The sequence below is a fragment of the Puccinia triticina genome, chromosome 3A, assembly GCF_026914185.1.
Source record: "Puccinia triticina chromosome 3A, complete sequence".
In the NCBI taxonomy this organism is placed as follows: Eukaryota; Fungi; Basidiomycota; class Pucciniomycetes; order Pucciniales; family Pucciniaceae; genus Puccinia; species Puccinia triticina.
This window is the reverse complement of record NC_070560.1, coordinates 5,905,773-5,977,598: the sequence shown is the minus strand read 5'-3', so window position 1 is coordinate 5,977,598 and position 71,826 is coordinate 5,905,773. Positions and strand designations below refer to the sequence as shown.

The 71,826-nt window shown below is 46.4% G+C and overlaps 4 protein-coding genes across 4 annotated transcripts; 3 read left to right on the top strand and 1 right to left on the bottom strand.

The window, feature by feature from the left end:
* Positions 1-393: 393 nt before the first annotated feature.
* Positions 394-942, top strand: PtA15_3A641 (uncharacterized protein; the record flags this gene model as incomplete). Its single annotated transcript, XM_053167629.1, has 2 exons — positions 394-438; positions 586-942. The coding sequence occupies 2 exons, from the start codon at positions 394-396 to the stop codon at positions 940-942; spliced, it is 402 nt and encodes a 133-aa protein (XP_053018827.1).
* A 6,111-nt stretch (positions 943-7,053) lies between these two features.
* PtA15_3A640 (uncharacterized protein) lies at positions 7,054-8,323 on the top strand (the record flags this gene model as incomplete). The annotated part of the gene is made up of 7 exons (XM_053167628.1): positions 7,054-7,074; positions 7,159-7,300; positions 7,450-7,515; positions 7,612-7,899; positions 7,984-8,045; positions 8,145-8,242; positions 8,314-8,323. The coding sequence occupies 7 exons, from the start codon at positions 7,054-7,056 to the stop codon at positions 8,321-8,323; spliced, it is 687 nt and encodes a 228-aa protein (XP_053018826.1).
* A 1,178-nt stretch (positions 8,324-9,501) lies between these two features.
* Positions 9,502-11,107, bottom strand: PtA15_3A639 (uncharacterized protein; the record flags this gene model as incomplete). The annotated part of the gene is made up of 4 exons (XM_053167626.1): positions 9,502-10,077; positions 10,168-10,353; positions 10,438-10,549; positions 10,686-11,107. 4 exons carry the CDS (start codon positions 11,105-11,107, stop codon positions 9,502-9,504), a joined length of 1,296 nt encoding a protein of 431 aa, XP_053018825.1.
* Positions 11,108-36,758: 25,651 nt separating this feature from the next.
* On the top strand, positions 36,759-37,823 carry PtA15_3A638 (uncharacterized protein; the record flags this gene model as incomplete). Its single annotated transcript, XM_053167625.1, has 1 exon — positions 36,759-37,823. One exon carries the CDS (start codon positions 36,759-36,761, stop codon positions 37,821-37,823), a length of 1,065 nt encoding a protein of 354 aa, XP_053018824.1.
* Positions 37,824-71,826: the final 34,003 nt, after the last annotated feature.

Here is a 71,826-nt window from a genome sequence, read left to right as displayed (position 1 = left end):
ACTGTCGATAGGCGCAGGCCGCACACGATTTCCATCCTCCTTGGATTTCGAAGTGGAGACACGGCTAGATCCTCACTAACCCTGGGCGCCGTCGTCACTTCTATATCTCAATCTCTGTTGGCTTGCCCGGCCTTGGCCTGCATCGCCTGCATCCCCGGGGACATAATAAGCAGGCTTCTTCAACGATTGCACCATCAGCCTCTTGCCCCTCTCCCTCATACATAGCCAGTTTTAATCAAATGGGTCCATAAAAACGCACCGAGAAAACAGGCGGCCAATTTGTGGTTGATGAATCATTCAAATTCTATCTTTGGCGCTGCGACCAATGCTAATCACAGGAGAACTGGAGTGGCAACAGATTCTGGCGCGAGCGCGCCCAAGCTGGCCAAGCAGATGGCCATTGCTGCCGACTTCGAGCGCGTCTACAAGATTGGACCAGTGTTCCAGGCAGAGAACTCAAGCACCTCTTGCCACATGAGTTGAGACCACCTCCCCTTTCCTTCTGGTATATTTACTCTGCGAGACTGGTCTAAATTTATAAATATGTGTGTGTAGGCGAATTCATTGGCCTTGACCTTGAGATAGCCATACTACCACAAGGCCGTTGACCTGCTCGACCAACTCTGGCTGTCCATCTTCAAGGGCCTTCGGTCCTTGTCGGGCCCCGAGATCCAGACGATCAAGTCCCAGCACCACCTAGACGACTTCTGCTTCCTCGCAACCACCCTCCGCTTGTCCCACACTGAGGCAGTCCAGATCCTCATCAACAACATGATTGACTCCAGATCGGTCAATCCAAATATCCACCAGCTACCGAAATATAATGTTGATCATCTCTTCCAAACATCAGATTATTACATAATCAATAAGTTTTTGTTGGTGATCCGACCCTTCTACACAATGCCAGACCCAGTCGAGCCCATTCGTGCATATAGGTTTTGATGTGCATAGGTCTAGAGCTAGGTGAAGAAATCCGCCCAATTTTTGTGTGTATGTACCTTTTTGTTTGACGCTGGCGTTAAGAAGTACATTGTTTGCAATAATTTCTGTCAGATAGACATCATCATCATCCTGACCTCTCAGATGATGATGTATGAATTTGTAAGCTGGTTTCAGGTTGAAGACATTTTTCAATTAGTTAATTACAATACAAAAGTTGATTTCAAGAGTCCTAGAGCTTTTTTTAAAAAAATTCAGGATTTCAGTCAGAGGCCTCAATTTTTAAAAGAATCAAGTAAAGAATTGAATAAATTATACTCCAGGTGTAGCATGTTTGCGGGGAAGACTATGAATATTGGAGGGGTTTGGCGGCATTGAAGGTTGCATGAAATGAGAATTTGATTAAATTCACATGGTTTTGGTTTGGAGTTCATGATGTGTCATGAACAGAGATTGGGATGCTTCTCTTTAAGGCGTAACCTGTGTGTGATTTGGGTGCAAATGGTTATGAGAAAATGAGCAAGATAGATGGTAGCAGGACTTTACCCCGCAGCGGCGCAGCCGCCTTAGCCTCTAGTTGCACTAAAATCACTCATCAATATGAAAACCTCTAGCAGACATATGCTTAGATGGCAGATATCCATTCAAGTGTACAGAGGTAACATGACAATAATTCATAAAGAAGGGAGATTGCATAAAAATGCAGATGGACTCTCTAGATGGTCCCTACCAAACACACCAGATAATCCAGCCTGGGCGCCTGAAGACCCAGAGGAACTGCCAATTATGTGAATTAGCATTACTGAACTAGAAGATGAATTCTTTGACGAAATCAGAAATAGTTACAAACAAGACAAGAACTGTACATTACTAGTACAAATATTGTCCAAAACAGATTCAAAGGATGATGACCTGATTGCAGCATTAGATACAGCATGGAAGAAATCATACGAAGAAGGAAGATTTCACCTATTTGACGGAATCATCTATCACAGATCCAAACACACATGTGTACTAACAGTAATGGACAGAGTATTGATCAATACACTACTACATGAATGCCATGACAGTACATCATCTGGCCATATATCTTCAGACAGAACAGAAGACAGAGTAAGAAACCTAGCATGGTGGCCAACATGGCAACAAGATGTAGAAACATACTGCACTACATGTGAAAGATGCCAGAGAGCAAATAAGGCAACAGGCAAAAGGTTTGGACATATGATGAAAATAGAAGAACCCACTAGACCATGGGAAACAGTTAACATGGACTGGGTTACAGGATTACCACCTGGAGGAAAGAAAAACTATAATGCATGTCTAGTTATTGTAGACAGATTTAGTAAAACACCTATATTCTTACCATGTCACAAAGATGATACAGCTATGGACACAGCTATAATGATTTGGCAACAAGTGATTTCATGGACAGGATTATTCAAAAATATCATCAGTGACAGAGATCCCAAGTTTACATCAGATCTATGGAGAGGACTGTACCGCCTATTTGGCACTAAACTCTCTTTCTCAACAGCCTACCATCCACAAACTGATGGACTAGCAGAGAGAATGATTCAAACCTTGGAAGACATGCTAAGGAGATTCTGTGCCTATGGATTAGAATTTAAAGACTCTGATGGATTTACTCATGACTGGGTTACACTATTACCAGCCCTAGAACTAGCCTACAGAACATCAACCCATGCATCAACAGGAAAAACACCAGCTATTCTAGAGAAAGGATGGAACCCCAGACTACCACAAGACAGCTTGAAAAAGGAATTGGTAGAAGTACATCCCACAGCAGCAAGCTTCAAGAACATGCTGGACAAAGCCAGAAAACACGCTCAACAAAGCATGGATAATGCATTTGAATACAGCAAAGAAAAATGGGACAAAAAGCACAAAGTACCCAGCTTCAAAATAGGAGATTTAGTATTAATATCAACTACAAACTTTACTAATATTAAAGGACCTAAGAAGCTTAGGAACGCATTTGTTGGCCCATTTGTAGTCAAGGCATTACATGGACCAAATGCAGTAGAAGTGGAACTATATGGAGAATTAGAAAAGAAACATCCTACATTCCCAGTAAGCTTACTCAAACACTATAATGAATCAGATGCTGAATTATTCCCTTTACGCAAGGAAATATCTGAAGCAGAAGTACCTCCACTTGAAGAGTCAGAGGAGAAGAAAATTCATAAGATCTTGAAAGACAAGAAGATCAGAGGAGAGAAAGATAAATTATATCTTGTAAGATACAGGAACCCAATTCATGAAGATGAATGGCTACCAGAAAAAGACATTAAAGATGCGGATAAATATCTAAGAAGATTCAAGAAATCTAAACACAAAGATTAAATTATTTCAGAATTTAACCTTTTTTAGAGGGGGCAAGTGTCAGCCTTAGAGATACATCAAGTATCCAAAAGACTGCAATAACTCAGTAAATAATAATAATCATTAAATTATTATTGCAGAATCAGATTCCTCATCATAAATTAAGGGGGGTCACCCACTTAAAGTACCCCCTTATTCCTATTCCTTCATGTACTAATTGTATAAATTAGAATTGGCCACAGAAAGCGCCCAAAAATAGTATTACATACAAAAAATTAGTAAAACAATTAAAGTACATAAAATTAAACTGTTGTACAATAATGAGTAATATTACTCGTGTAAAAATACCCCGTGAAAGTATTATGTAGACTTCTACTGAAGCTCTTTCACATGACAATTGGTTATAAACATGTCATGTGACAGAGTCAGGGAAATTAGTCTATTTTAATACAATTAAAATACCCACAGCCAAGCCCTTTTCACGGCTACAGCCCTGGATACTCCCATAGGGAGAAAAGGACTCAGTGTTTATGCCCACTGAAGTCCCCTCTATAAATAGAGGCCTATTTGGCCCTCAGGAAAAGATCCCCCAGACTATTCACCCACCATAACCTGTAAGTTACTCGTGAATATTCTCCTCCTGCTTTCAAGAGCAGTGTATCCCTTATAAAACCCCACCTAGCACGTCAAAATTACTAGAATCTACACTTTTAATTCAACAAAATCCCTTATATAGCAATTTTTAGCGTAAATTCTTTAAAAATAGTTGCAGTAAGACTACAGCCTCTGTCAAGCAGCCAATCAGCTTAAGCTCTTACCAGCTATTTTTACGCCTCAACTCCCTGTTATTAATAATTATATATTATTAATAATAAAGCCTTCTACCTCTTACATAAAGAGAGAAAAACCCTTGTAGTGGCTAATTACCACGTAACAAGCTTGGTATTATTTTTACCAGTGTTTTATTTCAGCACAGTTATAGTGCAAGGGTCTACAAACCTTAATTACATATAAAATTTACGGTTTTGACCTTTAGTTTCATAAACAGAGCTGTCACATGCAAACATTTTTGCTTAACTCAAACCAAGACTCAAACCTTTAGCTTGAACAAAGAAGAGTGGAATCAAGCCAGACACATCATGTCACTCCTTGAACCGCTTAGCGAGGCGACCAATATGTTATGTGCATCTAAATACCCAACCTTGAATACAGCATTGCCTGTCTACATGCTGTTGATGAAGCACCTCCACACAAATAGGCGAGGTCGTTACGATCAAGCTCAACTTATCAACCCAGCCGCCAAAATGATTGAAAAGATCAATGGTTATCTCACCGATGCCCTTGCCAAACCCGTGTACATGTGCGCAATGATTCTAGACCCCACCTTCAAAGCCTCATTTTGGAAATCCCATGCTCAGTTCATACACGACCATTACAATCTCTCTATTGACAACCTACTCAACACCTTCCATGCGGCTGCCGAAGTCTTTCATGAAAAGTTTCAATCTGACAAAAACGGAGCAAACAAAGAGAGCCAGGCCCCTAATCCCTCCAGCTCTGCAAGACCGAGTTTCTTCTCAGCTGCACTGTATCAACGGTGGGCCGCTATGCTACGCCAAAAAATGAGCTAACAGTAGATTACGCGGCCCTTTCCACAGCATTGAACCACTTAAACTGGTGAGAATATTCTAGGAGCCTCCCTGATCAAAATGGTCCAGCAGGACCATTGCATCAGGGAGTCAGGACATACTGGTTACCAGATGCAGAGCCAAAATTCCATCTTGAGGACAGTTCAGCTAACATGGTCTGTTTTGCAGCATTCAACTGCTTGCCTTGTGTGGATTGAACTATAAGCCTCCCTGAGGGATCAGTCCATTAAGGCTGCAAAATTCAGGGAGTTTGGAAAATCCTGTTGCCAGCTGCGCCTCTGTAATTGGCAGTTAGCTGATTTCTAGCGCAGTGTAGCGGCCCACCGTTGACTGTATCAACCAAGCACACCTGTCAAGGGCATCAAAGCCAAAATAACACGCTACTTGAAGGAAGATACCGAACCGGAAGGGGTTAAACCCCTCGACTATTGGGTCGGTTGTCAAAAAACTTATCCTATCCTTTCCAAAATGGCTCGCCGTTACCTTTCCATTCCGGCAACCAGTGCCGCCTCTGAACAAGTTTTTTCCAAAGGCCAAAGAATTGTATCATGGCAGCAAGCCTCCCTCAAGCCAAGTAGTATCAAACACCTTTTGTGCCTCAAGGGGTGGTACCAAACCTTTGGTGGTCAGTTCTAGGTGTTTAAATAACTTTCCTCTTGATTTAAATACATTGTACATAGAAATATGGTCATTAGAATTCATAAAAAATAGTACAAAAAAAATACTTGACACCGTGCCACTCTCCCCCTCCCCCCCCCCCCCCCCCCCCCCCCCCCCCCCCCCTCTTGGCAGTGGTCCCATGCCCCGGGGCTTTGGGGTTTTCAAGAGCGCCAACCCAAACCCTGTTCCCCGGGGTCAGACCACGGGGCTAGACCCCGGGGTCAGACCACGGGGCTAGACCCCGGGGTCAGACCACGGGGCTAGACCCCGGGGTCAGACCACGGGGCTAGACCCCGGGGTCAGACCACGGGGCTAGACCCCGGGGTCAGACCACGGGGCTAGACCCCGGGGTCAGACCACGGGGCTAGACCCCGGGGTCAGACCACGGGGCTAGACCCCGGGGTCCCAGTTTGGGTCACAGCCTTATCTTCATTTCAAGCACCTCTCAAAACTTTGATAAATCTTATGATTTTATGTAAAATGATATTCAAAAATTAATTTTGAACACCCTAGATATGACTGTCTGATTATGTAATACAAAATTTCCTCACCAAAATATTTTTATGATTTTATGATTTATGTATGCATAAAATTATGCAAACCAACTTTGAACACCATGGTTTTCAACTTGGAGAACCCTAATTGCATCACACCCTTTCATGCAAAGTCACTGTGCAGCATTAAAGCTTGGTTGAAATAACTTTTGAGAAAGGCTTGAGTATAATCACCCCAAGCTTCCTTTGGGTTTTTACATGTCAACTTGTTTGCAGTTTCTAGAGTATATGATAATGTATGTGTTTTAGTGCACTAGACATGTGCCAGTACCCCAGTCTGCCACTCTCATGAAAAAGTACAATTCCCATTAGGGGGGTTCACAATAGGATAAAAATAAAATTTTAGAGTCAATTCTAAGGCCTTTATCAACAAATTTTTAAAAACCTGGCAAAATGTACAGAACTGGGTGTCCCCTGAGACTCAGAGCAACTTCTTCATTTTTTCAAAAATTGTTCATGAAGGCCTTAAAATTAGCTCTAAAGTTTTATTTTTATCCTATTGTGAACCCCCCTATTGTTTTTTCCCTTAAATTTAGCAAGCTTAAACCTGAAACCAAGCCTGAGGTTTCTTGACCCGGGATTAGTCCGGACCAATACGATTGCCGGCCGGGTTACGTTCCCTGAAATCCTCAGCTTTACCCAACAAATGTGAATGCTCTGAATGAAGGTTTGGTGCCCTGGTCCCCCTTTTTGGGGGGCTTGCCGGGGTCCTGGCAGCAGCCAGTGATGAGGTTAAAAAAACAAGGTCCAATTTGTGAATATCCACTTTGTTGCTCCGGAATCCGGATGTCCATGTGACATCACTCGACACAGCCCCATGCAAGGGCGGAGACATCCTCAACGCCCTTTGCTGAGCTCTCAACATCAATCAACCTGAACCTTCCCCAAATAGATACGTAGAAATCATGGACAGCTTTATGAAACTGGTAAGCATTCTTTTTTGCTCATGTCCATTGCCTATCAAGTACATACCAACATCAACGTTGCACACCTGGTCTGTCTTAATCCAGGGCCAACAAGCCTATAAGCAGTACTCCGATAAACAATCTCACGACAACACTACAGGCAGTGGTGGTAATGATTTCAACGTTATGGGAGGAGCCCATCTCAACCGACCAGCGGGTGGTCAAATGATCGATACTGATGGTGATGGTCAGTACTTCCTCTGAGCGTATTCCCAATCAACCAGCTCCCGATCATCGTTGCAATCGGCAGTTCGATCATGTTGTTTTCTCTGCTGGATATAAGGCCAAAATTGATTTTGTGCTCTACATCCCCATTCAAATGGTCTATCCTCACAGGTATTCCTGACTTGGAGCAGGCTGCAGCGCATGCGTCTGGAAACGCAGGAGACTCAGGAGACTCTTGTGAGCACCTATATTCTCATCCCCAACAATCTTTGTCATACATCAGTGCCGCTCATCTGTCACATCTGATGGTGACGTACTTGTTAATTGCAATAGCTCTATTCAAGAGCGCAGTGTCGTTCATGAAATCACAAGCTCAAAAGAAAGGCGACGACGACGATGATGTTGACGAGGAGAAAGCGGTTGAGGCACATGATCGAGCTTATAATCAAAAGCAAGGTAGCTCGCTTGATGCGAAGTCGATGGGTACCGCTGCTGCTCTACAAGCCTTCAAACAATTCAGTCAAGGTGGAGGTTCAAACGAGCCGAAGCATAATGAAGATGGTAAAAGTAAATTAATCGGTATGGCCATGGCGCAAGCTGCTAAATTGTTTGACTCTAGCGGTGTGTATTTCAAATTCGGACCTTTCCTTTGTTCTTCCAAGGTATGGTTCTAATCCTATTTCTTATGGCTGCTTTGTCAATCAGGTGGAGCATCATCTGGCCAAAAGCAAGACGCTGTGAACTCCGCGGGCAACATGGTCATGAAGGTCAACTGTTTTTTTTTTGTCTGTTCAAGCCTAAAACATTTGATCAACACGATAGACTTGAAATATCCGCTCAGATACTGATCGTATATAAATAAATAGTTATTGATGAAGCAAAAGCTACAACAGATGACCGGCGGTGGTGGCGGCGGTGGTACAAGCGGTGGCGGCTTGGGCGGATTAGCCAGCATGATTGGCAAGTAAGCAAGAAATGATGATTTATTTCACATTCCATTACAACAATGTTCATGAATAATTTAACCCCATGTAGATTCGCTTAGGAGAAGCACCAAAAATGGTAATCCAATTGGATGTATGTAGGGGAATTTGGAATCCTACGAAAAGTTGAAAAAGTCCAAAAAAAGCATTTACCCGAACTTGTAAACAGATTGTAGCTTGCATGTCCAGAGATCGATGACCTTTATTTTTGCTTTATCATTTGCTTTAAACACGAAAGAATGCAAGATGTCATTCTCGTCTTTGATTCATGACCAACGAGACCGATTAGCCCCCTTTTTTTTCTTGCCAAAGAATGAGACACCGAGTGTCATGATACTCCTAGCTTAACGCAAGCCTTAGTTCGCCCACTGAGAGCATGCTTTGATATAATTACCTGGCAATGCCTTGGTTAAAGGGGCATTTTGTCCATATCAGAAGAAAGTCGAAAAGGTCATTTAACAAATATGAAGGAAATGTATGAAACAACGTAAAATGACAGACACACTTTTTCCTTAATGAGTGAGTTTGGTTACAAAGGCCTAACAAAGCATGACAAATGCCACTGACGGCGCCGTAATGTAGATTCAAAGGTGGTAGACCCCCTTCCGCGAACGCTTCCAGATATATTTCAATCATGGTCAAACTCGCCTCAAAATGAAAAGCAGACCGCTACCGCGTGACATGGCAACTTGATTAGATCATAGATCCCCAATGAATCAGAAAAGTCACCAAGAATCTAAAAGCAACCATGATCAGAACATAAGACCAGTCAAGGTTTTGATTGATGAGCTCTTTGTTTATCTTTGTCTTCAGATGCTCATGAAGTTGTCAAACAATGGTAAGCATTAGGCCGACATGAGCCATACCAGGAGAATGCACTGTGAAATCGACCAGCATTCTGGAATCATTGTTTTTTTGCTGTTCATTTGCATAACATCTATGTAGGTTTCAAATTTTTAAATATATTAATAGTAATCCTAGCTAACAAATGCGTAGAATTAGACTGCAGATCGAATGGCAATTCAGTAAAATGAGCGAGTTATTGCAAAACATAAACTACAGAGCACGACAGTTGTTTCATTCTTATTCCCAGTAAATCTATTGGGTATCCTCCTTTCAGAGTGGCAGGCTGAATTCTGATCGGCGTCCTTGTGGTCAATCAATGAGTGGATAAGTTTCGATACCTTGGACCAAAAAACGCTTGCCAGATTGTTGATTGAAGTTGCGTCCGTGCTTGGATTCAGAACAAACCAGATCGGGAAGGTGGTCGACAGTTGTCATACGCAGGGTCGTAATATCCGCCAAACGATTGTCGATTACCCGGATGATCACGCGCGCGAGAGGTGGAACGGGAACTGCTGGATCCTTGCCCGTAATAGCTCATCCCAACAGATCCCTCTCGTCTTGAATCAGTCATGCTGTGGGATGAGGAATTGCTCGAGGAGGGGCTTCGAATATCATTCCTGGACATACGCCCAACGGGGGAAAGTCTAAGAACCACGTATGTATGCCGAAGACTTTCTGGATCTGAAGGATGTGCGCCAAAAGCAGAGCCAAGGTATGCTTCAAATTTGAAGGGTATCCATTTGTTGTTTGCACCTCGCAAGCGGAAAATGTGGGTGTGCACTGCAGCCCCTGAGAGTCGACCTGTCAACTCTAGCATAGAAACTTGATGGAGTCGAGTAGCAGACACAGGTACAGGACGACTAGTCACACCTGGATATGTCAGAAGTCCGATCGAGAACCTTGCATACTCCTGTTTCTCATCAGGATGGATAAAGCTTGAGAAGGGTTGCTCAAGCACAGTCTTCAATGGCTTTGAATGCGACAATAGGCAGATGTCAGCGTGAGTTTTTAGCGGATACCAAAAAATCTTCTTGACATTGGCAAAAGAAAAACCACTAACATGCCCTAGGGTTTGTACCAGTGATGAAGTAAGGCGCGCACACCTCAAAGATGTGCTCATGATAATAACAAGATCCTCGGATTCGTTATGAGGACCATTTGGGCCATCGGTCGATAACTCCTGCATCATGGATGTTACACCAACCGCTGTTATGTCAGAAGCGCGAGGTCGACCACGTTTTTTTGGCTGTGGTCAGATTTTAGCGCAAGAGAAAGCGTATATAAGAACCAATGAGTTGCCGCTTGCACATCGGGAGGTAGTACTGCCTACCTCTACATCAATGCATGTTGCGGCCCGGCCCGTTTGCAAGCAACGGCGACATGGACGACCGTCTGAGCAGGCCAGGTGAGCTGAGCGGCAATTTGTGCAGGCAACTGACACGCTAGTGATGCAAGTAAGAAGCAAGCGAGGTTGATAAAAAAAGATTTCAGCCATAGCGAGAGATATCAGAACGTTAGGACTTTACTTTTTTTTTTTTATAGAAAAGCCAAGTTGCTATTGGTAAATGAAAAGCTCACGTAGATCTAGTTGCCGTCACAGGAGGAACATGCGTACTGGTACTGATGGAAGGGTGCCGGGTGTTCATCCCAGCCGACGCATTCCCGGGAGACGATGGCAAGAGAGTCGGATGCGCATTGATTGTAGCAGAGGACCCATAACGACGACCATCCGTTGAAGGAGTTCTTATCATGGAAGACCTGTGGGCACTTGCTGAGGTTAAGGAAGAGGATGAGATCGATAGCCTTCTCGACCCTGATTCGGAGGGTCTCCCGGTGTTGTGGTGGTAATACGAGTGGTGAAAATCAGGATGAGATGAAGTTGATGACTCGGGAAGGTACTCCCCCACTTGTGAGCGCAAAGATGGCAGCGTTGGACGAGGGCACATGGTCTCAGGAGTTTCGGCATCATAAAGACTTTTATGATAGCGTGAGTGGCTCATTGCCTTCGATTCTTCCGGATGGGTGTGCCGTTGGTATAACCCACTGGGTGATGAAAAATCTGTCGGAAACCCCAGGCAATATCGATTGGCGTCTTTGAATGACCAGCAAGGTCCCTGTGTCATTGGGGATAGAACCACACAGGTTTGTTATTTAACAGATGTGGGTTGAATGAGCCGCGTCAAATAGCCCGGGTATGAATGGTTGATGTATGCGACCCAGAGGTTAACAAAACATGATTGGGATAGTGCAGTTAGAAAGGAAGAATGTTGGGGCATTTTAAGGCGAGAATTGAGGGAAATAATGTAACAAGTTTGCATGGCGACGTGTGTGATGGAGGAAGCAAAACCGGGGTGACCATGCCCATCATTCAACATTGGTAGTTATGTCAAGAAAAATCGAAGCCAGCAAGGATTGGAATCTGTCAGTGACGTGTTCGGGCACTCCTCCATGAAACAAAAGCTAAGTCGACCGGACACTCACAGCGGAGCGAAGGCACCGAGCCTAAACACCAAATCGCCGCAGGATGTGTAGTGTTAGAAAGAAGTAATGGACAACAATACACGAAAACCCACACGACTTGCGACGCAAATGGTGTAAGGGCGACCAAGCCAGCAGCGCGAAGTTGACTAGCGCGGGTTTTCTTGACACAGACTTTTTTTTAAAGCTTCGATGGTTGGTGTCGGAGCGGAAGTGTCGCAAAGTATGGCTTTGAAGTTAAAGAGTATCAGGGAAGGCGGCTGTTAGCATTCGACAGGTCGTTTGACTAAAAAAAGCGCGCAGTTGGAGGATTCTCGTCTTCCAGACTTCCTTTGAAACTTGAAAATGATGGATCTAACCGCCTATGGCGTCGGGGGGATGTTTGTCGGCAACGAAGCCGAAGAGACGAAAAATGTCTCCACTCACTTCCTAGTGGGTGCTTGCTAGCGTAATATGTACTCAACCTGTAAATAAGAAGCGATCAGCTCGACTGAATAATACGTTTGGTTTCTCCTTGAATGATTCCATTTTTCTAATGCTCCGTGCCATTGTTTTTCTTCACACTATGGAGCCGAGCCGGCGCAAAACTTGTGTGATTTGCGTAGAGCTAGATGGTATAGTATACTTTTGGGAACTGAACATAGGCTTGCTGACTGATGATAGTGCGCTGCATACAAACACGCGGGTCAACAGTCGCCCACTTCAGTGTTTCTGGTTCTACCTGGTTGAGTTCTACACCCTATGTATATGCAGTGTGCACTTGCTTGACAGCGAACTAACAGTGTAATGAGCAGAAGTTCAGGATTTAAAAGAGCCGCAAAAAAGATGTGATGGTACTTTTAGTACATAATGCTCATTTTTTGGGTGTATGTAGCACATCGACTGCAATTACGTAACTCAATAGCTGAGGATGAGCTTGTCCAGAATCAGAGCGCGTCCGGGGTCAAAGTCTGCTAATCAGATACGCGCAGGCATGAAGAACTGGGGGAGTGCCACATATGTATTTGATTGTATGTAGCCGATCGTGAAGGTGAACTTGAGTAACTTAAATAAGTTGTGAGAAGTTTGGCAACATCTACATATTTCTCAACTCAGAAAGACGCTCGACTGGGGTACCAAACCTAATTAACTTGGAAGGATGGAAGCATGCAAGCGTCATACATACATACCCTAAATAAACTCACTGGCCCATTTTTCCTCTGGGGGCATAGTACATGTATGTACATATAGTTGCAAGAAAACCCGGCTTCATTTTGTGAAAGATAGACATTAACCCTGAGATCCAGATGTCGCCACTGGGCTATCAGAGGATGAGTGCAAGGAATCAGGATACAAGCGAGCTTGATAAAGCCTTCCAGTGAGGCAGCCCCGCAGCCGTCTCTGTTGGCGGGAGGTCACACTTGATGTGCGAGGCGCTTCGTGCCGCGCCCACTTGTGCTGAGTAGTTTTTTTTTGCAGTGAAGCTTTTTTGTCTATGTTGTGACCTGGGTCAAGTCTTCTCAGCTGCGGCTCTTGTTGGAATTGATGGAATATGTTCCTCATGCCCAATATTTGTGGCTATCATATGCTTCGTGATCGAAGTCTTTTCTCTTCGTTCACTCAAGAAAAGATTCTCATCAAAACCGGCAATCCTGATTCTCCTCTTGTTGCGACTGGTCACGGTACCGCTGAAATCTTCACCAATGGACGCGTCGTTAAGTTGGCCAATTGCCTTCTTGTCCCTACCATTTCACAACAGTTGATCTCTTTGGTTCGCTTGATTGATTCCTCTGTAAAAATTGTGAAGAGCACCCAGTTTTTTGACATCTCCGATGCAACTGGTTCCATCTTCTCTGGGGAAATTATCGACAATCTTTTACATGCCAAATACATCAAGTGTCCGAAAGCTCTGGTCAATTTCAAGGAATCGGATCATCAGTTGTGGCAATCTTCGACTGGGTCATCCTGGCGATCAAGTCATGGAAGCAATGGCTCCCTATCTCAAAGATCAACTTGTTATGTGAGGTATGTAACTGCTCAAAAATGACACTTGTCCCTTTTCCCAGTCATTTCTCGCCTGTTCGATTCCCTCTCCAACGTCTTCACATGGATCTCGTTGGACCAATTACTCCCTCTTCCCTTTCTGGTTTCAACTACTTTTTGACCATTGTGGATCAATACTCATCGTTCAAATTTGTTTGATTTCTCAAGGCTAAATCCAATTCTTTTCACTTCATCAAACACTTACAGATTTACTGTCTTGTAGCTCATGAGTGAATTGAATTGAACATTGGCAAAAATCCTTGTTATTTATATAACTCTAGAAACTGCTTGCAGTTGAGATGCAAGAGCTCAAGGCATGCTGTGCCTCATGCAAGAATCAAGCACTGGTTGATTCCATGCACATTGCCTAATTTATGCAAGATTGAGTGTAAGGTACAAAAAACTGAGTACAGGAGTTGATACCTGTGCAAATTCCCCTTTCATGTGAAAATTCCCCTTTCATGTGCACATACCCCTTTCATGTGCACATATCCCTTTTGTATGCATTCACCCCTTTCAAAATTTGTACATAGCCCATATCCCTTTCATGTACAAATACCCCTTAATGCACATACCCCTTTCATGCATACATACCCCTTTCATCATGTGTACATATCCCTTTTATGTGGTAATACACCTTCTCACATTTGCCTTTCATGCATACATATTTCTTTCATCTATACATATTCCTTTCATGTGTACATACCCTTTTTATGTTATTCTGACTGGATTCAATGGTGCATGGAGTGTTTAATAAACCAAAATAAAAGGGCGCTCAGGGTAATGCTCATTTGCCTCAGCCTACTGCATGAGCACTACAGCATTTTCAACATTGAGATGCTGAACAAGGTACACACTCAAGTGCACCAGCACGGAATTTGGGTGCTTGACTCCAGCTTGAGCTGAGGCTTGATTGAAGCTTGCTTCATCTCAACTGCAAGCAGTTTCTAGAGTTTTTCTTGCAGTGATAATAGTGAGAAGAAAGAGAAATGGTGAAGACATACCTAGCAAGGAGATAAGGATCTCTACCAAGCTAGGTAGGTGGCGGAGGAGTCAGGACTATATGGGTCCCGCTCAGTATCTTGTGATTCTTGTTTACACCCTAGGAGGGGGGCTCACGCCTGCAGCCTTGCCGCTTCACAAGTCAGAGTCAATCTCAAACGGACTATTGGTGAACATTCAACAGATACCGTATGTATAAAAAGAGGGGGTTGAGAAATCGACTCCCATAAATTAAAATATCAACTCCCAAATGGAGTTTACGTTGCGCGGACCGCTTTCTGATGTCTCCCCCGGGTCCTCATGACCAAATTTTGACCCGGGGGCGTGAGCTGATCTTACATATGTTTATTTCAAGCCTCAACATCCGTTTAGTGGGTGATTAGATTGTAAGCTTATTTGCCACAACTTTTGTAAATGGTTTTTTGCAAATGCTTGAGATGGAATTATCCTTGGGCAAAATTATAAATCTTTGCAGTGGCAGGGAAAACAAGTGATGGTGAGGCAGTGTGGGTTGAGGCCATTCTATACCCCCCGCAGCGGCAAAGCCGCCTTGGTCTCTAGTGTAAACTAAGGATGCGCAACCATCATGCCTGGTGGACTGTAATGGTCTGTCTGTGGGGGTGGGGAGGCGCTGTCTGGTCTGTCTAGCCAAATAGTTGATTGCTAGATGGGGAAGCAGGATGATCTCCCCCCGGGTCCCTCTAATGCTAGGAACCTGTGACATGTACATACAACAAGTAACATGCCCTCTGGAGTAAGCTAGGCGCGCAAGCGCAGCTCATAACATTACTCCGCCCTTAACGCCCAAGCCCCCGGCTCTGCGTCCTAGTCCCCGGGCGGCGTCAAAAAACCTTGTAGGGAAAAAGCCAACCCTCATCTGAATCTTCGTGGCCTCCGGTGTTGATCCGCCGCGTCGGGGAATTTTTTGTTGAATTCCTGTAGTAGTTGTTGATGGGTGAGATTTGCACTTGGTTCCCATGAATTGGCGTCCGGTCCGTAACCCTTCCATCCCACAAGGTACTCTGTTTTCCCTTGCCGTTTCCTACTGTGCAAAATTTCCTCAACTTCCCACTCTTGTTCTCCTTCCACCTTGATTGGTCCTTGTTCCGCCGCTGCCCTTCTTTTGATGGTGTCCTGACTAGCCTTCCTGAGTACAGAAATATGAAAGTTTGGATGTACCCCCTTCATGGAGGGCGGTAGTGTTAGAGTATACACGGACGTGGAGACCTTATTAGAGATGAAATACGGTCCTAGCCACCGGTGGGATAATTTTGGGCTGGGTCGCATCGTGGAGATGTTCTTGCTACTGAGGCAAACCGCGTTGCCAACGCTCCACGATGGTGTTTTCCGCACCCGCTTGTCGAAATGCCTTCTCATGGTACCTTGTGCTCTCTCCAGGTTTGCCTTCAGTTCTTGTTGCACCTCAACGAGAACTTCTAGCCTCTTCTCAACTGCTGGAAGACACTGCCCCGACGAGGGTACACCCCCTATTGTCGCGTTGAAACAGTAATTAGCTTTGAATGGCGACATGCCTGTTGAAGAATGGTCGTGATTGTTGTACGCAAATTCTGCGATGGCAAGTAGTGGCTCCCAATCGTCTTGACGGTAATTCACAAAATGTTGTAAATACTGCTCAACGGCTTTGTTGACTATTTCTGATTGGCCATCGGTCCGTGGGTGGAACGCTGTTGAGGGGCAGAGTCGTATGCCTAGCGCTTTGCTAAGTTCTTTTGTGATTTGTGAAATAAAGATGCTCCCTCTATCAGATACGACTGTTTTGGGCGTGCCGTGAAGTTTCCATACGTGGCGTAGGATCAGATCCGCTAGCTCCCCTGCAGTCGTGGTCTTCTTACACGGTATGAAATGGGCCATCTTCGTAAGCCAGTCCACTACAGTCAGGATGCTATTGGCTCCATCCGAATTCGGCAGATCCGTGATCAGGTCATAAGAGATGTCAGTCCACGGGCCCGCTGGCATGGGTAACAGTTCAAGGGTACTGATTGGCTTCTGTGTTGAGGCCTTGACCCTCTGGCACGAGTCGCACCCGTCAACATATCTGTTCACAAAGCGTTTCATCGATGGCCAAGTGAAACAACGCTGGATCAGCGCTAGTGTCTTAGCCCTGCCCAGGCGTCCCACCGGCCAACAGTCGTGGAGACTGTGCGTGATGGCTTGTTTGATTGACTTGTCCGCCGGCAACTTGATTAGCCCGTTCCAGTATAGCACCCTGTCCATGTGTGCGTATTTGTCCAGTTTAGTGTCACCTGCCTGCATCCTTTGTAACAAGGCCGTCAGTCTTTGATCCTTCTGTGTGGCTGTGCGGATGAGACTTATCAGCTCGGCATTTGTTGGCGCTACATCCGTGTCTAAAGGGTCCGGGCGGTCCTCTTCTCCGCTGCCGAGTACATCCACCTCAAAGTATTTTTTGGAATCCTCCAAATCAATCGTCTTGTCGACAAACCACTCATCCACCTTGGCCCACTCCAGTTCGGAGACCGCCGCAAATGTCTCCGGTCGCAGTAACTGGCCAAATGACAGCTTATCCTCCTTGCTGAGCGCCAGGTCTGGACGCCTAGACAGCGCGTCTGGCTTCGTCACTTGTCTCCCAGGGCGGAAAACAATCTCGAAATCAAAATTCCCTAGAGTCTCGGCCCAGCGCGCTTGCCGAAGGGATAAGCTCTTGGTGGTCATAAAGCTCTCAAGTTTTTGGTGATCTGTGTACACTATAGCCTTCAACCTATTGGGGTTGCCCTCCAAGTAGTGGCGCCATTCCTTGAAGGCAGCCACGATGGCCAGGAGCTCTTTGTTGAATATCTCGTAATTCCGCTCTGCTTGGATGAGGGATCTCAACAGGTAAGCTACTAGGTGTAATTTGTTGTCCTTTTTGCATACTTGCGACAACACCGCCCCTAGTGCAAAGTCCGAGCAATCACACTCCAGCAGGAATGATCGGTAAGGGTCCGCAATCTTCAAAATCGGGGCTGTCGTAAACACTGTTTTGAGGGATTCAAACGCTGCATCGCAACGCTTGTCCCAAATGAAGCGCGTTTCAGTTCTTGTGAGCTCATGTAGTGGCCGTGTCCTTCTCAAAAATTGATCTATGAATCGTCGGTAGAAATTAGCAAATCCCACAAACCGTTGCAATTTGGTGATGTTAGTGGGGGCTGGCCAATCCATAACCGCTTTGAACTTTGCCGGGTCCATCCTCACTTGATTGCACGATATGAGCAGGCCTAGGTATTCGACCTCTTCTTGCAAGAACTCGCACTTCTCCGGCTTAAGCCAAAGCTGGTGCTTACTGAGTGTCTCTAGCACTCCACAGACCACCTCTTCGTGGTCGGTCCCGCGCTGTGTATAGATCATGATGTCATCTAGGTATGCCGCCGTATCTTTGCCAATCCTGCCCAGCAGTATATCCTGAATAAAGAATTGGAATAAGCCAGGCGCTCCCGTCGTCCCAAACGGCATTGTCAGCGGTGCAAACTGGCCGGCGCGGCACACAAACACCAACTTTTCCTTGTCACCCTTGGCCACTCTGAGGTTGCCATAAGCATTGCGCAGGTCGAGTTTGGTGAATCTGTCAGCGTCAAGGAGGCTATCCACCAAGTCCATCGTCAGGGGGAGCGGGTACTTATTTTTTACTGTAATTGCGTTCAATTTCCAATAGTCAAAGCACGGTCTCAGGTTACCGTCTTTCTTCCCCGTAAACAGCATTGGTGCTGCCCACGGAGACGTAGTCCGCCTGATCATCCCGTTGTCTAGGCCCTCTCTTATGAGCTTGTCCAACGCGTTGTTCTCCGCCGGGGATAGCAGGATCACTCGGCTGGCTTGCGGTACCGCTCCCGGGACTAGATCCACCCGGAAGTCATACTTGCGCCTGGGTGGTACTCGTTGAGCCTCTGTCTTGTGAAACATGCCAAGGTAGGAGTGGTACCTCGCTGGCACCATGTCTTCCAGTGCTTTCGCCGATTTGGCCCCCTTAGCCTCAGCTGCCAGCCTCGCCGACGTGGACCAGGAAGCCTTAGCCGCACAAATCAACCCGGGAACCTGTTCTGTCACATTCAGAAGGTGTATCCGCTTGCCAGTCGTCCTTAAATCTGCTGGATATTGGGGTGATGAGGGTATGGTTGGGGACTCACATTGCCGGGGCGTTGTTCCGCATAAAGCGCGCACCCCCTCGTCATTTAACCTCGCGTACCTCCCTACGGGCTCCTCCCCGTCGGTGGAGGTTGATTTTGGTATAGACAAAACCGCCGGAGCGGTCGCGATGGTCCTCTTTGGTGTCTTGCCCAAGGGCGGTCCCGCCGGGACTTTGACGTCTGCCAGCTCCTGATGATGGGGGGTTGTTGTCGGTACCTGTGTGGGAAGTTTTAACGGATGTATCCGCTTGCCAGTTGCTCTTACTTGGGCGATTGAAGTGGATGGCTGGTGGACTCACATCGCGGGGGTGTTGATTGGCATAAAGCACGCACCCCCTTGTCAATTCTCCTCGCTTGCCTCGCTACGGGCTCCTCCCCGTCCTGCGAGGTTGTTTTCGGAGTTGACGACACTGTCTCGGCAGTGGCGATCCCAGTCGAAACATGACAGCTCTTTTTATGAAGCTTAGGGCAAAAACCCGTCCAAATTAAGGGTTTTGGGCCCTAGCACTATAACTGTGCTGATGTAAACACTAGTAATGTAAATTACTAAGCTTGTTTCGTGGTAATTTGGCCACTACAAGGGTTTTTAAACACTCTTTTAAAAAGAGGAAGATTTATTATGTAATTAATAATATATAATTATTAATTACAGGGAATAAATTTGGCGTAAAAAGTAGGTGGTAAGCGCTTAAGCTGATTGGCTGCTTGTCAGAGGCGGGGGTCTTACGGCAACTACTTTTAAGGATAGAGCTTGTAAATATGCTAATAAGGGAGTTTTGATATTTAAAGGTTTAATCCAGTGGATTTTACGTGCTGGGGATGGTTTTAAAGGGAAAAGGGGCTACAATAGTAGCTGAGGAGAATATTCACAGTAACTTACAGTTTGTAGGCGGTGAATGGTCTGGGGATCTTTTCCTGAGGGCCAAAGAGGCCTCTATTTATAGAGGGGACTTCAGTGGGCGTAAACACTGAGTCCTTTTCTCCCTCTGGGAGTATCCAGGGGTATAGCCGTGAAAAGGGCTTGGCTGTGCGTAATTTAATTGTATTGTAATAGACTAATTTCCCTGACTCTGTCACATGACATGTTTATAACCAATTGTCATGTGAAAGAGCTTCAGTAGAAGTCTACATAATACTTTCACGGGGTATTTTTACACGAGTAATATTACTCATTAATGTACTACAGTTTAATTTTATGTACACTGTTTGTTTTACTAAATTTATGTATGTAATACTATTTTTGGGCGCTTTCTGGGGCCAATTCTTATTTATATAATTAGTACATGAAGGAATAGGAATAAGGGGGTACTTTGAGTGGGTGACCCCCCTTAATTTATGATGAGGAATCTGATTCTGCAATAATAATTTAATAATAATAATTATTTACTAAGTTATTGCAGTCTTTTGGATACTTGTTGTATCTCTAAGGCTGACAAAACAGGTGTCAGTCGGCGGTTGTTCCATTTGATCCGGTGTCTGTGCTGTTTGATCCACGGCATCCCCAGGATCCCGTCTTAGCTGTCTTTTAGGGTTGTAATGATGAATGTTGAAGGGCTCTGGTCTTGGTCCAGTATGAGGTCCACTTCTTGAGAGGCCTGGCTCCTGGAGCCGTCAAAACCAGATATGGTCCTCACGGCAGCCGAGACGGTAAGTCTCAGGCCTACTCTAGCGGCAAACGCTCCACTCAGAACGTTGTGGGTGGCTCCTGAGTCTATGAGAAATGTGGTGGAAAGGGGGGTTGTGGCTCAGGGATCATGTAGTGTGGAGAAAGTGAGGCTTGCAAACAGCCGTGAATCCATTGCATTCCGGACAACTATTTTACAAGTTCCCACATTAGCTACTACAGCATCCCTGCTGCTCGGGGGAGGCACAACCTTCACTCCCAAGCATCGCCATTTTTTGATTTGTCCGCTCTTCCCGCTCTGCCGCTCGTCCCCTTGCCCATGGTTAGTTGTCGTACTTGGTCCTCCAGTTCGGCGATCCTCGCGTCCACCTTGTTCTTGCCCTTCCCTTTCTTCGGGCATCCTTTCGCCAAATGGCCCTTTTTGCTGCAGTAGAAGCATAGGCCGGCCCGCATCATGGCGGCTTTATCCGGTGTTGAGAGAGTTCCCTTCATAGCCAAGATGTCCATGGTGTTGGGGTCCGTCGTCGCGGGGTTCGAGTTGGCCATGCCCGTATTGGCTCCATTGATCTCATTGTCAATCTTCAGGGCCAGGTTGCTGAGGTCGGTGAGCGCGGTGAATTGGGTTCAAGCAAGAACCAGCGCCAATCAAATGTATTTCTTGAGTCCCTGTTGGTACTGGCTCATGAGGGTTGACATCTCCCATCCCGGTGTGGAACTACTCAAAGGGGAGAATAGAGCTTGGAAGGGAAATGTATAGCAACACTAGTACTAATGTAAGCTATGCAAGGGTGCTGATGAGGCTGCCTTCCTGACTAATGCTGAGGGGATGAGAGTAACACTAAGAAAAAGAAGAAAAGGTGTGGCTGATTTCTACTTGATCTTAGGAGCTAGTACTATGAGCTGACTGCTGACTACTGAGGGTAAGAGAGTTGGAGGAGTGATGAGAGTGGGGAATGCAATGGCAAGGTTTAATGGCAAGGGGTTGATGAGAATGGGCACTTATAATTTCTGTATCTAAAATTATCTATAAATTCTGCATGAGGTACAAGTGAGGGGGGGAAGACAGTTCTTATAGTAAGGAGGGATGAGCACAGACAGTGGAGGCATTCTGGCTATGGGAATAAAGGAATGTACAAATGGGGAAGATTGATGTGAAAATAGTAACAGTATGTAATGATGAGCAATGCTGAAAAGGGAATGCTGGTTATGGGAATAAAAGAATGTACTAATGGGGAAGAGTGATGAAAACATAGTAACAACTTGTGATGATGAGCACTACTGAAAGAGGTAAGCACAGATCCAATGATGTAATGTGTAAAATAGGTATAGTACATAATGAGAAATGTATGTAAAGGGTTTAGTATGTGAGAATAAATATGTAAAAGGAATTTACTGTAATGATTCAAGTAGGTTACTAATGAAATGAGTATTGTAACTAATGAAGAATGTAGGTTGTCTGTAAGTCTTATATCCTTTATAACTACTGAACCATTGAAGATAAGGGGGTACTATGTATGAGTGACTATAGGTAAAATTTGGCGTAGAATCTGAATATGCAATAATAATGAATTATTTGTGAAGGGTTATGGGGGGAAATGGGAAATGTAATGATGAATGTATGTAAAGAAAAGCAATAAAATACTACTTATGGTTTGGAATGGAGCACCACATTCTCCCCCAACTTATTGTCTGTCCCCAGGCAATGCACCAAAGAGAAGAGTGATCCAGAAAGAGTTGAAGAATTTTGAGTCCAAGAGTCCAAAGTCCAAAGTCCAGAGTTCTTCCTCCAAAAGGTGAAATCCAAAGTCCTGAGTAGTAATCCAAATCCAAAGTCCAGTGTCCAAAGCCAATAGAATCCAAGTATAATCCAAGTCCAGTATATCTGAGTCCAAGGTATCCAAGTCCAATCCAAAGTCCAATAGTCCTATGTATCCAGAGTATCCATAGTCCAGTATCCAATCCAAAGAGTCCAGTATCCAAAAGAAGGTCCAATTATCAATGAGGGGTGAATGTTTAAGAAGATCTAACTCTGCTGAAGGCAATATCCTTGAGACAGACACATATTAGACTAGATTCCATTCTGAAGAATACACTAATTTTCCTGCCTAACTGAGGCAAATGGAAGAATGCAATGATTGATGATGATTGATTGATGGGGTTGATAATTGTAATTTCTGAAGGTTGTGAATGATTTGAAGTTGAATGACTGAATTTCTGAGTATCTGAATATATATTGTAGAGTTCTGTGAAGAGAAGTTGAAGTCCAGAGAAGTTGATAAGTTGTCCAAAGAATATTCTTGCTCAAATTGAGTGGTTTCTGAGCTGCCATGTGTTGGAAGAAATTGATTATAATGGTGAATGAATGACTGTTTGAATTGATGGTTCAATAATTCTTAGAATACATGGTGAAGATGATGAGGAAATTCCAGTATTGAGGTGGTTGGATGTCCAGTAATTGCTATGGGATGGTAAGGAATGATGATGGATGATTAGATTGATTTATGGAGGAGTGAATTATTGATGGATGAATGCTGGGGAATGGTCCATAATTTTTCTCATGATGCCGGGGAAATGAATGATTGATGGTTCCTCTTCAGTACTGGGCCTTTTGGAATTCACTTTTTTTCGAAGAAAAAGCCTTAATTTTGTCCAGATGGGGAATGGAACATGTTTCCATCCGCGTGTACTGTCGAAAGAGGGGTCCTGATGTCTGAGCGGGGGCTCCATGCGGGAGGCACGCGTGTGGAATATAGAAAAGAAAGAAGGAAATAATCGGCCTGTAGCTTTGGAACGACTCGATAGATTTTCTTGAGACCTAGCTCAAACGAAAGAGGAGATTCTGAAGATGAAAATGGTATATACTAGATGGTTTTAAGAGAGGTTTAACAATTGTGTAGAGTAAATTGAAGATTCAAGCGAGGTCCGCGGCCGCGTGTAGTAGGAACGCCGTGCATTTAAGAAGACGTCTTCATTCGCATATAACTCAAGGATCCGTCGATGAAATTGGCTGATTCCGAGCTCATTAGAAAGGCAGGAAGAAGCGGATGAATAGTCAACCGAGCAATATTTAAAGATTAATTCGGCCGATGGGCAGCCGTGAATGCTGAATGAAAACCGTAAATGAGTCCGTGGAAATACTAGGGGAACTTTGAGCGCGTATAACTTTTGAACCACTCGATAGGATGAGCTGGAACTGAGGTCAAATGAAAGGCAAGATCGGAAAGATCCATTCTGAAACCGGGAATGTTAATTTTGTGACCGGCCGAGGGGTTGTTGAAGCCGTTCAGAGTATCATTATGATTTCCCGCGGTTTTCATCGTATAGGAGTTGAAAAAAAATGAATACATGATGAAATAATCTTAAGGTAACGCCAAGGAGCTGTCCGATTAGACTCCTGAAGCTGGCAATTCGACTGAAAAAGGTTATAGGCGAAAAGAATGACGTGAAAGCGATCCAAAAGCAATCCAAGAATTAATTAAACTGGGTCGAACACCAGAGTCAACATTAAGAAAATGAAAGAGAATCCGCGCCACACAATTCTGAGCGGTGAAGGCGTCCATAGTGACGTCATAAAGCGGAGAAGGAATGGTATCTATAAGGTCCAGGTCATCGGTTAACGGAAAGTTCCCGTTATCGCTGTTCGTTTTCCGTAATGTTTTCCTCCAGCGCCACTTCCACACCTTCTTCGCCGAAAGAAAACCTCAATAACTCATTAGATTATTCTTCAAACACGTCCATAACTTCATCTCAACTCGACGAAGCAGCCGTTATTAGCCCCTCTTACGATATCCCATTTTCCATTTGTTGAGCGCACTCGGCCGTAGACAACGTCCACGCATATAACTCCGGCATGCGGGACAGTTTCAAACCCGAAGAAATCTACGCCTTGCGCCACTTTATCCAGCAAGGACTCCTCGCCTTCGCTCGTGAGGACCTCGACAACCCAATTGCCGCGCGAAACGCACGTCTGAGGTTGTATAACCGATTTCACGACGCCTTTGCACATGTATGTCGAGTGGATTCTGTATGTAGATGAAGATGAATTAGGAAAAGAAGGATTGATTATAATACTGATACTTAATCCTGTCTCTATTTTGATTTATAGATGGATACCCATTCGATCATAGATGCCATGATAGAGGAAACTGAGGAAAAGAATGCCCTGGAGTTGTTAAGGGTGAGGGACCAAGTGGAAGAGGAGGAAGATGGTTGGAGGGTAGAAGCAGAAATGGAGAGGATAAGAGCTGAGGGTAAGTTCTATTTTTATTCTTTATTGAGGATTTTTACTAATGTTATGCTTTAATTTTCTTTTGATGTCTTTTGAATTTTTATTTTTTTATTTTTAGATAAGGAGAAGGGAAAAGAGAAGGAGAAGGAGAAGGAGGAAAGTGAAATGGAAGAGGGTGATGTAGTGATAAAAGAAGAAGAGGTGAGCTTTTGATTTTTATATTTAGTTATTTTATTTGAGAGTGTTTTGAGACTGATTTATATATTTCTGATTTGTTTATAGATTTTATTTTATTTTGTTTTTATGTTATTTGTGTAAGAAGATGAGAAAGAGAAAAGAGAAGAGAAATGAATTGATTATTCCTTATTTATTATTTTTACCTAGAGTGGTATTCCTTGACATGAGTTGCAGCAAACCTTCTGGCTAATTCTGTGCCATCCAATTCTTCCAAGATGTAAGATCCTCCTGGGTTTTGAGCCTTGATTCTGTAAGGGCCATTCCATTTATTTTCAAAGAGCTTGCCAAACTGAGAGTCCAAAGATTTATTATACACTACTACTAATTGACCTTTCTTTAGTGGCTGCCTTGATGTTTTCTTCTTGTTCCAATAGTCCACAGAGTTCTTCCTGGAATCCATAAGCTGCTGGTGTGCTTGCTGCAAGATGGTATCCCTGTTTTCAAGCTGCTGAGTCCTAGCCAATAAAAGATCCTGAGTTGATTCTACCTCTGACCAATCCACTCCAAAGAAGGTTTCCAATTCTAGGTCAATGGGTAAGATGGGGGGCTGTCCAAGAACTAGCTCATAAGGTGAGTAACCAGTTGATCTCTTGGTGGAAATTCTGTCTGCAAATAAAACTAAAGGTAAATAATTCCTCCACTTCTTGCCTTCTTTTCCACAGAGCTTGACCAAGGTATCCTTAATTGCCTGATGTCCTCTTTCTACCATACCATTTGCTTCAGGATGATAAGGGGTGGTGACTTTGATTTTGATTCCAGATTCCAGAAGGGATTTTTGAAATTGTTGTCCAAATTCAGAGCCTCCATCCACTGTGACTGACCAAGGGGCTCCATATCTGTAGATCCAGTTGTCCAAGAACCACTGAGAGATTTTCTTTGCCTGAATCTTTTCTAGTCCAACTGCCTCTACCCATCCAGAAAGGTCATCTCTTGCAATTACCAGGTACTTCCATTTGCCAGCTTTGATGTGAACTGTATCCAAACTGACTCTTCCAAAGATGGTTGCTGCTCCTGTAGGTTTCTTGGGTTCCATTGGCAATTTTGAACTCCTCTTCTGGCAAGCTTCACAAGACTGGACCCACTTGGTAACACCTCTCTTGAGACCTGGCCGCCAAAATCTGAGTTTAATTCTTCTGTAGGTTTCAGCAATACCTCTGTGGCCTAAGGATTCATGAAGGGAATTGAGGATGGATTTCTGAGCTGAAGGAGAGGTGACTACTATCTGGGAGAATGGTTTGTTGATCCTGTGCAAGACTCCATTGGAAAGGAAAAAGTTGGCTGATTTGTGCAAAATTTGCTTGAATTCCAGGCTGCTGCATCCTGGAGGTTTGTTCATGGTTGAAAGGTATTCCTGGAGATGCTTCCAAATTCCTTGCTGCAAGTTACTTACCCCCTCCCCCAACTGAGCTGATGTCCCCAGAAGCAGGCCAAAAGAAGAATGTTTAGTTCCAAATCCAGGGTGAGGTTTGATCCAGGTTTCATCTTCATCAAAGCTAGGACAATCATCTTCATCAGAATCAGGGGGTCTTCTTGAAAGTCCATCAGGTAAGGTGAAAGTTTTTCCAGGAGTGTGAACAAGGTCATAGGAGAATAACTGAATAAATCCAATCCATCTGTTCATAGGGGCATTGGGAAGTGAAGGGTTGTTGATCATTCCAATAAGGCACTGGGCATCCACTCTGAGTTGAAAATGTTGACCCCACAGTTTGGTTTGAAGTTTCTTGAGGATCTTGGCAACACCACAGAGTTCTAATTTGGATTGTGAGTACTTTGATTCCCTGGGTGAAAAGACTACTGACTCATATAACACAGGCCTATCCAATCCATCAGAATCCTGTTGAGTAAGAACAGCACCTGCAGCAATAACACTGGAGTCCACTGAGAGTTTGATTAAGCCAGCATCAGGTCCATAGTCCAATTTCTTTAGGGTGATATCAGTTCCAACAATCCTTTTAAGGTCCTCAAAGGCATCCTGGCAATCTTCAGTCCAATCCCAAGAGGAGTCCTTCCTGGTGAGTCTTCTGAGTGGAGCAGTAATGGTTGAGTAATTTTTAATGAACATTCTAACATATACACAGATACCTAGGAATCCTCTGACATCTGAAGGAGTGGTGGGAGTTGGCCAGGTTTCAATTTTGTTGAACTTCTTGATGGATATCCTTCTGCCTTCCTTACAAACCACATGGCCAACCAGATCCAGAGCAGGTACACAGCAAGCAAATTTCTTCCCAGAGATGGTGAGTCCAGCTTCTTCAATCCTGAAAAGAATCCTTTCCAGAGTAATGGCATATTCATAGATAAATCTTCTGATCTGGGGGTTGTCCTTTAGAGTTTCTTCATTGTAGTCAGAGGTTGGTCCCTTTATTCCTCCATCATCCACAAAGATTCCCATATGTTGAGGTAATTCATCCTGGAGTATCCACATCATTTGGGCCTGGTAAACTGCAACTGAATTGGTGGCTCCTTGGGGTAATCTGGTAAGTTGAAATCTTCCAAGGGGTGTTTCAAAGGTGGTCAAAGGTCTGGATTCTGGAGCTAATTCTCTTTCATCATATCCTCCCATAATATCACCTAGTCCATAGCAAGCCCTTCCAGTGAATGATTCAATGAGTTCCTCTGTCTTTGGTGGTAGTCCAGCGTCCTTAATGGTGACTTTGTTGAGTTTCTGAAGGTCATGTACAATTCTGAGCTTACCATCCTGCTTCTTTACACAAAATATAGGGCTGGAATAACTGGAAAAGGATTGTTCATAGAGGCCAGTGCTGAGTCTTTCTCTTACCAATTCTATAACCTGGTCTTTGATGGGTGCAGGGATTGGAATTGGTTTCTGTTGCCAAGGTTCATGGGGAATGACTGGAATGATATAAGGCTGTCCATAGGTGTGTTTAAGAAGGCCTCTTTCTGTTTCTACAAAAGCCAAAGCACCTTGTCTAATCACAATTACCCATACCAGCAGGAGATATTCTTGAGGAGAAAGCCATCCAGGAGGTCCAAAATTGATGAGGTCCAGCCTTTCTTGAGTAATCTTGGAGGTAGGAGTGAATGGTGGAGGAAAAGGGCTTAAAGGAGTGAGGTAAGGATCTCTTGAGAGTGGTGGCCTTGATAATGGGGGATTGAGAGATAATGGCATTGGTTGGTTTACTGGTTTTATTTTTTTTAGAGTTGATTTATACTTTGCTGAATGAGTGACTACAGTTTGTTGCTTTTGGTTGTTTTCCAGGGTTGCAGTTGTAAGGGAAGGGAACTGAAAACCTGGTCTCAATCTAAAAAATTTACCAGTCCAGAATTGGAAGGTATGCTGGTTTCCCACTTCTGATTACTGGGGAGTATGATTGGAACCAAAAAAGTCTGACCAGCTGAATCCATGATTGAAAGTGCTTCCCCTCTGGCTCCATTGTAGTTGATGTTAGCTGAGACATCCATCAAGAAAGGCTTTCCAATAATCATCTGAACTGGTCCTTTGGCTACCCAGAAATGAACTGTCCTGACTACTTTCCCAATGGTTACCTCCACATCTTCAGCAATTCCAGGTATATCAGTAAGGTGACCTCCAATTCCTTTGAGCTTCATAGATTTAGCAGTGAGTACTAATCCAAGTTTATGTGCAAGAGTTTCAGGAATAATGTTGACCATAGAGACAGTATCCAAGAGTGCTTGATGTTTCTCTCCTCCAATAGTGATGGTGATGTATCCAAGGGGGCAGGAGTAGTGAGTAGTGGGTTGCTCCTGTGCTGGTTCTTCTCCATCCTCCATGTCTGTGAAGTTTGCTGATTTGACACCATCCAATGGGACCCTTCTGTTGGTTATCTTCTTCCTGATACAGTCAGTAACTCCTGGTGATATAGCAAAGATTTCTCCAAAGGCCAACTCCATCTTTCCTGCAGTCAACATCCTACTAGCCACTTCCTCCTCAATTCCTGGGTACTCCTTGGCCAAAGTCTTTTCCAAATAGGTCTTCTTAACTGGTTTGTCCTTAGGTGCAGTGGTTGAATCCTTGTCCTTATCCTGGAATCTGACTTGAGGGGAGCCTTTTGAAGTAGGGGATTTGGAAGCACTAGGAGTAGGGGGCTGGGCCATGTGAAGTAAGTCCTCTGTATCCATGTCCATTAGGTCCTGTTTTTCCTTTCTGATCCTTTTGTCTGACTTGGCTGTTTCCTCCTCATCCTGATCCTTAGAATTGTTTCTGGTCCTCTTTCCAAGGTCTGCTTCATAACTATGGGCTTGATAATAGGCTGGGTCCTCCTCTAATTGGCCAAAAGAAGATGTGAGCTTAGTTTTAGAGTACTCTTCCACTGGGGTTCTGATTGGCCTGCTTGGAATCCATGGAATAACTGATTTGTCTGGAAGTCTGTAATCTCTTCCATCCTTGATAACAGCACCACTAGACATGTCCTGGGCAAGTTGAGAGCAGCTGTTGGTTCCATGGGTTTCCTGGTGACAATAATAACATTTGAATGGCCAGGTCCTAGCAGGTTTGTCCATGTGGGGAGGTAGTCCTTTGCCAGCAGTGAGAGATGCAAGTTGTTTGGTAAGGAGTTCCACTTGTTTGTCCAGAGAAGTAGAAGCAGTAGGGGCAGCTCCCTGAGTAGCAGGTGTGGGTTTGGAGGTCCTAGGTGAGTTGTCCAAAGTGAATTTCTCTTCTGCCCTCCATTCAGTCCTTCTGTTGACCACTGATCTTGAGTAAACTTCCTGGTGAATGTAGGTAAGAAGAGTTTCAGTGTCTGGCAAGATATCACCTCCATCCTTTGAGGCTAGCATTTGATTGTCCTTCATCAAGCTCCTAGTAACCCTTTGATCCAGATCCTTGTGAAGAGTTTCCAAAAGAAGGTGTCTAAATTCCTCCAGGCTGGTACTGTACCCCATTCTTACCAAGTAGTGAGTGATGGTTTCAAACTTGTTTCTGAATGTGTTGAAGGTTTCCAAGGTGCTGATTCCTCCATCCTGAGCTGATTTGTAGACTAGTTTCCTGAGATCCTCCCTGGTATATCTGACCAATGGCTGAGAGGTTCCAAATCTGGTGAGTAACTGTTTCTTCAGGGTTTCCCAATCCAAGTTTTCATGGCCTGACATGTCTTCCACTTCATCCTTAAGGTCCAACCCTTTGATAAAAGCAATGATTTGTCCAGCCAGTTCCTTAGAGTTAGCACCATCATCTCTTCCAGCACTTTCATACCTTCTAATGAATTTCTCCACAGGCATGTTGGTTCCATCAAAGAAGAGCTCCTTGTCCATGGGTTTGATCTTTACTCCTCTGCTGACAGGATCCTGATACCTAGGCATAGCTGGTTCCTTATTTAAAAAGTGAGTGTTGGACCTGGTGGAGTGTGTTGAGTCGTCCCTTTGGCTCTGGAACCTGGGAAAGCGGGGTGGAGGTGCCTCTAAATCTTCTGAATCTTCTGAAGGCTGATTGGTATCTCTATATCCTATGTATCTAGGAATACCAGAAGTCTGAGGTCCAAATGGAGGTCTGTAAGAACTGGAGTTGACTTGTGGAGTAGAAGAAACCTGAGGATCTGGAGCATTGGAAGAAGCCTGTGGACCTGGACCAGTAGAAGAAGGTTGGTAACTTGGACCAGTAGGAGGAACCTGAGTCTGACCAGCATTGGAAGTGGTGGAGTCCTGAACTGCAGCATTACTGGATGGATCCACTGGAGGGTAAAGACTGGGAGCAAAATTGGTGTTGGGAGATCCTTGGGCAGACATGATTGAAGCAGATAAGTTGACTCTAAATCTGAAGGGTGTTGAAGGTTGATAGTGGAGATGCTGATAGTGTTACTGTTGGTTGAAGTTGATTCTAAAAGCAGGGAGTTGATTTGTAAAGAAAGGAGTATGAGGAGTGTAGGTGAAGTAGTATGTAGCTGATGGTAAGAGTGTTACTAGAGCTGAAGATATCTGAAGTATAGAAAGGCCACTGTTGGGACACCACTTGTGGAACTACTCAAAGGGGAGAATAGAGCTTGGAAGGGAAATGTATAGCAACACTAGTACTAATGTAAGCTATGCAAGGGTGCTGATGAGGCTGCCTTCCTGACTAATGCTGAGGGGATGAGAGTAACACTAAGAAAAAGAAGAAAAGGTGTGGCTGATTTCTACTTGATCTTAGGAGCTAGTACTATGAGCTGACTGCTGACTACTGAGGGTAAGAGAGTTGGAGGAGTGATGAGAGTGGGGAATGCAATGGCAAGGTTTAATGGCAAGGGGTTGATGAGAATGGGCACTTATAATTTCTGTATCTAAAATTATCTATAAATTCTGCATGAGGTACAAGTGAGGGGGGGAAGACAGTTCTTATAGTAAGGAGGGATGAGCACAGACAGTGGAGGCATTCTGGCTATGGGAATAAAGGAATGTACAAATGGGGAAGAGTGATGTGAAAATAGTAACAGTATGTAATGATGAGCAATGCTGAAAAGGGAATGCTGGTTATGGGAATAAAAGAATGTACTAATGGGGAAGAGTGATGAAAACATAGTAACAACTTGTGATGATGAGCACTACTGAAAGAGGTAAGCACAGATCCAATGATGTAATGTGTAAAATAGGTATAGTACATAATGAGAAATGTATGTAAAGGGTTTAGTATGTGAGAATAAATATGTAAAAGGAATTTACTGTAATGATTCAAGTAGGTTACTAATGAAATGAGTATTGTAACTAATGAAGAATGTAGGTTGTCTGTAAGTCTTATATCCTTTATAACTACTGAACCATTGAAGATAAGGGGGTACTATGTATGAGTGACTATAGGTAAAATTTGGCGTAGAATCTGAATATGCAATAATAATGAATTATTTGTGAAGGGTTATGGGGGGAAATGGGAAATGTAATGATGAATGTATGTAAAGAAAAGCAATAAAATACTACTTATGGTTTGGAATGGAGCACCACACCGGGTTGGATGCGTGTTGATTGAATTGAAATGTGTAGTGCGCCACCAACTTTGTCTGTTTCAGCTGTCGGAGCGCCTTCTCGGCTTGGGACTTCTGTTCGGTGTTGTAGTACATCATTTGGAAGGCTGTGGCGAATTCAAGGTACAAGACTGGCTGCCCCGCGAAAAGTTTGATCATGTAGGGTTGGGCCCACTCGCTAGCTTGCCCGGTCAGGTACGAGATTGAGAAGATCACCTTCTTCTGGTCATCAGGGAACATGCGGGGGTTGGAGAGGACGTATAGGCCAATCTGCGTCACGTAAACCTCGGCTTTTGGCCCCCTTGTGCCGTCGTATTTGTCCGGAAGGCCGACCTTAGGGCCTTTTGCCGGGAGCTCATCTTGCATCGGGGCCGCGTTGGGAGGCTGTCCTGGAACAATAGGTACTACGGCAGGTGCGACCATACCTGCTCGTGCCGCTGCAAGTTTGGCCTCAGCTTGTTGTTGAAGTCCTCGCTCCTCCTGGATCAAAGCCGCTAGCTCCTCAATTTGGGCCCGTAGTGCTGCAGCGCCGTTGGCCATTCGGTGAGTTGTTGGCGTGAAGGTCGGAGTGTGTGTGTAGTGCTGGGATTTAGATAATCGAGGTAGCCGTTCTGGGGTGGGGTTCTGTCTTTCTGGAGTCTGGTTCATTTGGTTCTGTTTCTTTCTCTTGTCTTGGTTCTTTCTGGCTTCGGCCTCGTCCCCCGTTTGGCGATCTAGCAATATGTAACGGTCAGTCTGTCGGGGTGGGGAGGCGCTGTCTGGTCTGTCTAGCTAAATAGTTGATTGCTAGATGGGGAAGCAGGATGATCTCCCCCCAGGTCCCTCTAATGCTAGGGACCTGTGACATTTACATACAACAAGTAACATGCCCTCTGGAGTAAGCTAGGCGCGCAAGCGCAGCTCATAACATGGACCCTGGATGTGCAAACCTGCAGATATCTGCAGATACTACACATTTAACCACTCAAGTGTTTCATTATGTTGCAGATAGAAAATTCAATTGTGCATATTATCAGAAAATCCAAAAATGGATCTTCAGAGCAATGTAATATCCTTCAGGAATCCTTTGACCTTCAAAGTGGACCCCTTCAATCAGCTTTGGAGCTTTTTGCTCAGAATTTTGTGTGAAGGTGCGCATCAGCACTGCCAATGAATCTGTTTATTCAGTTTTTCCTGTACATATTTTGCTGATTTTTAAATAATTTTAAAGTGATTTTGGGGTTGAATATCCTTCCTTTCCCTGCCAGACTTCAGACATTAGGCATAAGCCTCTCCTGCGGAGAGCCCTCCGGGAGGGTCCCCTGGATTAGAGATGGTTGTTTCACATCCGGATACCCGCTCGTGTTTGGGTATCCAATGGTGTATTTCCCCCATTCTTGGCATCCGTATCCGCATCCGCATCCGCTGGCAGATGCCCCCCTGTGTGAGCGGATATTTGCCCCTCAAAAAGGAATTCAGAAAAAATCAAATCATGTATGTATAATTACTTAATTGACATGTGGTGACAGCTGATCACTCAAATGTCACCACATCCTGTACAACAGCCTTGTTTTTTTCATATTGCTCTTGGATTTATTCTTGCGCTTTTCAAGGTATTTGTGAAGAGCAAGAGGTTTGATCTTGTTGTTCTTTGAGTAGAACGACAAGGCCATACCTCTACTTACTGATTTCGGATGGAGGTTGTGTCTCCTGATGGAGACATAGTCTTGTCCAAAGTTGAATGTACGCTCCACATCAACCACGGTTGCTACATATAAGCAATGATTAATCTAGACCTGCCTCCCGTGGGTCCATTTCCCCAGTGCCGGAAACCCCAACCTCTGCAAGGGTCTTGTTGTTTGAGGGTAATTGCTGCTTCCTCAAACATCGGCCGGCATGAGCAAGGAGATTACTGCACGATGATTTGTACGTGGGTTGATTGATGGTTTTACCACACCTGAGATTGATTGCTTTAGCTGTTGTACTTTGCAGAAATTAAATCATCAAACACTTATATCTTACATTTCCAAGCAATCATACAGCAACGGAATTTATCAACCTGATAGGAAAGCTCTGGCGGACAATAAGCAGAATACGCCGAACTGACTTGATTACGTGCAAGTCTCTTTGCATGTTCTAAATTCAGAGGTTTTTTTTTGTGTAAGAAAACAAGTGTGTACTAAAAAAATAAAAAAGAGAAGAAGTTATTTATTCAAACTGACCAAGTCACTGCTCATTGGTCATATCAGATCCCGCAGGTGTTGAGTTGTCATCTTCCTGTTCATTGTTTGATTCCACGGTGTGGTATCCTGCTTGGTACACGCGGGAACAGTGTTTCATTTTTGGGCGCGGCGCATGGAAGGACCTCAAGATTAGATCTCCAAGGCAGTCAGCTCACTCATGGCGCGTGGCATCGTGGCGTATCAGGTTTTTTTTATCATTTATGTGTTGTTTTCTTTCCTTTGTTCTATTTTTTAGTGCTTTTCTTTTATTCTCTTCTTCTGCCTATTATTTTTCTTTCTCTATGCGCGCGTTGGAGGGTTGGCTTTAATTCTGTTGTGTTGCTTTTCTTTTGTTTCTTTTTGTTTTGTTGCTGTTGGTTTTGGTTGTCTGTTGTTTGGGCGCGCGGGGCATGATGATGGGCCCGCAGTGCGCGGCGCCCTCCCGGAATTCTAAGTTCAAATCGAACTTAGACGAAGGGGGGGCATAGAACCCTTCTGATCCCATTAGGAAAAATCTATCACTGAGCTGTTATTCCGATCCTGATCCCGGCGTTAGCGACACGCCATTTCTGAGCTTATTGATCCATAGGACATTTCAACGTTCTTCTGATTCCCTGTTCCGCCACGAGGCACCGATCTTTTGATTACGTATAATATCCCAAACCTTCCTGATCTCTGGCGAAATTGAGTTTGAATTCAGTCTTCTTCTGGATTCTGCCAATCCCTTCCCCAGATTCTCCTACTCTCTCACTGGTGCTCTCTCCAACTACCCGACGTGATTATTATTCTCAGACCTAATCTCTATTCTCATTAACTGAACCGCCGACGCGCCTTCCCAGCCGTCGTAAAATAACAACCCCAACCGCTACTACCGATTCTGGACAGCTTATCCAACCAAAACCCCGGAGGGCACTTCTCCATCAAATTTTCTCATCCCTCCAACAACTGCCGCCGGCCTGCACCGGACGGAGTTCCACAACGGCTGGCCCATCAGTTTTGTCTTTGGAGCGTTGTTGGCAGAGCCTCTTACATTGGTTCATGATGTGGCTGTCGGGGGATATGTGGTGGCTGTTGGAGGATATGTATTGGCGGATGTCCTGTTGATATTCGTGTGACATCCCTCTAGATCTTCTAGCAGCCCCAGTCTCAACTGACGTCATTCGGCTCTTGGTCCTCCCAAAACTATCCCTGCAAGAACTCCTCTCAGACCTCCCTACCTTTGATATATGAACTCCTTTCTTCTTCAACTACACTTCCTTCCCTTGGGGAACCTGCAGCGTTCATCATCTGCCATCTAGCTTTTACTTATCTTCAAAGTTGTTCCTCCACCTTGACATCATCATTGGTCAATTCCATCTCATTGTGATTCTGATCACTCCTATTTTATCTTTGGCCTTGTTGCGTCTTATCCCTTCCTCCAACAATCCACCAAATTTAACCTGACCGTTGTGTCATATCCCTTCTTTCAACAACTGGCCGACTTTGACCTCAATCATCAACCTATCTCATTTGACTCATAGGTTCAGACTGATCCCTTTCATTCACATTCTCCTTGTGGTCATCAATATTAACATTACTTTCTTTTTGGCTTGTTGTTGTGTCCTGTGTCCCCTTGTGTCCGGTGTCTTCTATTCTCTTGTGTGTCCATCATCATTGTTACTATTGCCTTTAGATGTATTTTCTTTTCTTCTTTTCTTTATTTTATCGCTTGTATTTCTTCAGAAGAGCTTATTAGAAATACAACCTTTGGTTTGTTGATTAACAATTCCACCGGGGGTGGCGGGCCAAGGGCAGGAAAGCCGGTTTGGAGCTGTTATCCGCTAGATTTTCACAGGATCTTAGACATCCGCATCCGCAGGCGGATACCCGCAGGGCCCAGCAGATTGCGGATACCCGCAGCGGGTGCAAAGTGACCATCTCTACCCTGGATGGGAGGGGCCGCTTTGCGGCCAGCCACAGCAAGCCTCTCACCAGGGGGGACTTGTGTTAAGTTAAACGAGTGGATATGTGGGGGATTCAAAGTTGGCCAGGCACAACTTGCATGTACTTTTTCAAGTTGGTCTTCAAGGCTTTTCTTGAACACCAAGTTTCAAAAATCAAAACACCATTTAAGCAGGCTTAGGGGGTGTAGTAAAATGTGGCTTGCATGCACTTTTTGCAACTCAGTGTTCAAGAATGAACTTGAGCACCAACTTGCACAAGTGCACCCACTTGTCAAGGAAGAATCATCCTTGGCTATCCTTGGCCAATTGGTAATGTATAGACAGCACCGACTTGCCGAGAAAGAATCCTTTGGCCCGACGTAGGTTCAGTCTATACTCGAGGAGGAAGAGTCATCCTTGCGCACGGGTGGCTACAGTATGTACATACCTCGACAAGGATATATTCGGCGTCCACAGTTTCAGGGTGCGGGTGGAATGTACCGTGATTCAGACACCAGTCAGTGGGGAAGTCCAACTGGCATCTTCCAAGCTGAAACGGAGTGACGCCGGTCCAGGGCTTCCGTAATTCCTTGTTCTCATTGTGAAACGGACTCAGTCCCTGATCTGGTGTTGACTGCAGTTCGTTGCGCGGAAGTACTTTCTGTTTGCACGCTCCAGGTCTTCCACCCTGCTCATTTGGACCTCGAAACCAACCCAACTACTCCCTTTTTCAGTTGTACCCTAACAAATTCATAAAATGGTTTGTCATGGCATCACACTTAGGAGTTGATGAGTGCTCCTCCGTTATGATGAGTTCTCCGCTGATGACACTTGTTTGCATGTTTAGTCCCCTTGGTAGCTTCGGGTACCGATTCTAATTTTAAGGACAGATGAATACCAATCAACTTGTTTTCGCTGCGATTTTCGGCTGGTCGTTCTTGGTCGACCACGGCATAACATCCGAGAAGCTTTGCCTGCCCGCGGTCGTGAAGCTAGATGATGACCGCAACTTGGGGGGAGCCGGTTCATCCATTGTTGACACTATCATCGAGCCATCTCATGTCGCTCGACTGGGGGTTCGAGAGAATCAAAAAATTACTTCAACAATTTCGCCTACGCAAGCACATAGGGCCGCGAATACGAGAGAACGCAGCAGAGGGCCAGGAGGAGCTAGCTCTGCTTCTGAAGGTCACAGTCCTTCAACCGACGAAGGGGAATATTTGGATTTTTTTTTACAACATTTGAAAAACTACGTTGACGCACAACGGTTAGGGTCTGGCAAACCAGCGTTCGGAGAAAATTGGGGATATTGGTCGGCTTTCATAACCATAGGCACTTCCGGCGATCGGAAACTAAAAAAGGCAGCAGTAGACATTCTAGAAAAACAGCCGGAATGGCTGGAACCATCGGTTTTTCCGATGGCAGCAAACCGTGAAACAAATTCAGGACGCAAACCGGCGTCTTCTACTCCAACTCAGCAATTAAAAGATGAAGTCGTTCTTATTTACAAAAAATATCCAGGATTACTGAGCCAGAACGCACGGAAAGAGTTAGAGTTTTACATGACGGCGTCTGAGTATGATTCGCTCCAGAAGAAACATGGGTGGGCCGCTGCTAAGTCTATTCTAAAGTTGCAAGAAGACCCGAAGAAAGCGTCCAAGACTGGGCTAGTACCTCCATTGAAGCGCAGCGCGAAGGTGTCTCCAAACCCGGGACTGTGCAAGGCATTATCGGTCATTGTAAGGAAGCGGCCAAATTTGCTCAATGAGGACACAAAGACTATGGCAAACAACCTAGGAGTCGATCTTAGGCGCACACTGTGGTATGGCGACACGCCGGAAATAACCGCCGCATTGGAGCTCATTCGCCAAAACTATCCAGACTTGTTTACCGATGCAAAACCAATGGATCAAAACAAAACGCCCATGGACCCCCGGTCCCCATCTGGAAACTGAATCATACATGCAAATTTTGGTACATCTTTATATAACTGCCGGACTAGTCATAAATCCATGATGTGCATTTTTCAAATTAATATCAACAAATCATTTGGCTATCTCACTTTTGGGGGTTTCAAACCTCAAAACTCAGACTTACAGGAGAAAATCCAGGACCTCAATTTTCAGGGAAAAAAGGGAGCTGAGTCTGCTCCTGCAGACCTGAACTCCTTACAGCATCAAGCACGCCTTAAATAATCAACCATGCAGGAGAGCAGGAAAATCTATTTTCTGACTCTCTCAGAGGCTTTTTCCTGCTCCCTCAGCCATTTACCAAGCCCCACCCCCTCCACCACAGGTTGACCCAGGCAGCTTTGAGTTGCCATTTTCTGTCACTTAAATGAGTTGGCTGACTAAAAGATGCCGCAGATGTTCTTTTTTCAAAGGCAACCTGACAGGTGCACTCAGCTTGATACCCCAGGAGGTTAAAGTCAGAGAGTTGACTTTTAATCAGGCTGACTTCAACATTTCCCTAGAAATGAGTCTCCCTGGCTCTTTCAAAGCCACCACAACAGACTATGAAGTAAGTTTAAGTCAGCCTGGCTCCAAATTCAAAGCATCACCTTGTTAGCAGAGTTGTCCTCAATGTGGCTTCAAAATCGCATCAAACAGGCTCTCAGCCTATCTCAAGGTGCATGAGGCTTTTGAAAAATGGTAAATTTCACACAAAATCTGCCAAAGCACACCAGTTATACATGGCAAAATCTCCTAATTTTTCAAGTCCTTATTCTTGCAACAAATGGCCAAAAGGTTCTGAAGGAGCTTTGTATAGATATCATGATTCAATAAATTATTTAGAGTTTTTGGCATTCTGGAACATGAATTCCAGGTCCCCCAATGACTGTACTTCTTTTGTTTTGTGATGGGGCTTTCAGCATACAAGGAAAAAAAACTCAGAAATTTACAGAGGGCAATAAAAGACCTGTCTACTGATTTTTCAAAAAGAATCTTGAAAAATTTGCTTCCTTCACCCACAGTGTGTGTGCAAAGTGTTTGGAACTGCGTGCACTGCACCATGTGCAAATATAAAACCGCTGAAAACAGCGGCAGTGCAGTTGAATGACCGCTGACTGCTTTTTCAGCATCAGCATGCTGATTTTGCGGCGCCCCAACATGGTCATAAGGAGGGCTTGAGGATCAGTCTAGGGCCAGCTTTTTTTTTGGGGTAGGCTAAATGCACTACCAAATTTTACTACATTTGCTCCAAAATATTGAAGTGTAAAGTGTTCTACTCTAAAAATGGGGTCAATGTTGGAGTGCACCATGTGTGCACTTCAAAGGAGCCAAAGTGCACCACATGTGCACTCCAAAGGAGCCGGAGTGCACCAAATGTGCACTCCAAAGGAGTTGGAGTGCACCAAATGTGCACTCCAAAGGAGCTGGAGTGCACCACACGTGCACTCCAAAGGAGCTGGAGTGCACCACACGTGCACTCCAAAGAAGCTGGAGTGCACCACATGTGCACTCCAAAGGAGCTGGAGTGCACCACATGTGCAATCCAAAGGAGCTGCAGTGCATCATGTGTGCACTCCAAAGAAGTTGGAGTGAATCATGGGTGCACTCCAAAGAAGTTGGAGTGCATCATGTGTGCACTCCAAAGAAGTTGGAGTGCATCATGTGTGCACTCCAAAGAAGTTGGAGTGCATCATGTGTGCACTCCAAAGGAGTTGAAGTGCGCCATTTGATCCTGTGCAAAGGGTGGAAGATATTGTAGTGCACAACTGTGCACCACAAGAACTTGGAGTTCATCAATCAGAGCCAGAAAAGAATGAAAATAGATTTCTTAACCAAACCAAGAACTAAGGCCCTATACCATAGCCGGTTGAAAACCTGTTTTTGCCATGGAAATCAATTTTTTATGCAAAAAAAAGTTTTTGCAAAAAAGCACATACCACAGGGCCTGTTATTTGGGACATCCAGAAAACAGTTTTACTCAACAACTAGAGGCCAAGGCGGCTGCGCCGCTGCAGAGCCCACATGCCCAGCCCCACTTTGTTTAGTCAGCAACAGTAGCTTTTTCACTCAGCAGCAATGGGTTTTTTACCCAGTAGTGGTATTTTATGCGACCATGTTTTTGAATGCTGAATGTACACATTTCTTGAGGTGATACATATGTAATCACCCAGGTTAATTTTTCTGCTGGGCAAAAAAGACTGGCTTTGAAAATATTTACAGTAAGGGTGTTCAAAGTTGAAATCATATTTTTTTCAAATCATAAAATTATAAAATCATAACACTTTTGAGTGATCATTTTTTATGTACCATTTTAGAATTGTTGCTCTTTTTTGAGTGATTGGGTGTTACACATTTTTTTCAGATTAAAATTTTATGAATTTATGGTGTTACTAGAGGCCAAGGCGGCTTCGCCGCTGCAAATTTATAGTTTCAGGGCCAGCACCTCCAGCATCAGACCCTCTCCCCATTCTCGTCCACAGGCCAGTAAATGCCCTATGAAAAGCACATTTTAGATATGAAATGCATCCATAAACTCCAGGTTGTGTTAAAGGATAGATACATAAAATTATAAATAAAGTTAAAGGATAGATACATAATATTATAAATAAAGCCCTGAGTCCCATAGGACTTTATTGAATTTACTTATCTTATCCCAGCACTGATGGGGTTTTTCCATCTCAATTGCACAGGCATAGCAAGTATTGCTGGTTTGAGTAAGGCAGTGTTGGTGCCTGGAACTGGGAGTTGAAGTGTTGAGATTAAAAGGAAACCTAGAACCAGTACACTTGATAAATCCTGATGCCTTCCCACCATCAAAATCTAAACCATAACTGCTGAGCAAGTTTTTCATTCCACCATCTCAAATTTTCCCAGTCTCCAGCAATATTCAACAAATCTTTCAGTGTGCCTGAGTGGCTGGAGAGTTTCACAAAACACAGTTCAATATGGATCCCCCGTCCAATCTCCCCAGCCACTTCCCAAGCCCACAAACACCACCCACCCAGCCCACCCCCACGCCTATAAGCCCCACCAGGAAGGCGAGGCGCGATTGAGGTCAAACACTGCCTAGTGTGGCGGGGGGAGCTTTGAAAAAGTGGACACGGAAGCGGCGGGCTTGTCCACATTCTTCCCGCAGTTGTGGCGCTTGATAAAGCCTACAAAGCCAACCAACCATCCGATCAACATCTCTCGCGACCAAACAGCACAAAAATAGAAGGTGTTTATGTACCTGTGCTTAAGGCCGCGGGCCGGGGCGTGCCGTGCAACTTGACAAAGAGGCCGCAGGCTTTACAGAGCGGCCGGCCATTGACGTAGCGTTGAGCGTTGTTTCCTGCGTCCGTCCGTCGGCCTGTCCGTCGGAAAACGAACCCACATCGTGGTGAGCTCGGGATCACCGTTCACTGCAAGAAAAACTCTAGAAACTGCTTGCAGTTGAGATGCAAGAGCTCAAGGAAAGCTGTGCCTCATGCAAGAATCAAGCACTGGGTGATTCCATGCACATTTTCTAATTTATGCAAGAGTGAGTCTAAGGTACAAAAAACTGAGTACATCAGTTGATACCTGTGCAAATTCCCCTTTCATGTGCACATACCCCTTTCATGTGCATATATCCCTTTTGTATGCATTCACCCCGTTCATAATGTGTACATAGCCCTTTATGTGCACATACACCTTTCATGTGTGTATATATATCCCTTTCATGTGCATGTATCCCTTTCACAATGTGTACATACCCCATTCATCATTTGTTCATGTCCCTTTCATGTTTACATGTCCCCTTTGAGTTTTTTAGGTCCCTCTTAGTACCCCTTTTACCATTCAGGTTTACATACCCCTCTGATGTTTACCACTGCCCGTATAATTGGCTGGTTTGAGGTTATCCCAGTTAAACTGGGATGAACTCAACCAATTTAAACTTGGTTCATCTCAACTGATGAAATATAAATCCAAGGTACCCCCCTTGGGTTTATATTTCATTGGATGAGATCAGCCCATTTTAAATTGGTTGAGTGCATCCCAGTTAAACTGGAATGACTTCATCTGAGCCAAATATGCTGGCAGTGTACATATCCCATTCATGTGCAAATGCCCCTTACTGCACATACCCCTTTCATGCATAAATACCCCTTTCATGCATACATACCCCTTTCACCATGTGCACATATCCCTTTTATGTGTCAATACACCTCCTCACATTCCCCTTTCATGTGTACATATTTCTTTATCTGTACATATCCCTTTCATGTGTACATACCCTTTTTATTTTATTCTGGCTGGATTCAATGGTGCGTGGAGTGTTTAATAAAATAAAATGAAAGGGTGCTCAGGGGGATGCTCATTTGCCTCAGCCTACTGCATGAGCATTGAGCACTCCAGCATGTTCAACATTGAGATGCTGAACAAGGTACACACTCAAGGTGCACCAGCACGGAATTTGGGTGCTTGACTCCAGCTTGAGCTGAAGCTTGATTGAAGCTTGCTGCATCTCAACTGCAAGCAGTTTCTAGAGTTTTTCTTGCAGTGGTTGGAGAGGAGAGAGAGAGGAGACGCACGGTGGTTTAGCAGTCCAGATACTGGATGGCGCTGGGTCCGGGCCCCACCGGCCCATGCGCTCCGGCCCCGTCCTGGTTGGCGGCAGCGTAGGTAAGCTGCTTGGAGCGCTTGCGCGTCTTGCTGATCAGGCTGGGATGGTTGCTCCTGTCGCCGCTGAAGCTGATCTTGGACGGCCCCTCGTCGTTGCCGGTGGCCGCAGTAGCGGCTCTGCTGCTGCAATTTCTTTCTCTATCTTGGGGCTGGTGTTGGCGGTGTTGATGCGCAGCGAGAGGCCGCCGCGACTGGAGGCCTCGCTTGAGGTGCTTGGGCTGGGCACGAGCCGGACGAACTTGTATTCGCGGGCACCGGCTCGAGCGGATCAAGGCTCCTCCAGCTGCAAAGAAGAGCTGCAGAGTCGCTCTCTCGCCTCCTCGGCCTTGGAATGCCAGATCGTCTGACGAGTTTGAGTGCGAGCTCGGACAAGGGGACTGGAAGTGTGTGTTAAACTTGCCCTTGTTTGAAGTGATTGGGGACAATGTTGAGTTGAATAAATCCAAGTAGTCTGGCTGGGCCTGCTAAAAAAACCATCAACTTTAAGAGAAATGCCTACGACCTCTGGAATCTACGCAAGACAGCTGACCTTTCATATCCAGACGGATTGAGGCCCATAAGATACTGGCCCTCCTGGGAATCGGTCGCAGTGTTGGGGCAAACCAAGGACTGGTTAGTCCGCAAGCAACTAAGGTTGTCGAAGCAAGTAGGCAAGCGGTCGGCCGAGTCGGGGGCGCGTTTGGGATGGTGCTGCTGGGGGAGGATCTCGTCGAATTGGTCTTGCGGACCAGTCTGGGGATGTAAACATACTCGGCAAGGTATTGGCAATGCCAATGCCAGAGAAGTCCTGGGTGAGGCCGGGTATTGAGCCGAGGAAGGAGTCCTGGGAGGACTTGATGGGCAGGTGCAAAGAGCCACACTAAACTTGCCCAGCAGTCGTCAGCTTCCCCGCTGCCAGCCTTGGCGCACAGTAATGTTGGTCTAAGAAGCAAAATATGTACTGATGAACTGGAGCTGATGTGGGTGGCAAGGCATTGTGATACGGTTGAACTGTGGCGCGCAGGGCAAGTGATGGTTGCAACTTGCCAGTATGGTGGAGGGGAGCAACGGAGGCGCTAGCGGCGTGGTTTGGGTGGCCAACGGGGCAGCGGTGGAGACGAGGTCAGCTGCACCAGTGTGAGGCTTTGGTCAACAGGTATTTAAAGGGAGTGTGAGATGGGCAATGTTCCCCCGGCCCAGGGGTTCCGGTTTTGTCCTGGCCCCTCCCTGCAGGCCCCCTACTTCGCTTGATTAGGCCCCTGCTTGAGACAACAAAATGCTGACTCTTTTTTGCTTGTTGCACTGTCACAAGCTGGAGAGTCTATCCGTGGCACCTAGTGTTCGGGGGTAATCTATTCAACAGTGGCCAAATTAGGCTGCACCCCAAAACTTAGATCTTTTTTGCCATGTTTTTGTGAATTTAATAAACTTGGATTTCTATGTCACAGTGGCTCTGCCATAGTAGCCAGCTGACCCCTTCTGAGTTTCAAACTCTCAGCCCGCCCAATTCCTTTTGCCTAGAATCCGTTTAGACCACATCCTCCGGCCCCCTTCATCAGATCCCATTTTTAATAAACCACCACCAACAGGAATCTAACTCCCATTGTCTCTCAACAAATCCCAACCCCAAATTCCGCTATCTATTTAATCCCTGGACCACTTTGAAGGCAGCGCCAAGGGTTTTTCTTCATTTTCTTTTCTTTGATGAGATAAGAATTGATCCTCTTTTGATACCCAGATGCAAAAGAAAAAAAATAAATAATCAACCGCTAGATCTTCTGACTTCAAATGCGCGTACCAAATCAAATAGGCCAGCACAACGTCAAAAGTTGACTTGAAAGTTTGATAGTCCTTGAGGGTAGCAATCCCTCCCTTGGCAGCCCATTCATCCTTCAATTTCTGGAGGTTGGCGACTGTGTATTGGACCACGTTGACTTATCCACATTGTTCCATCATCTGCGCCTTGCGGGTGGCCCACGACTGGCTTGTGTAACCTCTCATATCCCACAGGGCGTCCTGAATATCCTCGCTCCCAAGGAAAGACAGAATCTGGAGGACCTTATCCTTTTCCAAAGCACCATCCAGGTTTGCAGCCAATTTGTACTGGCAAAGGAAAGCCTCCAGGCAAGTGCTGTTAAACTTCAAGGCCAAATCTTGCAGCTTGATCTTATATCACGTGGTTGCTTTAGTGTAACGTAACTACCCTGCGCTGATGCTACAAGTACAAGAGTTGGCTTGGTTGGGGATTTCCAGGGTCCTCTCATTGCATTGAGATTTCAAACAAAAAATGATTGGCAGGTTTTTTGACAGTTGATCAGGTCAGCTTCCAACATCTCTCTCTCAAAAAAAGACAGACTTACTTTGTGCACTGCAAAAAACTCTTTGCATACTGTACAGTCACTGGACAGAAACATTGGTACCCCCAAAAGCTCATTCTGAAGGCCGACCCACAAACTTGAAGTCATGAGGATTCAGGAACAATTTTGTAAAATGAATTCAGAAAAATGAATATAAAAAAATACAAAGTATTTGGAACATCACAAGATTTACAAAATTGCTTGCATTAAATGACAATTTTGGAAAATCTTCAATACCATTCCAAAAAAGAATTGAATAATCACAATCAATTGATTGACATGTGAAATGAATGATAATAATGAAAAAAATGAAGTCCAAAATCTAAGTTTATTAAAACCACAGTTTCACCAAAAAAAAATTCAAGGGTTTCCCCTATATACAAGCTGCAATCACAAAAAAAAGCAAAAAAAAAAGCTAAATAAATAAACGGACTTACTTCGCGCACTGCGAGAAACTCTTCGCGCACTGTGGGGGTCGTCGTCTCAACGTCCCGCCCCCAGTGCGCGCTTTTGCCACGGCTCTTCGCACACTGTGCATTCCCCCAAAATAACGGCTTGCATTTCTTGAGATATTTTTTGATGAATCAATAGAATGACTTTTTATGATCCCCCTAAAATATAATCAAGTCATTTAGGGGTCTCCTTGAGCCTAGAGAAAATTGACATGAAAATATCATATTTTAACGCGGCAGGGACCTGTAATATTTCTTCCTGTGCCCCAGTAGCCCCAAAAATTTCACAGTATCATGGTACATGTGCAAATTCATGACCTGATAATTTTCAGAATTTTCACCAGCTTTCCTTTAGCCCAAATAGGTATTGCGTTTATTATTTTGCGTATATGTATAACTTTTTTGTTACACACACCAAAGGCACAAAATTTTGAGAGCACAGGGAAATATGCTTCAAATTAATTACCTCAAATTCCTAGCAATAGTGTGTCACTAGAGTTTAAAGCGGCTTCGCCGCCGCACCCACAAAGTTTGGCATACACAGCCCTCCAGTAGCCCTCCTCAAAGGAATGGCTATTGGTACTCATACACACCCCCAGTAGATCACAACGTGCAAAGCGTGGTAGGTAGAGGCCTGAGCACTGCAACCGCTGAGCGGGAAGGCTACCAGAAATGTATGAAGGATGGGATGTGACACTTTTCCCCAGTTTGCATAGTAACCTCACACAGCTAACAAAAATTCCTACACAAACAGAAGCCAAGACTTTCTACCCTAAAGTAAAACACCAACTCATCAATCAGCCTACAGATTTACGGGTGAAGAAGTGCCTGAATGGGCCAGTCAGAAATCAATGTTCAATGAGCTGGAGCTGCCGTTGGAATCATTGTTGAGTAGATCCTCCAACAAGACCGTTGCATGGGCTACCTGAAGGGAGTGAAGGTTTAAAACCGGAGGATGGGCATCTGATTCACCAATTAAGAGAGTCACTCACCTCAATGACCATTCGACAAGATCTCCTGCCAAACCCATCCAATAAACCCTTATATTTGATCTTGCTGCTGTTGAATAAAAGCATCCCTCGCCAAAAATTTAGAAGCCAACCCTGAAACACAATGGACGCAAAAGACTCCGTTGTCGGCAAGCTATTCAAATTATTAGTATAACTCAGCGTACAATTCCTGAGCAAATTGAGTCCAACACCCACCCCGCCTAAATGTTCCACCGTTATGTCAACCAAAATCTCATTTCTATCCGGCCAGGTATTTTGGTCTCAATCTTAATTACCGTGCCAACACCGGAAACACGGACCCGTTCCCACTTAGAGTGATGTTTGCTCAGATTGGACTGCCTCTTGTCACCTGCGCTTCACATAAATTTAGGCACCCGCATGAAGTTCACACCTTTTATTTCCCCTTGAATCACATACAATTTGCCTGTTTTGAGAGGTGTGTCCAAGTAGTCCGTTGTTGTCAAGTTCAGAGGACAAACTTTTATCCTGCGAGTCCATCTTCCCGACAAAGTAATGTAGCTTTTACTTGCAAGCGGAGTACTACCATTGCGTAGCCTGAAAAATTGGCGGGCCTGAAAAATTGTAGTAGTCTCTTTTGAGAGAGCAATATAAAGATGACTTACCACGGTGACCGCCATGAACTTCCTGACAAAGTGTAATCTGTTATCCTCAGTAAACGTACCGTTTGAGGCAAATATCATCTTCGTCTTTAGGAGCATTTTGGTGAGGTTGAAGCAAAGAAGATTAAAATTCAGTTAGTCTGATTTGTGGTATTGAAGTTGAAGGCCAGACTACGGATTGTACTCAGTGTTTGTCGCGGTTCAAGGTGGTAGCTACTTAAGGCAATAAGATTAGTTGAACAACCAACCACACCACCTCATTGTGTTGGGCAAAAACCCTCCTCAAGCAGCCGTTGCCCTCAGGTTTAACAACAATCTTAATGCCACGCTCCCCGTGGCGCCTTGTTGGAAGGGGTGCCCCACAATAAATATTTGATGACGGTCCCATGATTCCAAGTTGCTGAGAGTTTCACTTACCACAGGGGAAGTTTGCCTGAGGCGCTGGCAGACTTGAATGGGGGGGTTTGACTGTCAGTTGCTGGCAGACTTGAATGGGGGTGTTTGACTGTCAGTTGCTGGCAGACTTGAATGGGGGGGGTTTGACTGTCAGTTGTATGTATGCTGCACCATCATTCCGCGGAGGTTCACTCAAATTGGTTTGCACCGTTGAAGAGGTTCCTGCCGACGCTTGCGAGTGTAGGGGGTGGTGATGAAGTTGCTAGTATAGTACGACAACCACGCCTCCCCTATCCTTTCCCCGGGTCCGGGTGGCTGACACGAGAGGAAGTCCCCCCAACCGTCTCCCCGGGTTGAGCCGGCAGGAGTATGGCTCACTTCTAAAACCCAAAAAGAGCGGTCTTGCGACCAATCCACTCTGGCCTCAGGTGACGGGAGGAGCCATGGAGTCCTGGGCCTATGTTTAAAAGGCGCGAGTGTTACCGCGTAGTGCACAGGGTGCAGGGGTTAGAGTATGCTGCAGAACATGTTTGATACCTTGCAGTTTCTAGGAGATCCTGGGAAACGGGAGTGGCCCCCTGAGATCGCTGTGTACGGGTCATAGGAGAAGAATGTCGCTTGTGGGTGGCTAGAGGGACTCCGCCTCTCTCTTTCAACCACCCAGAGGTTGCAAGAGGGCTCGGAGTCTCGGGTAGAGAAGCCCAGCGCCTTGTGGCAACTCAAGGGGAAGAGATGGGAGCGGAGGTACCTTCCTCTCTGGAGCAGCACACACGGCAGTGTGTTGGCAAGGGTGTAAGACCCTCACCCTATCTAAATACATCTTCGGATTCGATCTGATCGGAAGGGGGACAAATCAAGCCTGGGAGTGTAGAGTGGATTGGAGCCAAGTGGAGGGGAAGGGAGGAGAGCAGGGACGAGAGAGAGAGACCTGGTCAAGCTCGAGTCTGGACTCTCTTAGGAGGCACCTCCCTGTACTCGCCGTGTTGCCGCCTCTTGCTAGATAGGCGAGGCATGCCCCTGTATGCTTCAACCGCCTTGGTGCTTGGCTGCACCGGCGCTTAGGTGTTTGGACCCACTTCTGCCAGCTCGTACGGGGTAACGGCCCCGTGGACCAATCCGACCTCGCGTTTCACTCCTGGTAAAAGAATATTCCAGGTTAAGGAAGGTTTGCACGCATGCACTCCTGTTTGAAGGGCTCATTGAAACAGGAGCCGCTAATTAAACTGTGGGTTGGGAGGGCGGTCTGAAGCGGGAGCCCCTGGTTCCCAGTTTGGGCAAACAACACAGAATACAGGTTGAAATGCTCCTACGGAGAGTTTCCTGCCGGAAACATTTTTTCGGCGGAGTAAGTAAACAAATATATATCGACCCCCCCCCCCCCCCCCCCTTGCCAACTGTTTTCCCCTCGACAGGTTGAGCTCCGCTGTTGCATTTGCACAGCTTGAGCAGACCTCGTCCTGTTCCCCTCCGCCTCTGCAGTTGCATTAGGCCCGGGGGGGACATAACCCCTTTTACTTCCCTGTCGCGTTTGCGCAGGTTTTCAGCCCCTCCCCCGTCATTTGCAGTTGCAATTGACCAAGGGAGGTGCTTTTACTCATTTCGGCGCTGGGCGCATTTAACTTTTGCCCCCCTCCTGCCCTTGCATTTGCGACAGGCACGAGGGGGTTGAATCCTGCCCCTTTTCATTTCTGGTTCAGGAATTGGGGGGCAAGTCCAAGGCATTTATGTTCGGGGACTTTAAATTTATTTTCTTGCGGTATTAAGCGTAATGTGCTGGTACCTGAGAAAATTGGAGGTTGGACAGGAGTTCCAATTTTCCATTTGTGGGTGTGGGGCTAATTTTTTAGCCCCTTTTCAGAAAAATGCAGGGAGAACCCATGATCCCAATTTCCACAAAAGTGTGGATTTAATATACTTGGATTATAAAATGAGATATAAGGTGTGCGCAGCAGGCTTAGTAGGAAAATTACTGCTAACTGTATAGCTTTTTTGTTACACACCCAAACAGTCCCAAAATTTCAGAAATGTTTTCATTGTAGATATTCTCCGCGCCATAAATTTCTTGGCAATAGTGTGTCATGATAACATGAGATATAAGGGGTGCGCGGCGGGCTTAGTAGGAAAATGGCTGCTACATGTATAGATTTTTTGTTACACGCTGAAACAGTCTGAAATTTTCAGTAATGTTTCAATTTTGCATATTCTCCGCGCCATAAAGCTCTTAGCAATAGTGTTTCATTAAAACATGAGATAAGTTAGCAGTCATTTTCCTACTAAGCCCGCCGCCCTACATCTCATGTTATCATCACACACTATTGCCAAGAAATTTATGGCGGAGAATATCCACAATGAAAACATTTCTGAAATTTTGGGACTGTTTGGGTGTGTAACAAAAAAGCTATACAGTTAGCAGTAATTTTCCTACTAAGCCTGCCGCGCACCCCTTATATCTCTGGGAAAAATTCTGAAAATTATCACGTCATGAGTTTGCATATGTGCCATGATACTGTGAAATTTTTGGGGCTACTGGGGCACAGGAAGAAATATTACAGGTCCCTGCCGCGTTAAAATATGATATTTTCATGTCAATTTTCTCTAGGCTCAAGGAGACCCCTAAATGACTTGATTATTTTTTAGGGGGATCATAAAAAGCCATTCTATTGCAGATTCATCAAAAAATATCTCAAGAAATGCAAGCCGTTTTTTTGGTGGAAAATGCAGTGCGCGAAGAGCCGTGGCAGAAGCGCGCACTGGGGGCTGGACGTCGAGACGACAACCCCCACAGTGCGCAAAGAGTTTTCCGCAGTGCGCAAAGTAAGTCCGTAAATCCAAGTTTATTAAATTCACAAAAACACAGCAAAAAAGATCTAAGTTTTGGTGTGCAGCCAAATGATGGCCACTGTTGAATAGATTATCCCCGAACACAGTATGTGCCATGGATAGACTCTCCAGCTTGTGACAGTGCAACAAGCAAAAAAGAGTCGGCATTTTGTTGTCTCAAGCAGGGGCCTAATCAAGCGAAGTAGGGGGCCTGCAGGGAGGGGCCAGGACAAAACCAGAACCCCTGGGTATCAACTTGTCTGTGGTCCTTCCTTCTATTTATGTCAAAACAACTGGCCAACACCAAGCTCAGTTGTCACCTCACCCAAGCGGAAACGCACCCCTTCACCTTGCTCTTCACAACGGTCATTGCAGAACAAATGCAATTCCTGGCAACGCAAGCCATTTTCTCCAGTGCAACAGCAACCAACACAATCATTCCAACAACAAGTTGCTATAACCATGCTCAAGCCACCAAGCCACACCTTGTTGGGACCATCATCGCCAGCAACCCGGGCGCCATCTTTGGCTACAGCCACAGCCCGCTGCGGTCCCAGGAGCAGATCATCGTCCACTGGAAGGGTTCTGCCAGACCATCTTTAGCCTACAGACATTGTTGGCTGTGCGACGCCGTAGTCTGCTTCTCGCCCCCCTCCCCACCAATAAAACAACACTGCCCTTTGATGATCCGCGTCAGATGGGAGCAACAGCCTGTAGTCGGACGGCCTTGGCGGGCCAGATAAACGGAGCCATCCAATCAAAAAAGCCCCACAATGGTGTCTGCGTTTGTCGCCGCTGTCTCGCCATTGTCCTCCGTCATCAGGCCATCACCTGTCCGCCCCCATCCCTCAATTTAGCTCCACACCAGTCTTAGAAGGCTCCAGGAGGAGATGGAGCGTGCGATGCCAGAGTTACAGGAGGCTTTGGCCGGCGCCAGGTCATAATCAGTTGCTCTCTCTCCTTCTTGGTTTTGTCCTTGAAGTCTCCACGACACTGACCCGTGTCCCCGGTTTTTGTGGGCCAAGCAGCCCAGCTCGCCACTCAATCAGACCTCCTCGGCGCCCGGCCTTCGGCTCCAACTACTCATCATCCAACGCAAGCTACTCACCAACCTATCCCTCTTCGACGCCCAGACAAGGAAGCTTGTGGCGCTGATGGCGGCGGTGACAGGAGGGGCCGCAGAGGCCTGTCTGGTGCATCGCCGCCCCCGCCGGCCTGTTCCTGCGCGATCAAATGGGCCTGCTCCGTTCCTTAGGTCTGCTCGACACGCAGTCCTCACCCAACCCTCCCCCTCCTCGATACCGGTACTGCCCTCTGTTCGCCAACCTTCTACATCAAAACCCTCGGCCCCGCTTCCTCTGTCGACCCTAATCAGCCCGGTGGCGACACTCATGCCTCCCTCGTCAAGCTTAACGTCGTGCTGCAGCAGGAGCTTCAGATCAAGTCCTCCCTTGCCGCCGCCCGCGCCAAGAGTCAGTTCGAAGACGTTGCCAGCCTCTCAGCCTCCCTCCTCGACCTCTACCTCCCCTCCTCCTCCTCTTTCTCCCCCCTTCTGTCGTGGGTGGGGACACTTATATCATTACTTTGTCTTTTTTTGATTAGCGGTGAGGAGATTGCCGCGTTCAAGAAAGTGCTCCTCTCGGCACCCACCCTCTTTCTCTGATCAATCAATTACTACCATCCCGGCCCGGCGTGGCACACATTCTGCTTGGAATGAATTGGGGCCAGCTCCAACCCAATTTTATTTCTTGAAGGGGGGGGGGGGGGGGAGGGGGGGGGGGGGGGGAGGGGCAAGGAGCACTGGTCGGGCCCTGCCGCAAGGCACATTTTTTACTTACCTTATCTTAATCTAGCTACATGGACATGGTATAAATGCACCTACACCTGCATTGACTTCTGTGCCGCTGTATGTATTCATAGTTTGGTTGTGTTTTTTGTAGCTCTACTGAGGAGGTTACCTGGAGAGTCAGAATGGTTAAAAATGATGGGTGGATTGCACTGTAGGACCATTTGGACTGTGTGGGATTACTAATCTTATAGAATTATCACTTGGCTGTGTCCATGATGTCAACCCAAATCAATACAAAAAAGCACACAACATGACTCTCAATTGCCTGGGTGAAATTGGGCCTTGAACCAAAACATTTTGCTTGAACAATTATGTATGTATTCTTCCATCAGATGTTGTATGTAAAGCCTGTGATTGGATGGTACAGGAGCCAATGCAAGTATTTCTGGGCACAACACATCTTGCATTGGTGCAAGGAGCCAAAAAATCCAATTGTCTGGGTAATATCTCAGAGAGGTCCTGATATCCCAGAAATTGACAGGCGCTCTGAATCAAAAATTTCCCTTCTCACCAACGGAAAAAACCCTGATTTGTATGCCTGCTTACTTCTGTTGCCACCCTCATTATCAACCAGGTTTATTACACTGTTAATCTAATCCTACCCCATCCATAAATAGTTTTATCTAACATCAGGAATGTAGCTCACGAGTTCACAACCAGAAAGGTTATTCAAGACAATCAGGCATCCTCCATAGTTATTCTCCCCTTCCCAGTCAATCTCTTAGCCCCTGGGTCATGCTGAATCAAACTTGGTTTTGCTGTGACCGTGTGAAAGAGACATCAACATTTTCTGTGCTCATGAGTGGTTGTTAATTGTATAGTTGGGGGGGGGGGGGAGGAGGGTTGTTTGGAAGTATTTTGTTGAAGAGCTGATTTTTTTGTAGGATTAATTGGCTTCATCAATCATTGAGGTCATTGCGAGGGGGTGCATTTGCTTGAAAAAATTGACAAATCATGTACGCCAGGGACCCAGATTATGTTTTGTGGAGTCATTGTTGGAGGGAGGGAGGGGGGGGGGGGGTTCCAGTGAACCAAACAAAGTTGAGGGGCTTTGCGCTTATTGGGTTGTAAGCTTGGTAGACCAAGCGTGTTGGGGAAGGGTGTGCTGATGGAAAAGCCAATGGCAAGGCAGTGGATGGTGGGTTGGGTCTGCACGGGAAACTTGGCTAGATTGCCAGGGGCTCTGCATGTATGTACTCCAACAGTTTTGGAGCGGGTTTATTTGTGTGGTTGGTGCCAGGTATGTTTGTGGCTGTGACAGCAATATCTGATTGCTGGGACTGCTTGAGGGAAGGGGTGAAAAAGGGCTCAGCCGGAGGGCTTGTCTGGGGGTGCCTTGGGGTGCTCATTCCGCCATGTGTGTTATGGGGTGCAGCTGGACATGGGGCGTGATTACTTAATGGTTTCAGTGTTGTTCAAATGACACTATCTCTTTATTTTTCCACTTAAAATGCCAAAAACTTTTATCTCCACACCATGGAGCTTTTTTGGGGGTGGCTCCCTGGAGATTGCAGCGGCGCAGCCGCCTTGGCCTCTAGTAAATAAATAAAACAATACAAATCATAATTGACTTTATATTTATATACAAAAAAAGAAAAGGATTTGACAAACTCCCAGCCTGTGAAATGCCACAGGCGAAAAGAGACCGGTGTTAACCCGCTCAGCCTGGCGCAAGTGCGTGGGGCAAAAGTTAGGGCTGGAAAACTCTCAGCCAATTGCAAGTGTAATCGGGGAGGGGGAGGATCACGACCAGTGCTCTGCAAATGCAAGAGGAGGGAGGATCACCTGAGGCACAAACCTTGGTGCAGGAGACGCCCCCTTATATGTTGAAGATTTTGTGATTGCAGAGCACTTCATCATCACCTTGCGGCCCAGGATGGTCCAGAAAGCCACAATTAGCCACTGTTAATGTTGCCAGGTGATGGCTGCAATGTTTCATGCAGCGCTGATTCCAATTGTTGGTACAGCCACTGTCACTGAAGCCTACCAACCCAAGCCAGCGCCACGGCAATTGTCAATCTGGCAGGGAGCCGAGCGCTTTGGGAGTCTCGCCGACTCCCTCAGCCCTCTTTGTCAATGTCTCCTCGCCTAATATGAACGGCCTTTGTGGCCTTCAATCTAAGAACGCCTGCAACCACCACCTCTGCAATGTAATCCGAGCCCGCGACCCATTCCCCTCTGCCGCCAATTTCTACTCAACCCATCCCGACCTTCTCGTCAAGTCGTCAAGATCCCTTGATTTGTCCAACAGCACTCATTCTTGGTTCTTGCGCGACTTCTTTCTTAGGCTGCTTGAGACCGAGGCATTTGATTCAAATACAATTACTGCAGGCTGGCTCGATTGCGTAAGCAATTTCTTCACATTCCCTCGGGCGAGATAGCAAGGAATCAACTGACACAAATTAAGACTATGCCCCTTACAAAATTGGGCACCCTCAAACTTGAATGGACAAAGGAAGGCAATGGCAACGCGGCTTGCCAATTTTTTGCTTGTCCATCAAGGGTCTGTATTCACTTATGTGATTCCCAAAATCAGTAGGAGTATTGGCGACTATGTCGGCCTCAGACTCCGCTTCCACCACTTCGCCCAGCGCAGATACCGCGCCCATCGGTGGTGGGTCTTCTGCCTCAGCAGAAACGGTGGATACATTGGCGGCCCCGGAGCATAAGGGGGCACCGGCTCTACTTCTCTGCGATTTGGAGTAAGCGCAGTGTAATGCTCCAAGAGCAAGAAATTTCAAGGCTTGGTCAGTGCCTCAGGCTCATCCCTACTGCTGTGTGACTGCTCAGTGCCAAATCTTGGGGAGAAGTAATGGCACTATCGGCGGGGTTGCCCTGGGAAACACCGCGCCTGCCGTTGGTTCATCTTTGTCAGCTGCAACAGGTGATGTGATGGCGATTGCGCTGGTTATCTTGGATAGCATGAAGCTCAGTGGCTGTGCGGCTCTTTCAGGAGAGACAAACCTTAATCTAGCGCAAAGTTAAACTGTTTTCACCTGAAACCCCAGTCTTCATGAATTCTCGCGTGTTTGGTTTGCAATTATTAAACAAGACTTCTCATCTACAATCTCAGCCCCCCCCCCCCCTGACAGCCTCAGAACACATCATGGGTCAATCTTGTCCCAAGCTGAGCAGGGTGTTTTCCTTGAATCTCACCCAGCCCACAACTTGCAAGTTTCAATTTGAACAACCCACCACCCGCTGTTGGCCCCTGCTGAAACTGTTCCCAGTTCCACAAAATCTATCCACACTCAACACTTCACTGCAGTTCTCCCACATGCAATTGGACCAAGTGGAGGAAGGCTATTTGGGATCCATGTTTGATGATACTTGATGGAGGTTGCATCTCTCACCAAAGGGGTCATATTACCACGGATAGGCTTTCCAAAACTACATGCAGTACTAGCCAAGAAGAATGAAACATTGCTGCCATTTCTGATCTTCTCTTCTCTCCAGGTAAACAATATGATGACATGCTATGATCAAACTAACCCTTTGAGACAATCCCTTGTTTTTGTTTTAACTGTTTTGTAATTGAACTTTGAAATGTATCCAAATATTAAATGAAAAATAAACAGATGGATAAATGGCACTGGGCCCTTGAAAGTGCAACGGCGTAGCCGCCTTAAACTCTGGTGCATTCTGAAATTTCATGGGAAGTGGAGGACTTCCCGTGTGATCTGGGACTCTTGCAGATGTCAATATAGACCTGAAAAGTCTAGATTTTTGCAGGGAAATCTAGCTTTTTGGGGTCCAGATCACTTCTGGGAGACCCACAGATTCCAACAGGAAGTCCTCCAGTGAAAACACATCAAAAAGTGCAAAACCGCACTACAGCCAACAAAAAACCAGTGTTTGATGTGTTTTCACTTCCCATAAAATTTCAGAATGGATTTTGGACTTCATTTTTTTCATTTATTATCATCTATTTCACATTTCAATCAATTGATTGTGATTATTCATTATTTTTTTGGAATGATAGTGAAGATTTTCCAACATTGTCATTTAATGCAAGCAATTTTGTAAATTTTGTGATGTTCCAAATACTTTGTGTTTTGTTATATTCATTCTTCTGAAGTCATTTTAGACACTTTTTCCTGAATCCTCATGACTTCAACTTTGTGGTTTGGCCTTCTAGAAGGGGTACAAATGTATCTGTCCAGTGACTGTACAGTGGGCACATGTCCAAACACTTTGTGGACTGCAGGTGAAGGAAGCAACATGTTCAAGCTTTTTTTCTATGTAAAACAATAGACAGGCCTCTGATGGTCCTCTGTGATTTTTTTTTTGGAGTTTTATGAAGCTTTGTTGTGTGCTGAAAACACCCATTAAGAAACAAAACAAGTACAGTCATACAGGGACCTGGAATTCATGTTCCCACAGGCCAAAAATTCCAAATAATTTGTTGAATCATGATAGATATATATCCAATTGTTTCAGAACTTTTTGGCCACTTTGTACAAGACTGTGGCTTTGAAAAATTAAGGCCCCCTTTAGACGCCCCAAATTTGTTGATAAATTGTGCAACATCACCGGGGGGCTCGGGGTATCACACCTGCTTATTTTGAGTTCGGGGCAGCCAGCAATATTGTGAAATACATAACCTGGTACAGCAAAAGCGAAAAAGCTTGCGGTCCGGCAGGCCCAATTTTGGAATCTCAGCCACTGCCTTTCAAGCCTGTATAGGTCCTATATGTCAAGCTGCATACAGGAATATCATTGGAAGAAAAATGCTATTTCCTTCACTATCAAAATTTGGGTATTGAGGGTTGCACCATTGGAATCCTGGTGCAATTTTACCCCCACCGGCCGCTTCGCCAGGACTATCTGCCCCACCCAACAGTCGGCCCAACACGCAAATCAAGCTCAACCAGTCGCCCGGGGGCCGGAGGCGATGTGACATCCTGTACAGCTCCGCTGTACAGGTGTGTGGCTGAAATGCAGCAGGCAATTTTCGGCCTCCCGCACCCGCAAGCTTTTTTGCTTTTGCTGTATGATGGAAAATTTATACCTCCCACCATTTTGGAAATAGAGGTCCTGACCTCTATTTACGGATGATATTTTCCCATCACTACCTAGCAAGTACACAAGCTCTGGATGACCAGTTCAACTGGTCATCCAGAGTAGTTCTACACACCACCTCAATGACCGGTCCACTGGTCATCTAGAGGAGTCATACAGACCACCTTGATGACCGGTCTGATGAGCGAGAGCAGGCAGAGAGCTGAGAACAGCAGGCACGGTGCGTGGCGGTGTTCAAGGTTCGTGGAAGGATGAATTGCTGATCAGAAAAGGGAAGGAAAAAGATAAGAAAGAAAAAGAGAAAACAAGATGAAAGAGAGGAAAAACTTGCCTGAGGACAGCAGGCACGGTGCGTGGCAGTGTTCAAGGTTTGTGGAAGGATGAGGAAAGGTCCTTCCACGCCTGCTGCCTCAGGTAGACTAACTACAGCTTGTGAAAGGTGTGTGACAAGAGAGGAACATGGGTGAAGCATAGAAAAGGAATAAACTAGAGACAAAACCTGAGTATAACTCAACACCCCCCCTTGCTGAGACCATGGATGAGAAGAAAAAAAAGGAAGAAGAGAAAGAAATAGGGGTGAGGACGGGATTAACAAGGAGACAGAAGTAGATGAACAGGAATGGGTGGAAGTGTGAGCCGCGCCTCCCGCGTACTCACAGGAACAATCATCAGCCTGTCACAGACGCCGGACCGGGCGCCCTCTTAATCCCAGTTCCCCCGCCCCCTCCTAACTCAGTAGGGAAGTACTAAGACTTCCCCTGAGTTAGGTGAGCAAGATCCCTTTTCCATTCCTCCCTTCCCTTTCCTCTCTCTCCTGTTGTAGTTACGAGGGAAGTACTAAGACTTCCCCTGAGTTAGACCCTTTGCAAAGCAGATACAGAGGTTCTAGAACTCCCCCTCGTGCCCCTTGTCCTCGTCCTCGCCTCGTCAGTGAGCGCTTACAGGAAGAGGGAGGGAAAAGAAAGAAAGAGAATAGACGGGGACAAGGCGGGGAAGATTATACCAAGCCAAAGAGTTCACGATGCCGTTCCAGAGCTACGCGGGGTAGGGGTTTAGTGAGCATGTCCGCCAGCATGTCGCTGGTGGACATGTGCAGTAGAGAAATTTCGCCGTCTCAAACACACTCCCGTATGAAGTGATACCTTGCGTGAATGTGCTTGGTACAAGCGTGGTGCTCCGGATTTTTTGCCAGAGCCTCGGCTCCTTGGTTGTCAACGTGGAGCGGGACCGCCGTGTCGGGGCGAAGGTGGAGTTCTGTTAGTAGGTGTCTGAGCCAGAGGCCCTCCTTGCAGGAGTCTGACAAGGCCTTGTACTCGGCCTCTGTGCTCGAGAGGGAAAACGTCGCCTGTTTGCGAGATTTCCACCAGATGGCCCCCTCTCTGATGCGGTAGGTGTAGGCCGACGTAGAGCAAGGATTGTCCCGGTCTTCCGCCCAGTCAGAGTCGGAGTAACCGGAGCAGGTGAGACCACCGCCTAGACATGGTCTCTGGTCGAGATGATGTAGTTGAGAATTCTGAGGCCCGCCTTCCAGTGATCGGACGACGGATCGCGAAGATGTTGAGACAGGCAATTTATGGCGAAAGCTATGTAGGGTCTTGTGCATTGCAAAACCCAGAGAAGCGATCCGATCAGCTGGGGGTACGGCCCCGGCGACGGCGGGTCGGATGGTTTACGCCTCCCGAGGTCCTTGAAGCTAGAGTCGGTGGGAGTTGGTACTGAGGACGTCTGACCGTCGAGGAAACGGACGCATAGCTTGTCTATGTAGTGAGACTGGTTCAAATACACGAACCGTTTTGACCTATCCCTGGTTATCTTTAGAGAGAGGAAGTGGTGGAGCTCTTCGTCGGCCCCGATCTTGAATTTCTTTCCCAGGGCCCCGATTACTGAGTCTACGGTCGAGTTTTCACCAACTATTGCTAGGTCGTCAACGTGTGTAGTAAGGGTGCCCACCAACTTGTTGTCCGCGATCTTGAAGTACAGGGTTGGGTCGTAGGTCGAATTTTTCCACCCTATGTCGCAGAGGGCTTTATGGAGCTCAATTTTCCATTGTCTCGGCGATTGCTTGAGCCCGTACAGGGAGTGGCTCACCTCGCACACCCAGTCGGGATGGATGGGGTCCTCAAAACCGGGGGGTTGTTCCATGTATATGGGAGAATCTAGATGTCCGTTGAGGAAGGCAGTCTTGAAATCCACCTGCCTTCCTTTCCAATTCCTGCTGGCGAGCAGGCTGAAGATCAGCCTGAGTGTTTCTAGTCGGAGGGTGGGCAAGAAGACCTTGTCGTAATCGAGGCCTTGTATTTGCGAGTAGCCCATGGCTACGAGTCGAGCTTTGAGTTTCTGGATGCTACGATCAGTGCGGCGCTTCACTTTGAAGACCCACTTCGACTTGATAATTTTTTGTTTGTCGGGCCGCGGGACTAGTTTCCAGGTTTCCATACCTAGAAGAGAGGCAAATTCGTCGTTTGCCGCCTTAAGCCAGCGATCTTTGTTGGGGGATTACAGCAGCTGTTTCCACGTTCTCGGGGTGTCAACATCTGCATCGACGGAGGTTGATTTGGCCCAGTTACCGTAGCGCTGAGGAGCTTTGCGCTCGCGGCCTGAACGACGACGGGGGGGGGGGAGGGGGGAGAGGGACGAAAGGGAGAGGGCGAATTATTGATGGGGCTGGCGGGAGGAGGTGAATTGACCAAAGCGGGAGGAGACCTGGAGCGCGAAGTCGGTACTGGTGAGTTGAGTTTGGGGAGAGAGATCACTGTCACGTCTGGGGAGAGGGGAGATAGAGGCGAATCCGACTGAGCCGAGTCAGTGTTGGAGGCGATTTGCTGGGGTGTTCGGACCCTGTTACCCGGCGCGTGTATGGATGCCGTCAGTCGTCTGTCAAACCTGGGTTTGAGCGGAATGTCTAGGGGAAGATCTGGCGAGGGGGCAGGGTTCCTACCCCGGACGGGACTTTCAAGAGGCGCCTGGTTGTCCTGTTCTTGCGGGGAAGGGGGGTCTCTGTTGGGGAGTGAAGGGACGGGGGACGGATTGGGGGGAATGGGTAGCGGAGGAGAAGGTGCTTCCTCGGGCGGGGACAAGGGCCACGTTACTTCTACCCACAGAGGGCCAGGTGACGTAGTTAGCTTTGACCCATAGGGAAAGCAGGAGTCATCAAATATGACATCACGGGATTTGACTACGGACCGCTTTTCTAGGTCCCAGAGGCGAAAGCCATTCCCTTCCGACAGATACAACAGTAGTATCGACGACCGGCCTTTTTGATCTAGCTTCTTCCTGTTGGCTTCTGGAACTTTGTACCAGACCACACACCCAAAAGGATGCAAGGCTTTCAGGTCCACGTCCGGTGTTTTAAGAATTGAGTTTGGAGATGCAAAACCAACAGGAGTGTGACAAGGAAACGAGTTGTAGGCAAACAACAAATGTCGCAGAGCGTCTGCCCAGAAGGATTTGGGCAGCTTCGCGCTGAGGAGAGACGACCGTACCAAGTTGCTGATTCTACGGTTTGTTCTTTCGGCCACTCCGTTGAGTTCTGGCGAGTGCGGAGGGCCTGGCTCGTGTTTGATGCCGGATGAGGAGAGGTACAATGAGAATTCACTGGAGATATACTCTCCGCTGTTGTCTGACCTGAGCGCTAGGATTTGGTGTTTTCCTTCTTTTTCAAAGAAGGCGCGGAAAATTTTGAAGCACAAGAAAACATCGGATTTTGATTTCATAGGGTAGACGACAAGATACTTCGAACAATCATCGATGAAGGTAACAAAATAAGAATATCCCTTGCGGGACTTTACCTCGTACGAGCCGACATCCGAGTGGATCAGTTGGCCCGGTGAGGTTGAGCAATAGAGAGAGTGTGACTTGAGGGCTTTCCGAGGCATCTTTGCTTGGACGCACACCGGACATTTCTGGACCTCAATTTCGTTCATCACTGAGGGCGTAATGTTATTCAGTTTTAGTAGATGTTTAAGAGGTTTCAGACCGATGTGGGAGAAACGGTTGTGATATCCAAGCAGAGACCAATCAAAAGAGGGTGTGGGGGAGATTGAAGAGGAATAGGAGCTCACAGGCTCTGCAGGTAGGTAATAGAGATTACCCCTTCTGTACCCTTGCCCGGCAAGGGATCCGTCGACCTTGGTGTCCTTTGCGGTATAGAAGTCGCAGGAAGTCTTGGTGAACACCACGGTGAGGCCTTCATCGCATAGTCCGGCCACAGAGAGTAGAGGTTTGTGGAGCGCGGGGACGACCAGAGTCTTGACAGGCTTGCTTCCTTCGATGGGGAGATGGGCAAGCCCCCGATGGGTGGCCTCGACGACAGAGTGATCAGCCAGTCGGACCGGGGTACGGTCCACCTTGAGGTCGGCCAGAGACGAGGGGTCTGGTGTCATCGACATTGAACATCCGGAGTCTATGTTGGCGTCCCCCCCTTGTTGAGGGTCGGAGGACGCGGACAGGGATGCGACCGCATTCCCGGCTGTTGTGGTGACCATACTCGCGGCGCCGCCGGCGCGCAGGATATCTGGCGGGACTTCAAGCTCAGCAAGACTTCAAGACCTCACGCTCAGCGTCAAGATCAATTAGTCCTCAAGGCGTGTCAGGATCAAGAACCCCACATGTTTTTCTGCTGGTTTGTTTTGGCTGTTGTGTCCTTGTCTTTTCCTTGTTTTCTTTTCCTATTTTTCTTCTGATTCTTTTCTTTGTTTCTATATGCGCGCGTTGGAGAGGATTGGTTATGTGGAGGGTTGGTTGTGTTCCTGTTTGTCTTAGTTTGTTTTGTTTTTGTTGGTTTTGTTTCCTTCTTTTCCTTTCTCCTCTTGTTTTTGTTGCGCGCGTGTGCGCGCGGTGTATGATGACCTGTCCGTAGCATGTCACCAACTCCAAGGTTTGAGTTCAGTTCGGAACTCAGGCTTTGGAGTGGCATGGACTTTGTCTGAACCATAATTTTTTGTCTCAGATCATCCGTCAAAACTGAAGAGTCCCAAATCTTAATTTTATTGATCTTTGTTTGCCAATATACTCGCGGAGCTTCTGAGTTCACCCTCTCAGCCCCGCCCCGATCCTCTCGAATCCCTTTCTTAGATCACTTCCACCGGCTGAGTTCGCCGGCTTCCTTGTCTCCAGATTCTCAAACACCAACCACCGCCGACGGAAATCAACTTTCCGTTGTCTCTCATAAAATCCCCATCTCAAAAACGCTATCACCTCAAATCCCAGAATCCTCAATCTACCCGGACCACCGCGAAGGCAGCGCTCAAGGCGCAATTTCCCTTCCAGTAACTGCCGACGGCCCAGCACCGGTCGGAGTTCCACATTTGGTCCCCCGAGCCGGGATCGAACCAGCGACCTCAAGATTTACAGTCTTGCCATACAGATTTCGAGACGGTCGGCGGTTTTGAGGCGCCCTCTCTTTTTCGAATATTTTCAATTGTTCCCTGTTTTCCCGGATCTTTCTTTCTTTTCTTTGTGGACGGCGTTTGGCGTCTTTGTTTCGCGGAGGCCAGGAGAGATAGAAGTAAGTTCTCTCCATTAGTGCACCTCCGAGGGTTTTTGCTACACGTTTCAAAAGCATTACATCGCCACGCAAGTGAGCCGTACCGGATCTCCCCTTTCCTTCTTCAGCATTTTGGACTCCTCCCTCTCGCGCAATGGCCGACGCATCCGCAGCGACATCCAGCGTTCGGATGGTGAAGATCAAGCCTCAGGACAAGACACTGGGGTTCGACGGAACCAACGTCGAGCGGTTTTTGATGGAGTATCAGTTGGCTGCCAAGTTGGATGGCGCATCCGAAGCCGATATGGCTCAGCAAATTCGGTTCTTTGTTTGCAACGACGCAGTCAAGGACGTTCTCGAGACGCTGGACAGTTTTGAACCACCAGTTTGGGCAACCCTGAAAGCTGCTATGATTGCGTATTGGGGAAAAGTGGATACCGCAAGATTTACGACGCGGGATTTGGAATCTTTGGTCCAAGAATGGATGGATAAAGGTGGCGTTGCAACGGTGGGCCAGTATCAGGCTTTTCGGCGCGTGTGGGACCCGATCCAGTCATATCTTCTCCGCAAAGCTCACATCGACTCTGTTGAGGAATTGCGGACTTGGTACTACAAGTCATTCTCAGCGGGTGTCCAGGAGCGTATCAGAGATCAGCTCATCAGGTCAAAAGAGATGATTACCACCTTGGACAATCGGTTTAAACTGCCTGCTTTCGAGGTTCTCAAAGTCGCCCTTGACGAGGTGATGAGGACTCAAACGGCCCTCACCTTTGAAGATTCTAGATCAGCCGCTCCAGTTGTCGACTCTACCTTCAAGAACTCGAACGAGATCATGCAGAAGATGGAAGCGGACAGGAAACCCAAGCCAGTGGACTCAGCGTCGAAGGCTCCAGCCACCGTGGACGATCTCTCGCGCATGCTTCAGTCGTTTGAACAAAGGATCAAGAAAGAACTGGCGGCTTCTCAATCATCTTCCGTTCCGCGCGGGCCTCGCGGACCTTTAGTGTGTTGTTACTGTCATAGGGAGGGCCACGGTACTGCCCGCTGTTTCGAGCTCAAGAAAGATAAGGAGGAGAAGCTGGTCGAGCAAAAGGGAACCAACTTTTTCCTCCCAAATGGCGCTCTTATTCCTTTTGATGCGTCACGACCGATTCGGCACGTGGTTGCTTCTTTCCAGCCTCAGTCAAACGCAACGACCGCAGAGTACAAGACTAGTTGCGGGTCGTTGGATCCTTGGTACCCCCCGGCGGTATCTTCTCAGTCATTTACAGGAGCGTATCAGTCTGACCCGGCGCGCAAGAAGCACGAGGTGCCCAAACCATACAAGGCGCCAGCAGTTCCGGCTTCAGCAGCCAGACGTCCAGTTAAGAAGGCGCCATCCCCAGGCTCTGGATCTGAGGCGGAGGATATGGACGCCGAGGCGGAGTTGTTTGAGAGATCCCCTGCAGCCCCTGCGGCTGGCCCTACCCCTTCAGAGTCAGTTCCATCGACGCCGGCTAGTAAAGTGGGTCCGCCACAGCCTAGGGTCCGTTTCGAACGAGGAATCGCTAAAGACCACCCGAAGGCCGTGGACGGGCTGCTCCAGAGGATTTCTGACCTGCCAGTACCCGGTGTCACTGTCACGGAGCTTTGCGCTGTCGCTCCCGCCATTGCGGACGGAATGAAGAGATGGGTGTCAAAGCGGCGCGTGGAAGTCAACGAGGAGGAGGTTCGAGTCTCCTCGGGTACTCTTGTGGAGGAATCATCTGAACAGGCGGACGACAATCGCCTCTACTCCTGCCCGCTGGGGTATCTACCCTGTCTGATCGGCGAGGAGGAAGGCAACGCAGCTCCTCTTGTGGATTCTGGATCGCAGCTCAATCTAATCTCAGATGCCAAAGCAACGAAGATGAATCTCAGCCCACGGGTAAATTTCAGTTCTGCTGTCTACGGGATCGGTAATCAAGCATGCGAGCTCGTTGGTGTCGCAGAGGATGTCCCCGTTAGAGTCGGCAAAACCATAGTGGGATCGTGCCACTTCTGGATTACTCGGATGGACCAAGGGCCTATCATCTTGGGTAGACCCTTCCTGATGGATTTCGACGCAACCTTAACTTTCTCAGGCCAGTCTGGTGAGAGGATCCTGCTTCCGGATTCTAATGGGAGGCGGATTGAAGTTTCTCTCTGCAATATCGACACCGGCCAATGGGAGCGCGATTTTCCCGGTGGAGGAAGGAAAGCGGTGTTGACCCGTGCAGGGAAAGCTCGCGACGATCCGGTCGAGGGTCGCCATTTTTTGTAGAACAAGTTGACTCGAGGAGCGGCGGACTTAATCTAGAGTCTCGCAGTCCTGCCGCGGGGTCAACTTCTAATTCAGAGTCTCAAAGGCGCTTTTCTTCCCCTCTGTGTCTTAGACTTTCCCACGACTACACGGAAGCTTCCCAAGGAGTCTAGGGACAGACTCCAAGTGGTGGTGTGATGTGGTGACCATACTCGCGGTGCTGCCGGCGCGCAGGATATCCGGCGGGACTTCAAGCTCAGCAAGACTTCAAGACCTCACGCTCAGCGTCAAGATCAAGTAGTCCTCAAGGCGTGTCAGGATCAAGAACCCCACATGTTTTTCTGCTGGTTTGTTTTGGCTGTTGTGTCCTTGTCTTTTCCTTGTTTTCTTTTCCTATTTTTCTTCTGATTCTTTTCTTTGTTTCTATATGCGCGCGTTGGAGAGGATTGGTTATGTGGAGGGTTGGTTGTGTTCCTGTTTGTCTTAGTTTGTTTTGTTTTTGTTGGTTTTGTTTCCTTCTTTTCCTTTCTCCTCTTGTTTTTGTTGCGCGCGTGTGCGCGCGGTGTATGATGACCTGTCCGTAGCATGTCACCAACTCCAAGGTTTGAGTTCAGTTCGGAACTCAGGCTTTGGAGTGGCATGGACTTTGTCTGAACCATAATTTTTTGTCTCAGATCATCCGTCAAAACTGAAGAGTCCCAAATCTTAATTTTATTGATCTTTGTTTGCCAATATACTCGCGGAGCTTCTGAGTTCACCCTCTCAGCCCCGCCCCGATCCTCTCGAATCCCTTTCTTAGATCACTTCCACCGGCTGAGTTCGCCGGCTTCCTTGTCTCCAGATTCTCAAACACCAACCACCGCCGACGGAAATCAACTTTCCGTTGTCTCTCATAAAATCCCCATCTCAAAAACGCTATCACCTCAAATCCCAGAATCCTCAATCTACCCGGACCACCGCGAAGGCAGCGCTCAAGGCGCAATTTCCCTTCCAGTAACTGCCAACGGCCCAGCACCGGTCGGAGTTCCACACCGTCACCTTGACTTCGGATCCCGAGTAGTGTGATTCTTTGTCCTCATCATATTTGTGTGATGATTGACCAAGCGTTGCAGCCGAAGTCCTTCCGGCTTTGGCATGAGTTTTGGGTTGCTGACCCTGTTGCTTCTTTTCCAAGCGCGATTTTTGGTTCTCCTTGACTTCTGAGAGAACTCGTTGAGTATTCTTGCAGTTGTTGAGGTCATGACCGTCAACTTTGCAGAAGTAGCAGGGGCGAGTCTCTCTCGACAAACTATTGCCCAAACGTTGGGGAATAGGGCCTTTTCCTTTAGCCTTTGCGGTGGATGCGGTGGCAGGCAGTTCGGTGTGGTGATTTATATAGGCGAGCGCGGTAGAATGTCCACGGGGGGAATGCACAAAGCCGCTCAGTTAGAGTGCATTCTGGTGACATAAGCACTGAGGATGAGGTCAGGAAAGCACGCTAAGAAAGCTTACGGAAAGTCACGCGCGGACTGGAATGCACGGATTGCGGATCGCGGAGTTCGGATTGGAGCGGAAAAGACAGGGCTGGACTACGGCGGGACTACACACGTGGACTGGTAGCAGCGGCGCGTCAGCGGGTGAGCCATGACAGCCAGAGCGGGTGGAATCGGGGTGAAGGCGGTGGCGAGAGAACGACTGACGGGGGCTAGACAGAGGACGGTGGGAGGGCAAGTGTCGGAGAGGAGCGGAGTCTGGGAAACTGACGAGCGGGATAGCGGGCGGAGCAGGCGGACTAGTGCGGTGTGGTAGACGGAAAAGTGGAAAAATAGAAAGTTTTCTCTATGCCACATAATTACTCATACTAGGCCTCAAGATACCATCAAATGGATTCTACGGCCAATTTTACCCCTAGACACCACTGGAAGCGTCACTGGAGCCCCTCTGGAATGGAACCTACACGCCCTTGGACAATGGACACCCATCACACGTTCAGCATACCCAGTCACCAGCCTGTCGCAAGTCTCAAGTCAAGGATCACAGTATTATGCTTATACACATCACAGGATACAAGCATACATCTCCTCATCAGACTATAGTCATCACATAGTATCAAGTACTCTTCTATTTCCATATTATGATGTCATCCCGCACTGATCCTGCAGTTCAGGCGTCATTTATGCACCCCCTGCATCCACCTGTCAACTAATGCAGCCAACTGTCACTTTACGCAGCCTTCATGCAGCCCTAATGCATGCTTATGACATCATTTATGTACCCCTGACACATTATGACATCATTTGTATCTACTCCCACCAGCTAAAATCCCTCACACTGTTGTCCAGATCAGCTGAAACCCTAACCCACAAGCCCTGTGGGGCTCCACTTCTGTCTATATAAGGAGCTCTCTCCTCCCCAGTTGTCAGCGGGGGAGTTCATCACTCACCAATCACAGTCACCCCCAATATTCACCCTTACCAATTATAACCAACCCTTATATAAATCATCAGCTCTATACCTTGTCAATCAAACAACTCATCTTGAGCCAACCTACCCTATCACTTGAATAAAACTTGCCAAGCATAGCTTGGTGGGTCTTGTTGACTGACAGCATAGAAGGGCAGAGTTTGCACCTCCATCATCCCCTTCTCCATTCAGCAAAAGGGTTTCACAATCACTTTTGAGTCTTACAAGGGAGTCCCCAACGTGATAGGATAATCTTGTTCGATCGACAACGTATAACCGATTTCAATCAAAAATACCGAAACCTTGTCTGCGGATCTCGACTTTGTGCGGTTAAAGGAATCAAATTCATCACCAAATCTATCAAACTCAATGGCATATTCAGTTATTCTGTTGAACAACTAGTCAACTATTAGGAACCATCTAAGGAACCAATTACAAACCTCTGAAGAGAACGTATAACCACCAGACCTGAAAGGAGTCTTTCGAAGGAAGCAGCTTATTATATACTGGAAGACGGTTTGTCGTACCTAAGGATCCGGATAATTAGATACTGTTAGAAGAAAACTCTGGAGCCCACTCGAAGGAAGCAGCCAATTATATACTGAACGACGGTGTGTAGTACCTAAGGATTCGGATAATTGGATACTGTTTGAAGAACACTCCCAGCACGGTGAAGTTATTTATATCAAATAGTGAAAGAATACCCCCAATTTGCCCTGGTAAAGAGACCAGAGACCAGATAATATTGTTTCTTTTTCAGAAGCACAGTAACAGGAAGCCAAGGATCAACATAATAGAAAACTAAGAATCAACAAGATGAACATGAATTTACCATTCAGCACACCGGATGTGGAAGATGGATTCGCTCCCTCTACCCCGTTTAGGAACAGACCATTGGCAGGACCCTCAGGATCGTTTTGGACTTTGGAATCCCAGAACCCTCCGCTGCCTCCACGAAAAGAAAAAGGGAAAGAACCAGAAAATAAATTCAGAGATCAAGCTGAAGAAGGGCTGTCCGACTCCGATGAAACTCCACAACACCAGAATATCCCTCCCAGACAAACAACACCACGACAACAGCCGTCAGGGTATGGAATTCATAACACTGAAAATGTCAGAGAACCAATGTATCAGCCTCAATTTCAACAAAAACAACATCAGTCTCAATCTCGACAAGAGCCTATGAGGCCACAACCACGGGTCCCGACTCCACCATTTCAGCCGGCGCACCCCTCCAAACCAATCATCATAAAAGATCCAGGGCTCTATTACGAAGGAAGCCAGTTTATGAAATTCCTGACCCGGTTCAAAAGAACAGCATACGCACACGGAGCTTCAGATCATGACAAAGTAGTCCAGATCTTACGATTCATACGGACGGAGGAATTAAAATGCCAACTCAAAGAAATGGACGGATACGATGATTACGACTGGGCAAAACTTCGAGCAGAAATGGTCACAGCTTGGGGAGATTTGGATAACACCGTCATGTATACTGTGGATGATCTAATCAAGGTGGCAAAAATTCAAGCAAAAGAAGGAATTTCAAGTCACCGGGAATACAAAGCGTACCTGGCAAAGTTTACCCCAATCCTCAAATATCTAGTAAAAAATGAACACATCAGTAAAGAAAGCGATGCCGGAATCCTATTTTTAAGTGCATTCTCAGCGGAAAGTCAACGAAGTATCAAGCGCACCCTAGTTAACAAGAATCAACTCCCAAGAGCCAAGGACGGAAGTAACAAGGCACCAAAATGGGAAGACTTAACTAAGGCTGCAGAAACCGAAGTTAGGGTAGATGAAGGCTATAATAGTTTCTCGCATTTCTCCAAATCAAACCGACTAATGCAGAAAGATCTGGATACCAAGAAAGGCGACGGAAGACGACGAGAACAAATGCTGAAAGAAACCCCAAACGACAAAGCTGTGGAACAAAAACTTAACGATTTGCATCAAGAATTGGCAGCTCTCAAGCAACAGATGAAGAGTGACCCACCATCAAGTTATAATAGACAAGGCCAGTCTGACAAACAGGAATTTGCCAGAGGAAACTCCCGACCCTCCACTCCACTGTACGAGACGATGGTTTGCTACTATTGCAAGCGGGAAGGCCACTCCACATCAAAATGTCCGGAATACTTGAAAGATGAAGAGCAAGGGCTGGTTAGACGAGCAGGAAAGGACTGGTTCCTACCAAATGGGCAGCACATACCCTGGGTGCCTTCTAGACCAATACAAACAGTGGTAGCCACAGAATCTGCAAGACCAGAGATGCAAGAATCAATCAGGAATCTGGCGAAATCCCGCCAAACTGGAAACGGTAACACTCCAGTAATGAAGGCTTCAGTACAAACCGTGGATTGGAATCCCCCGTCCTTAGGATTGGAAAATTTTATGAAAACTCACGCAGTCACTAGAGCAGAAGCTCAGAAAGGACGACGCGGAGTTAGGATCCAAGAACCGGAAAGAGACACCATGGATATTGATGAAGAAGAGGAAGACGATAACTTGCCAAAAGAAACGCCAAGGAAAGCACCTGGGAAAGTTTGGAGTCGAGAACAAGTACCAACTATCCTGAAAAAAGATTCACCGGAAGATACCCTTCTACAGGACTTGGATCACGTCAAAATTCCAACGACTTTTGCGCAGCTCACAGCAATCTCACCTTCATATACGGAGCGAGTCATTGCAAAGCTACAAGGACGACTGCCAGGGAAGAATACCACCACTTACATGGCAACAAAAGCCACAAAGGTAGCAGCAGCAATGGCCACTCCACCAGTAGAAGATCAATCAGATCCATGCTACTACAGTTGCGCCTTGGGATATGTAACAGCCGAAGTTGGGGGAGCTAAAGTCGATTTTATGGTTGATTCTGGGTCTATGGTAAATGTCATGCCCCAATCAGTAGCAGACAATCTGGATCTAGAGAGGATACAAGTCGACATACCCATGAAAGGAGTTGGTGGAGCCAGGTGCGACATCACGGGAGTAGCAGAAAACTGCCCAGTAAGAATTGGTCGATTTGCTGGACCTGCTCATCTCTTCATATCACCAAAAGCGCAAGACTGCATCCTGGGATGTCCCTTTCTTTTTGACTACGGCTGCACATTGGAGTACCATGATACCGGGGAGACACTCTCTTTCCAAGGAACCAAAGGAAGGCGGGTGTCAGTACCTCTAGCACGTATTGGTCAAGGGCGAGGTTGGGATAATCGAAAGGATCTCAGTACCAACGTCGTGAAGCCAGACATGGGCCAGAACCCCACTTCTACTATCAACAATGAGGAGCGAATGTTCAAAAAGAAGACAAATGATCATTTTTTATAAATACCGGCGTTCATCTAGGGAAAAACTCACTCCAGCTAGTCAAGCGGGTTATATCTCGAGCGCCGGGTTTCTTTGACTGGCTTAAAAAAATAATCCTCAAATCAATCAAAACTCTATCAAGTAAAACAAAAAAATATTTCTTTAAATTGATGCTAACAAACAAGAATATTCTGAACAGCTTTCTCACATTACTCAAAATGTTCAAGACAAAACTACGGGAAACTCGGGCAAATAAGCCTGCATCAGAAAAACTAAATCACCACACAATGGTTCTTGTCAAAACCACCACCATATCGTCAACAGTTTCTAAACCCAGTCCCACATACAAAGAAACGGAGGCACTACTCACAAAAGGGCTAGGCATAACGTTTCAGGATCAGTTATGTCAGAGCTGGAGGGAGGGACAGCTATGGTGTATGACTAAGTATAAACCTGTAGCAAAGAAGATCAGACCAATCAATCAACCAATTCCTCAAGCATTAAATCCTCCGCTTCAACGACCACCACTTTCACGGGATCCTTACAACACACCACTTACGCCAAACCCTCCGGACTTCAAGCCTACCGCGAGGATTACGGAAGAACGCCTGAAGGTAGTTAATTTTGGACCGGAAGGATGGCTATGGGAAGAAGAGTTGAAGCTCTTCAAGAATCTAATCCTTATTTGGGAAAAAGCCTTGGCATTCAGCCCGGAAGAACGAGGACTCTTGAAGCATACCTATGGGTTACCGTATATTATTCCCGTGGTGGATCACGTGCCTTGGCAGAAGAAACCAATTCCTATACCGGCTGCTGTAAAAGACGAATACGTAGAATTGGTCAGAGAACGAATTCGTACAAAACTTTACGAACAGTCTACCTCCAGTTACTCGAGCCCGGTCTTTTGCGTACTTAAGCACGACGGAAAATTAAGAATAGTCCATGATCTACAAGAAATGAACAAAGTCACAATTAAAGACGCAGGGCTGCCACCGGCAACAGAAGAATTTGTAGAATCATTTGCAGGACGTGCATGCTACGGATTAGGCGATATCATGGGAGGCTACGATGAGAGAGAATTGGCTCCGGAATCAAGGCCTTTAACCACCTTTGACACACCTTTGGGTAGATTCCAGCTCACAAGACTTCCCCAAGGTGCAACTAATTCGGTAGCCGTGTATCAAGCGCAAATGATGTGGATTCTTCAGGATGAGATACCAGAACACGTAGGCGTATTTATTGACGACGGCGGCATCAAGGGACCATGTTCAACATACGATGACAAAGTACTAGAGGAAAATCCAGGAATACGTCGTTTCATTTGGGAATATGCGCAAACGCTTGAAAGGGTTTTGTTTTGA